The sequence below is a fragment of the Saimiri boliviensis genome, chromosome X, assembly GCF_048565385.1.
Source record: "Saimiri boliviensis isolate mSaiBol1 chromosome X, mSaiBol1.pri, whole genome shotgun sequence".
Lineage (NCBI taxonomy): Eukaryota > Metazoa > Chordata > Mammalia > Primates > Cebidae > Saimiri > Saimiri boliviensis.
In genome coordinates, this window is record NC_133470.1 from 21,312,501 (window position 1) to 21,375,063 (window position 62,563).

At 41.9% G+C, this 62,563-nt stretch overlaps 2 protein-coding genes and 1 pseudogene across 2 annotated transcripts in view; 1 reads left to right on the forward strand and 2 right to left on the reverse strand.

Annotated features, from left to right (window-relative positions):
* The window catches only part of LOC101035852 (transcription factor SPT20 homolog-like 1), a 2,546-nt gene extending 2,402 nt beyond the window's left edge, over nucleotides 1–144 (reverse strand). Inside the window, 1 exon segment of the mRNA XM_039475375.2 lies at nucleotides 1–144. This exon segment is cut by the window's left edge and continues 1,552 nt beyond it. Coding sequence (XP_039331309.2) covers nucleotides 1–144 — 144 coding nt within the window.
* A 13,904-nt stretch (nucleotides 145–14,048) lies between these two features.
* On the reverse strand, nucleotides 14,049–14,946 carry LOC101035537 (developmental pluripotency-associated protein 4 pseudogene; annotated as a pseudogene).
* A 28,528-nt stretch (nucleotides 14,947–43,474) lies between these two features.
* LOC101035228 (transcription factor SPT20 homolog-like 2) lies at nucleotides 43,475–46,639 on the forward strand. Its single transcript, XM_039475331.1, has 3 exons — nucleotides 43,475–44,985; nucleotides 45,184–46,008; nucleotides 46,510–46,639. The coding sequence occupies exons 1-3, from the start codon at nucleotides 43,475–43,477 to the stop codon at nucleotides 46,637–46,639; spliced, it is 2,466 nt and encodes an 821-aa protein (XP_039331265.1).
* The last annotated feature ends 15,924 nt before the right edge of the window (nucleotides 46,640–62,563 follow it).

Consider the following 62,563-nt stretch of genomic DNA (forward strand, 5'->3'; position numbering starts at 1 on the left):
ACACTCCTCAACATAAATGTCATAAAGTTTTTCCTGTAGAGTTTTTCCCGCCCTAGGTGAGTAACTCCTCCTAGGAGGTCTCTGTTGGGCACTTTCAATGATATTCTCTGCGCGATCCAGAGCCTGTTCTAAATCGCGATCCATTGTAAGAGAAAACAGAGGCCCTAAAAGGAGAGAAAACGCATGTGTGTTGGTGAAGCGGGGTGGTGGTCACGGCTGCCATATTAATCTACAGGCCCACAAGACGCCGCAAGTCCACACTGAGTCCCGCAAGACGCCGCAAGTCCACACTGAGTTCAACATGGGTACCTGCCCAGAAACCCACCCCCAGGGAAGAGCTACCCAATTTGTTTGGGGGTTTCTAAAAACATCGGTACCTGAGGGGTCGTCGTAGCGGCCGGCTCGGGCTTCGCGTCTCTGCCTGCTGGACCGGAAGTGAGCCTGAGGGCGGGGGTCAGCGCCTGTGCCCGTCTGCGCGCATGCGCACTCACTGCACACCGCTGGTTCCGGGTCTACTGTCTCTCTAGCTTCCTGGGCGCGAGGCTCACCCGCCGAACTTCCGGATCCGCTGCCCGCACTTACACTTGACTACTTGCCATTTTACTTCGAAAGCCTACGTGCAAAAGCACAAGTCGCCAACGACAGTACAGACGCATCATTCTCACCGGGCATAGATATCAGTTTCCACAGGAATGCCACTGCCAGGAAAGTCACAGAAAGTTGTCACTGGTCTTGGTGGAAACTTCAAGAATTGTTGGCCCTTTTGGAATCTCTTGCCATCAGTGGCAGGGCTGCTGCTGGTAACCATCAGCCACCGGGCCGCGTAATGAGCCCGCAGTAGCAGTGCTTCCGTGCAGAGACGTCACAGGTTTGTGGCAAGCGTCAGGATTCTTCGTGTCGTCGTCCGGTGAGCTCCCGCCTGGGGGTGTTCATGTAGATGCACACGGAACGTGACGTTCGTTTACATAGCCACTCACCTCTTATTTCCCTATGTGTTGAGTTAGGGACTTGCACATTAAAAAGTTACGTGATGGGTCATTACATCGTCTATGCCGGGTTACAGTTCAGGATGGTAGAGAGACATGAAACCATTCATTTCTCCAAGGTGATTTGCATCTGATAAGGATGAGAACAATTTGCTCCAGGTGATGGCAATAAATTTTCAATGATTACAGTAAACTCTAGACCTTAACTAAAGTCCTTATGACAGATTTGCAGGGATATCATTCAGTCCCTGGTAATTTGTGGGACATTGTTTTCCATTAATTTTGTTGCTTTGAAATCCCCCAGTTTGTTTGTTTGTTTTTGTTTTATTGGACAAGGTCAATGATGCTTTTCTGGTGATAACTACTCCATAGGCTGTTTTCTCAATCCATATGTGTGATCAAAATTCTTCCCCTCCCTCAGCTGATATCCCAGGATTCATCTCACTTATTAGAGTGGTATGTGTTATATCTGCCCGCCCTGCCATGGGATGGACTTGGTCTTCATTCGGTGAATTACCCGTGTCTTCAGTTGGGTTTCCCCAAAAGCATTCCCGGAGGAGAGGATTTGAGTAGGAGTAGTTTCTTTGGGTGCTAATCCTGAGAAACACTGGTGACCTGAGTCAGGGTAGGGAAAAAAAAAAAAAGGTATATTCCTGAGCACAAGCAGCTCTGGACAACTGGTCCATGCTGGAGACCATGGAAGTCAGTACAGAATAAGTCTGAGATTGTTCTGTTCTAGAGACATGGAAGCTGGGGTGTTTATTCATCCACTTCTCTTTCTCATTGACTGAGGACAGTCCTGGGAGCATTATTCCCTGACACTTCTGGTTACCACATACAAGGGCCATCCATGCTGATGTGGCTCAAGGATGCCCTCAGACAGAGTCACAGGCATAGGTACTTGCAGTAAGACTCATAGTATGTACAGAATGGCGAGTGCCAAGGGGAGATAGACAGGGAACCTGCAGCAATAACTACATTTAGGGCTGAAGGTAAGTGGGAGAAATTCAGCCATTCATTCATTTTTCCTTTTTGAGACAGAGTCTTGCTCTGTTGCACAGGCTGCTGGAGTAGAGTGGCGCAATGTTGGCTCACTGCAATCTCTGCCTCCCAGGTTCAAGCAATCCTCTTATCTCAGCCTCTCAAGTAGCTGGGACTATAGGTGTGTGCCACCACGCCTGGCTAATTTTTGTATTTTTAGTAGATACAGGGTTTCACCATGTTGGCCAGGCTGGTCTCAAATTCCTGGCCTCAAGTGATCCACCTGCCTCGGCCTCCCAAAGTGCTGGGATTACAGGTGTGAGCCACCATGCCTGGCCCCATTCATTCTTAATTATGTAGATAATGTGCTATGTCATATATCCAGGCATATGGAGAAGTGAAATTGTATTCCATCCAAGTGAAATGGGCAATTTCATGTTATTTTTTTTCAGGTATTAAAGCCAACAAGACCAAAAATGGAGGATGTGACCTACTCCTGACTCCCCAGAGGGAAGACCCCAAGGCTGCCTTGGCCACAGGTACAGTGGAAGAGGCTGTGAACCTGTGTGTGTGTTCCGACATGCATTACTAGGCCTGACAGTGCTTATAATGGCTTGGCCATCCCCTTCACTTGAGCTGCCTAATTGTCAGGCCTTTCCACAATATGAGTTTGTTGTTTTTTTTTTTAATTTCTCTGAGTGCACACCATCCTTCAAACCTTCCAAGCATGCTAATGAGTACATTGGTTAATTATAAGAACTTCAACTGCAGCTCTCCCCTGTAGCAGCTCAGCAGAGAATAGCACAAGCTGAGAAAACTCATGGACAGGCTAAGATTTGCTAGAGGAATAAGAGATTTCAACTAATTGCAAGATAATTGTCCTAATTTACAATTAGCAAACTACTTTGTTCTATACCCATTGAGGTCTAGGTCTAGGTCTTTGCCACCTCTTCCCTGCTGCCATTAATTAGAGGGACTAGCAGAGAATTTTAAAATACAGGGCCCAAAGACTGCAGAAGGTGAAGATACTGTTGCCTCCTGGTTAACTCTCCACCACTTGCTCTGTCACTGTATTTCTCCTGTGATCAGGCCCCAGCTGTAGTAAAGCAAACCTTAGGAAACATTGTAGCTCTGAGATTGAGTGAAGATCACTTTCCATAGCCTCCTACATCATTCAGTGCTTCCACATCTGCTAAGAGTTGTTTATTGTATTTAAGAGCATCTCACAACCCATAAGTGCTGCACAGCATATTAATCTTCCCCCTTCTTTTTCCCTCTTTTTCTTTTCTCGAACTCTATCCTGCTTCCCTTTCTTCCACCTGCCCATCCTTTAACCATTTTACTGAAGAGTAAATCAAATTGGATTTTGTTCTGTTAAGACTTTCATTCTGCTCTCTAAGTAGCCACATCCTAAGACAGGGTTTCTCCCTCTCTGTATTATTCCCATTTGTCATGGGGTTGTCCTGCTCATTGTAGGATTTTTACTAGCATCTGTGGCCTCTACTCACTATATGTCCCTCCCATTTATGACAACCAAAAATGTCTCCATACATTGCCAAATGTTCCCTGGGGAACAAAATCATCCCTGATTAAGAGCCATAACTCTGTGGTATCACAAAACCAGGTCTAGAGAAATAAAGCAGCAATCTCTAAACCACAAAGTGCTTTACACCTCAATTTCTAGGATGATTCAAGTGATAGGTACGATTTTTTAAATGTTATTTTTATTTTTACTGCAATGGCTGTTATGGTTGGCCCTGAATTACTTTGCTAATGCTCTAAATCTGCCATTGTACCTGATTAATAAAGAGAGCCCGTGGCCAGTGGGAGAGATGCAAACAAAAACATCATTAAATCTTCAGAAGCTATCTTTAAAAAAATAAACTAGCAAAGATATTTTTGTTCATCTGCCTGGTAAATGTCAATAACCATTTAAAAATTTTCTAGATTTATTTAACAGTTAAGAACCTTTGCTCATTTCAAAAACGTATCTTTGGTCTTGGTTTAGTATTTGTTCTTTCAGGGTGTGTTATCTGCACTTTATTTTGCTTTCTTAATGTCACAGCATCCCTGGACTTGGTCTTTAGACCATTTTTTCTCTATTTACACTCAGTCATTTGAGGAACTGATCTGGTCTTACGGCTTTAGGTGCCATCTACACCCTAATGGTTTCCAAATATATAGCTCCAGCCTAGACCTCTCCCCGGAACTACAGACTCATAACCTCAAGCTTCCTATTCAAAATCTCCTCCTGACTGCTGAATGGGAATTTTCAATTTAACATGTCCAAATTGGATTCTTTATCTCCTACCCAAACTTCCTCCTTTGGCAGTGTATTGGTGGGGTTCAATCAGGAATTGGAATAACTATAAGTAATATGGAATTACACTTGCTTATAGTGACCAGACCCAACAAATCATGGGAGACCCTAGGGAACTAAATACATAGAAGAGGACAATTGGAGGATTGGAGAAAAGTCATTAACCAGGGATCACAAAAGGAAGCTGGTGAAGAAGTCTGTGGAGGGCTGTTGTCTCTGCCTCTGGGCGTGAGCCTGATACCACTGGGGTCAGTAGAGCAGGCAGCATTTAAGAAAAGCTGGACATGAAACGAGAGAACAAGGGCCATCTAGAACACATAAGGACTAACTGGAACCAGCAAGGACAAACCTGAATCTGGCTCTCATTGCTTCTAACCTTGACGATTCAGGTGACTTGCAGAAGGAGCTGACTCCCTTTGCCATGGAGCTACACAGGCACCTGGGCCAGGACTCAGAAAAGCTGAAGGAGAATATCCAGTGGGAGCTGGGGCAGCTGGGGGCCCAGCTACTGCCTACTCCCCAACTCCCACCAATGTGAGCCAGTAGATCAGCGATGTGTGTGAGCTGCAGTGGTACCTGGTGCCTGACACTGACATTAAGAATGATGGAGGCAGCAAACCACGTTGTCATGTATGCACCTATGCAACAATCCTGCATGTTCTGCACATGTACCCCAGAACCTAAAGTGCAATTTAAAAAAAAGAACGTAATGGCTGCTGCTTCAATTGTGACTTCCAGATCTCATAAAAATTTCTCTTTTGGCCAGCCCTACCCCAGAATTATACAATACTCATGATGTTATGAGTCTAGTTCAGGAGACAGGTCCAGAGGAAAGGGAATTCTAGGAAACATAGTCCCAGCTTAGCCAAGTTGACACAGTGCAAAGCTACCCAAACAGCCTTCTCCATCGCAGGAAATGACAACTTCACCTTTCTGGTTGCTTGGACTAAAAACCTCGGAATCATGCTCAACTCTTCCATTTCTCTCTTCCTCCCTATATCCAATAAGAATATTTGTTGAATGAAAATAAAAAATGATCTAGAAGAAAAAACACATTAATTTGAAGAGTTTTTGTCTGGGGGAAGAGGAGGGAGTACTTGAAAGGGTAAGAGAAACATCGACTTCAACCATTTTTATCTAAGGCTTGCCCTGCTCGTTGGCATTGGTCTCAGTTGGCTCTATCATTTGTAGGTGTAGTTCTTAGAGGTTTCTCCCAGTTATCACAGGGAGTTCCTCAGTGATGGATTATGCATGTTCCTTGACTCTCATGCCCTGAAATTGCTACTTGTTGACTGTTTCACTGCTCCCTGACCCCTCAGAGCATTACCAAAGAAAAGAAAAGAGGAAATAGAAGCCATTGAACTTTGAATTAGTCAATTGTGAACAAAGGTTTGGTGGTTTAATCAGCAAGATTTCTAGATGAAGCCTTTGAAATATCTTTGGATTTAAAACGTCCTGCTGGATGTTGGGGACTGGTCACCTAAGAGACAGGGTGGTGGGGTAGGGGGAAGGACGAAGGTTTACTTTTTTTTTTTTTTTTTTGCAAGCATCTCACTCGTTTTTATTTTTTATAGACTTTCTTAAAGAGCAGTTCTAGGTTCACAGCAAGATTGAGCAAAAGGTAGAGAGTTCTCACTTTCCTGCCCCCAACCCTTAACCTCCCCAACTATCAACATCCTACACCAGAGTGATACGTTTGTTACAATTGACGAACTGACATTCACACATCATTATAAAAGCCCAGAATTTACATCAGGGTTCAGTCTTGGTGTTGTACATTCTATGAGTTTGTACAAATGTATAATGATATGTACTGACCATTATAGAATCATACAGAATAGTTTCACTACCCTAAAAATCCTCTGTGCCCTATTTATCCCTTCCTCTCCCTAACCCCTAACAAACACTGATCTTTTTACTGTTTCCATAATTTTCCCTTTTTCAGAACATCGTATAGTTGGAATCATACAGTGTGTGGCTTTTTTCAGACTGGCTTCGTTCACTTAGTAATATGCATTTAAGATTCCTCCATGTCTTTTAATGGCTTGATAGCTCATTTATTTTCAGTGCTGAATAATGTTCTATTGTATAGATATGCCACATTTATCCATTCACCTACTGAAATACATCTTGGTTGCTTCCAAGTTTTGGCAATTATGAATAAAGCTGCTATGAACATTCTTGTGCAGGTTTTGGTGTGAACATGAGTTTTAAACTCAGGTAGATACCAAGGTGTGTGATTGCTGGATTGTATGGTAAATTTAGTTTTGTGAGAAACTGCCAAACTCTCCTCCAAAGTGACTGTACACACTTACCCACAATAAATGAGGGTTTCTCTCGCTCCACATACTTGCCAGCATTTGGTGTTTTCAGTGTTTTTAATTTTGGCCATCCTAATAGGTGTGTAGTGGTATCTTTTTGTTTTTGTTTAATTTTTTTGTTTGAGACAGGGTCTTGCTGTGTTGCCCAGGCTGAAGTGCAGAGGTACAGCTCACTGTAGCCTCAACCTCCCAGGCTGAGGCCATCCTCCCACCTCAGTCTCCCAAGTAGCTGAGACCACAGGCCTATGCCACCATGCCCAGCTGCTTTTTTTTTTTTTTTTTTTTTTTTTGTAAAAAGGGGTTTTACCATGTTGCCCAGGCTGGTCTCGGACTCCTGAGCTCAAGCTGTTTGCCCACCTCGGCCTCCCAAAGTGCCAGTATTACAGGCGTGAGCCACTGGTGCTGGGCCTCCTTGTTTTAATTTACAATTCCCAGATGACATACATTACTGAGAACCAGCTTGGCTGGGAGACCCCTACCCAGGTGGCACTGAAGGAAATGAGAGGTAGACACCCAGATAGAACAACAAAGTGGGTCTGTTGGGGGCCCAGCAGCCTATCGAGCTGAGAGCCTCAGGGGCTGACAGTATTCCAGGCTGAAGGCCCCGAGCAGATTCTGATCCATGTAGTTATTCTGTTAACAGGTGATTAGTATTAGCAAACAGGTGGTCTGTATTTACTCATAACTCAAAAATATACCAAGTAGGAAGCTGTTAGCCGCTTACCGTTATTTACAAACTAAAAGGTATTCTCTACAAGGGAGCCACAGGGGCAGGGTAGACTTAATATTTCTCGGCAATATATGTTGAGCATATTTTCATATGGTTACTTGCTATCTGTATATCTTCTCTGGTGAGGTATCCATTCAAGTCTTTTGCAGGTTGTTCATTTCCTTTTGTTGAATTTTAAGAGTTCTTTGTATATTTTGGAGGATAACAGTTCTTTGTCAGCAAAAGTTTGCTTTTCACTCTGTTTTTTGAGCCTTTTGAATGGTAGAAATTATGCTAAACATAATTTAATTTAAAAGAAACTATTTAATTAGATAGTCCCTTTTCAACTATGAAGATAACCAAGTGGGCCAAACATGCTTTTTCATTCTGGGAGGTGACTTCCTGATGGCTAAATAAGATAATATCAAAGTCATTTTCTTGCTAGAGCCTCAAAGAAAAAGAACACCCTACAAAAATTAAACAAATTCATCTTATTTACCAATTGCTATGATGGCTGAGGAATGCTGGTGTGGCACAGGGTGATTTCATTAAGGCAGTGTATTTCCCAGTTACCACGAATACTGTTATTAGGTTTTGGTTGTCCTGTTCCCTCTGAGGTTCTTTTGTTTGGTGAGATATTGGAAATGTTTAGGTCATTAAAAATAGAACGTAAGAACTATGTATAAGAGAGTTGGTTTCCCTGTTTTGATGGAAAAATACATTCATCTAGTAACCCTAAGGCAAGAGAAGATATCTGACTCCATAAATCTTTCAGTCTTACCCTATCCCAGAAGGAAGAGACCAAAGGAAACCAGTTCTATAAAATGTGTTTATCTTTATCTTGAACTAAGGCACTTGTATTCTGTTGTGGGAATCTCCACAGAGGATTCAAGGGACAGCTTGTGGCTGGAGTTGACTTTCCTGTTTAAAGAAAAAAGGAATCATTAAAATTAAGGATAATTTTGTTTAGAGTTTCATCTGTGAAGCAAAAAAGAAAAAAAAAAAAAGACATCCTTGAATTTGTGAGGACCTGAATGTTCAGTACCAGCTAATACCAGTGGCTCCTAATGGCTCCTAAAGGACCTGAAAACGTTGAATCTAACGATTCAAGGATAGCCTTTTCCTTCCTAAACCCTGAAGTCCAGATGTCATTTCCCAGGTGTTTCTTTTCATAGTTTTTCAGCTGTTGTGATCTCCCAAGAGCCAGTTGATAACTAAGGAATGTGGAGGTTAAATGATAGTCCAGCCCATTCAAAAGGGTAATTCAAGATTAGCAAAGGTCCGCATTGCTGCTGGGTTTGGTTGGCCCAATGTACTAATCACCAGGTGAGTTTTCTTTGGAAACCCACAGACCTAATATTAAGGCTGATGAAGACTGTCCTGGAATTCGTTTTAGAAAGAACTACTTTCTCTGAGTGCTCTCTTCAGTGAGCTGCCCCAATCCCTGCACATATGTCTTCCCAACTCACGAATGTTCACAAGCCCTCGTTATTCTGGATAGTGATGTCACTGCTGGCAGCAAGGGATGTTCTGAATTTCTTTCATTAATCTGAGTTTTTCTCCTGAATCACAGCAGATGAGTTACTGTAGAGAAAGACCTTAGAATCATAATAGTAGGCCTCCACCTATGTAGGAGCTATGGGTCACATAAGACAGGTGATATGTCTCTTAGTCTGTTTTGTGGTGTTATAAAGGAGTACCAGAGGCTGGGTAATTTATAAAAGAAGGGGTTTATTTGGTTCACTCTTCTGCAGGCTGTACAAGAAGCACAGGGCCAGCATCTGCTTCTGATGAGAGCTTCAAGAAGCTTTCACTCATGATGAAAGGTGAAGGGGAGCACCATCACATGGCGAGAGAGGAGGAAAGAGAGTAGGAAGGGATGCCATGCTCTTTTAAACAACCAGCTCTGGTCAAACGAATAGAGTGAGAAGTCACTTATTACCACAGGGGACCACACTAAGCCATTAGTGAGGGATCCAACCTCATGACCCAAACACCTCCCACCAACCAGTATCAACATTGAATTATAAACCAATGGAAATAGGAATTCATGAATCCACACTGATGAAACATATATAGATAGGTGGATAAATGACTAAATGAGAGAAAAGGGTGTGCTGTTTCTTACGGTAGAATGCCAAGAGCCGACTGGTCAATGTGGAGGATTGTGAATGTGGAAAATTATCATTTTTCAATCATCATGTGAAAGACTGGATCAAGCAAGAATCATCAACAGATATTAAATACTGGGGAAATTTTGATGAAGGACAGAATATTTTCATGATAAATTTAAGTGTGTCCCCACAGATTACTCATTAGTTGCAAGGGAAGAAACAACACAGTAATTATACAATGGAAAAATTGGACACCTTGGCCAGGGGACCAAAACAAACATCACTAGTGAAGAAGAAATGGACATCTTATAGCTCCAGATGTGATACCCTTAGAAAGACACAATATCATCTATGCTGTATTCTGACCAAGAATGTCTAACCTGAATCTAATCACGAGGAAACATTGCACAGACTTAAAACAAGGTAAAGGGGGAGGAGCAGTATTCTTCTGAAATGTCAATGTCACAAAAAGACAAAGAAAGGCTGTGGAGACATTCTAGATTAAAGGAGGTTTAAAAACAACTCCCCCAAAACATGACAACTAATATAGTACCTGAGCCTAGATACACTGTAATAGAGGGGAAGTAAAAATACCATAAGAACATCATTAGGTCAACTGACAAAATTGAAATATGGACAAATTAGACAAAAATATTGTTCTTGCTAGGATGAAATAACAGGGACCAGATTTACCATCCTACTTTAAACAACCAGATAAAATATGTGAAATAATGTTTCTCAGATATTGGACAATAGGCAGTACAGGACAGAGATCACTAAGAGCAAGGAAACAAATAAGGCCAGCCCTGCAGTTGCCTCCGCTGACTGCCTGGAGCGAGTTTCCAGGCTACAGTGCAGGAGGGGAAACCCACACAGAGCCCCGATCTCTGAGTTGAAGGGCTGAAGTTAAGAATTCGGAGGGGCTCCTTGTTAGTATAATGGTGAGTATATATATTGTATGTATATATATACATATACATATTTGGAGAGGCCAAGATGTCTAGAATTTGCGGGAAAGAAGACCAGAGAAGATAATGCTTCCCAGAGATTGAACTCTGGAGACCTGCAGAGGGTTTCCCTACAATCTTCAATTTAGTACTGATCTGTGTTTAAAGAAACCAGGGAAACAATCTTCAAAAAGAAGCAGGTGGAAATGTTCTTAGAGATCACACAGGGCTGAGAATGGTTCATCTTCCCAATAGCCAGAGTGAAGAATCCTCATAATATATGGGCATTGTGTGTACTTTGAAGAGTATAACCTCTATAGTGGGTCAATCTAGCCATAGACTAAAGGCTGCTGTAGTCTGAGTCAGCCTGATCAAGCTGAAAGGCAAGCCTTGAGGAATCAAACTGTTTCTAGGTAACTAAACTGCATGCCAGACAAAAACTCAAAATTATTCACAAAGAATTAGTAAATATTATAAAAAGGACTTGCAAAAACTCCTGCACTTAACAATGGACCCAACATCTGGCATCCAATTAGTCAGTGACTGTATTATGGTTTTTAAGAAACTATCTTTATTCTTAGGAAATGCATACTGAACCATTTGGCATCAAGGGCCATAAGTGTGGAAAACTTGCAAAGGGGCAAGGGTGGAGAATAGGTGAATCTGGGTAAAGGGCATACAAGTTTCTTTGGACTATTTTTATTCTTACAACTTTTTATAAGTTTGAAATTATTTCCAAGTAATTCCAAAAAGAAGGCTAAAAAAAAAAAAAAACCAACTATGTTTCTTGTACCTCAGACTAGCATAATTCCTTCTAGACTGAGCTATGATGGTGCTCAATCTAGCCACAGGAACGTGTATAACTTTTAATTATCACCTGCTGCAGATAATACAAAATAGCATTTAGGACGGCTCCTGCAAAGGCACCAAATTGGAAAAAAGAGAAGAGAAATTTAACAAGTAAGTAATTTGCCCATGATGGGCATTTAGTAATCCTTTAATTAAGTGTTGCCTTTTCTTTCTCATCAGCCAATCCCTATATTTTGCTGAAGCAAAGTATTTTTCAGTAGTTTGCTTTCTTCCAACCTCTTCTGAGGTCCTATCAATTGCATTCTGACCTTGTGCGACCAAGAGACTTTCTGACCTGAGTGTTGGGGAAACCTGACTTACTGTGCAAAGGAACAAATCCTCCTAGTGTGAGGCAATCAGAAATAGGGAGACCTGTTCCTGGTGTCACTGGAGCAGAGCAGTTCCAACCAATAGTTGCTTTTTTTTTTTTTTTTTGAGACAGAGTCTAGCTCTTGTCTCCCAGGCTGGAGTGTAGTGACGTGATCTTGGTTCATTGCAACCTCCACCTTCCGGGTTCAAGTGAGTCCCCTGACTCAGCCTCCTGAGCAGCTGGGATTACAGGCACCCGCCACCACACCCAGCGAATTTTTGTATTTTTAGCAGAGACAGGGTTTTACCATGTTAGCCAGGCTGGTCTCAAACTCCTGACCTCAGATGATCCACCTGCCTTGGCCTCCCAAAGTGCTGGGATTACAGGCATGAACTATTGTGCGTGGCCCCAACCAATAGTTCTTGAAAGTACTTGATGCTACAGCAATTCCACATGTTCAGTCTAAGTTGGGGCACATGAACCTTCGGTCTGATGGGAAATGGATTTACCAAGAACAGCATGTCATAGCCCTAACCAGAGTTCTCATTCATTCCCTTCCTGGATAACCCTTGAGGTCCTGTGATGTGGGTCTACTGTTCTACTGAAATCTTCACTATTATTGCCCTGTTATCAATTGGAATTGTTTTTCTACATCACGTGATTTTCAGCTGCAAGAAGAAAACACCTAAATTTGTGCAGCATCAAGGTGACAAATATATTTTCCCTGGTCAATTTGGGTTTTGTGGTACCTGTAATATCGTAACATTTGACCCTGAAAGAGTAGATATTATAAATTTTCAAGCCAGTGGAATAGTCTCTATTCTTTCTTTCTTTTTTTTTTTAAGAAAAAATGTCTATTATTTATCACACTGAACAACTCTGACCACCAGAGATGAATGAGGGGCGGGAGAGAAGAACATCTTGCTTCTCAATAAACTTTCCTTTCTTGTTTTAACATTTTTGAGGATTCTTTCCCAACCTATTACATCTGTATTATAATGGTTACAAATTTTCCAACTCTGCCACTCCTTCCAGTTTATTATTTTTATTATCTTCACTGAAGGTGGAAAAAAAAAGATTCCTACTTGTAGTAACAAAACAATGTTGGAAACTGTCATTAAATCAGGACAAGTGAAAAACAGATCTGTTCCCAGACTCACAGGATTATAAATTTAGGAAGTACACACACACACAAAAATAAAAATTAATTATATTCAATAAGATACATTAAATATGTACAGCTTTTTGTATGTCAATTACACCTACGTAAGTAGTTTTTAAAAAAACGTATGATCCAACCCACACCATCAACTAATAAAGAAAAAACAAATGAGTAATGCAAAAGAAAAATCACACATTTCGGTTTAGTCCTACTTTGAGTTAAGAACACTAACAATAATGTGCATGCAGTGAATACGGTTCCCTAAATACAACAGATGAATTATTTTCTGTGCATATTGATTTATGGAGAATTGGTTAATAAACACATTTTAAGTTCAATATTATGTATTTCTGAGTGGGGAAGCAATCTTAAACATTTTAAACACCAGAAATACACAAAATGTGAAGTGAAATAATACAAAGTGCCTTGTGTTTTGATTCTGTAGTCACACCATAAAAATCTCAGATTAAGAGAACTCTGAAAAACATTGTTTTGAATATTAAGAATCATGTTTCAGGGGAGTGAGAGAATTAACAGCCTTTCTTTGCCTTAAAATACTTTTTATGAAATGTTTTATGAAATTGCAATTGGAATGAAGCAGCTCCTGAAGTCGTCAGTGTCCAGAGGAGGAAAAATTGAGCACAGGAGCAAACTACTGTTATACTCAACTCCTTCCAATGCTCAGCTGAAGAAGTTCTCACTTAAGAGCTGCTGAAAGCAGGCACAGTGGCTCATGCGCGTAATCCCAGCATTTTGGGCGGCTGAGGTGGGTGGATCACTCGAGGCCAGGAGTTTGAAACCAGCCTGGCCAACAAGGTGAAACCCCATCTCTACAAAAAATAAAAAAAATAGCTGGGTATGGCGGCAGGTGCTGCAACCCCAGCTACCCGAGAGGCTGAGGCAGGAGAATCACTTGAGCCCAGGAAGCAGAGTTTGCACCGAACTAAGATCGCACCACTGCACACCAGCCTGGACAACAGAGCGAAATACTGTCTCAAAAAACAAAACAAAACAACAACAAAAAACAAAACAGAACAAAACAAAACAGCTGCTAAAGTCTTTTCTATTTTAGAAAGGTAGTATGAATAAGTTTTTCCACATATTAACTACAATTTATGGCAATTTGTGAAATTTTTTCCGTTTTTAAATGCAAGAGTCTATCGTATCTCTACTCACAAAGCAACAGGCACTGCTCGGGGTCTTAGGCTAAGGTCTGCCACCCCAGCAGTCCGCACGGACCTTAAGCAGGTGTGGAGAGGACCAAGTTCACCTGTCAGCAGCACCAAGGAATCCGACTCTCCAGCCTTTCTGCCATTAATTACCATAGATATGGCCTTTTTCCTGATATTCTATTCCCATTGGAGGCTTTTTATTAAGACCTTGTTCCTGTGAACACATTTGGGGCACAACATATTGTCTTCAAGGTGTGGGGGTGGAAAACGAGGCAGGAAGCAGGAAGAGCGCACTCACTCTCCCTTCTTGCTTTTCTGGAACTCAGGCTTGACCAGCATGAAACTGCAGGTGCACCCAACCATCTGTGTCTGCAGGGAGACTTTTCCCATGGACCACACACCACTTGACACCACTGGCTTCTTGTGGAGATTCCATTGCCTCTGGCGTCCTTGCCCTGGCTGAAATTCTTGCCCAGGAGGCCAGCACAGCCTCTGGGGCAGAAGTTGTCACCACAACTGTATTAACTCCCTCAAGGAGAGCAGTGGGCCCTTCCAGAGCAGGCAGCCCCTCTACAGGGGGAAGGGCCACTTGAGGAGGCTGTGTCCCAGAACTCTGCAGGCATGCTTTCCCTTTTTCCACCTTTAGTTTATTTTGCAATGACTTCCGGATTTTGGCCTCTTTTGCTGTGCTAGGGAGATCCTTTTGGTTTGGGTAAGCAAAGGCACACAGGCGCTTATATGCATCCAGTTTCTGGCCTCTGGTGCTCAGCTTTAATTGCTGACACCAGGCCCACATGATGTCCCGGTGAATCAGATTAACAGGTGGCAGTTTAGAGGGTAAGGGAGGGATTGGTATCTTCTTCTGAGGTCTGGGGTTATCAGAGTCTGCCTTCTTCTTAGGGCAGAGCACTTTGTCACCTTTGACAGATACTTTTCCTTTGGTTCCCCCCTTCGCTAATGTTCTCGGCAAAGCAATCATGTTTGGTTGATTAGAAGCCTGCTGATCCTCTTCCCTCGCCTTCTCTGTGGAGGTCCACTCCTTGCCTTTTACCTTCTCCATATTCAGACAGGAAGCGGAGCCTGGCCTATTTGGGAATACATTTGACTAAAAGGAATAGTTTCTTAGTGGTGTGTGTGTGTGTGTGTGTGTGTGTGTGAGAGAGAGAGAGAGAGAGAGAGAGAGAGAGCAAGCTTCTGTCTTGAATATCTCTGGAACGTATTCCTGTAAGGTATCCAGAGAAGTGTTTATTGAACATTATTCTGTCTCCTGGTCTGTTGATATGCATTAATATGAAACTTCTATTTCCACATTGGGTCGTTCCTAATCAGAGACATTAAACAAGTCTGTAGTATTAAGAAATTTTATCTTGGGAGACCACAACATTTAGTCTTATCTGTAACTAATGAAATGTATGATTCAATTTCTTAAGGTTCCTAAAACCATATACAAAAATTACTAACTAAAAAGACCTGCCTAGTGAGCAAATCAAGTGCTGAATGGCATTTATAAGATTCTGTGCAGCATCAAGCTCAGTGGTTCTCAACTCTGGTTCAACACTAGAATCATTTGAGGACCTTTCAAAAATCCCATAACCAGGAAGCCAAACCCTGGAGCAATTAAATCCGAATCTCTGGAGGTGGCTTGGGCATTAGTCATTTTTAAACTTCCCCAGTTGGTTCCAACGTGCAGCTGCCAAGGTCAAGAACCACCACTGATCTAGAGTGCTATCTGATTTTCACTATCAATGTGAGGCAAATATTCAAAAGAAGAAAAGCTGGAAATGATCTTAAGTTAATTGACAATACAGGTATCAACTATATTTATTTGGCCAAACTATAACCCCAAATTCCATTCTGTGCCTGTAAGCAATTTCATTTTCATAGATTACCTTTTAGGGGGTAAAAGAACCACTATTTTGCTGGGCACGATGGCTCACGCCTATAATTCCAGCACTTTGGGAGGCGAAGGCCTCTCAGATCACCTGAGGTCAGGAGTTCGAGACCAGCCTGGCCAACATGTCAAAACTCTGACTCTACTAAAAATACAAAAATTAGCTGGGCATGGTGGTGCACACCTGTAATCCCAGCTACTCAGGAGGCTGAGGCAGGAGAATCACTTGAATCTGGTTGCAGTGAGCCAAAATTGCACCACTACACTCCAACCTGGGACAGAGTGGGACTCTATCTCAAATTAAAAAAAAAAAAAAGAACCACTATTTTACAACTATCTATAGATTTAAGAAACGGTAAATGAAAAACGGATAGATGAATTAGTGGAGATAATACACAGAAAGCATATTACAGAAGACAAGTTGTTAGGACACTGTATTGACAGTTAAAATCAAGGAAAAACTTTTCTTCATTTCAGCCAAGAGTTGACCAATAGAGAAGGCTTTAAAATAGTGTTCTTTATTGGGGATGAAAGAAGAACATCAGAATCACCTGGAAAGCTGGTTCGAACCACAGGAACTCCTCACCATTCTAGATTAATTCATTTCTTCCTTTCTGGGACCACTGTCAATATTCAGCCTTGAAGAAAAGTGTTAATGACAGTGTGACATAAAAATAACTATATGTTTGATTATTGTCTCAGTTCCTGACAAAGAGCTCCTAAAACCCTTGTAATTTCCTAAATGATAGTGATGCTAGGAGCATCTTTTTTTCTAATAGTTGGTCCTTGACTATCATTCCCGACACAGAGCTCCTAAATCCCTTGGAATTTCCTGGGTGACAGGGCCTCTTTTGTTTTAATGAGGCAACTTTTGAAGCTTCAGGATGGGGGCTAGTTGCCAGAAAGATCAAGTCTTGATTAGAAGCATAGAACGTTCAGGTCTACTCTCCAGAACATCCAGGGAGGGGCGAGGGGCTGGAGAGTGAATTAATAATTGATCACGCCTATATGATGAAATCTCCATAAAAGCCCCTACATAATGAGGGCATCAATCACCGTCTCTCCCTTCTTCTTCTTACAGAGTCATTCAACCAATAGGTACAGTCCCCTGCAGTCCCAAGATGGCTTTCTTTTTTCTTCCTTCGTTTCCAGCAGGACAAAGAGAGTTGGTTGATTTTCCAGAAAAAGTCCAGATACTGACTCTGATTGGCCTGGATCATATCACATACCCACCTCTGAATCCATCATTGTCTAGGAGGATGGAATGCACTGATTGGCTTAGCTTTGCTTCAGTGCTCCACCCCTGAGAAATTGGAAGGAAGATGTGGGGGTGAGGAATAGAAATTGACACTGGCAATGCAACAAATTAAGTTCACGAGATGGTCTCAAAGGTTAAGTGTGAATATAATTCAGTAATAAAAAAATAATGAAACAAATTTCACCCACTGCCATAACAAGTCTTGTTAGTTTATAGCAGGGTTCTCAACTTTGGCATACTGGCATTTTGGGCCAGATTTGGTTTTTGCTGTAGGGGGCCACATGTCTTCCAGGAGACAAAATTGTTCTCTCTAGAACTTCCATTTTATAGTTCAACCTCCTAGATAAAAATATCTACCATAGATGTCTGGAGATATTTTCAGTTGTCACAACAGTGGGGGAGTGTCACCCCACTGTGACTAGCATCTAGTGGGTAGTAGCCAGGGATGTGGTTAAACCTCCCATGATGCCTAGAACAGCCCCTAACAACAAAGAATTTATCTGGCCGAAAATGCCAGTTGTGCTGACGTTGAGAAATGCTTTGCTAGCCAAAAGTCTTCAGATAGTTTTCAATCTCCACAGCTTAAAAATGGGCCTTTCAACATTTGCCAACATTAGAAGAAGAATGCACAATGATATTGAACAAAAGTAGACAGGAAAAAAATAGACTCTTTTAACCTGACAGTTAAGGCTCAATTTATTATAATTTTCGCTTTCTAAAGTATTTCTTTTAGAACCTAGCTGGATCTGTACCAAATCACAGCAGGATTTTAAGAATAACATCTGGCATATAAAAATCATCATAAAGTCCTACTTTTATAATACACTAGTTTAATGTAATCGTTAAATTCTACTGGCATGAATGCCACCCAAAATTCTCACTAACCATAGTGATTTACGACTAAAGTTAAACTTTGCTTAATTTATTTTTGCTTTATTTGAGGAGGGCCATTCCTTATTTATTGAATATTTTGAAATTCCTCCTCTATGATGTAATGAAGTTCTTCATTCTTACACGATGTTAGATGGTAGAAGAAATGTCAGAGGCTTTTAGATCTAGATTGGCTTTTATTTATTATCTAATTTATTTTATGGGGCTTCCCCTTTTTGACAGTATCTTGAGCCTTTGAACAACAGGATAGCATTCTGTTAAATATTCTGGATTTTAGAAAATAAAAATTTCCCCAGATACTCTTGTATGCCTAATGAGTAATAAAGGATGATGGAAGAACAATATTTGGATAGGAGCTAAGTTTATAGGGATTTCCTGTCATATAAAGTCCTGGGCCAATGTATTAGGTCCAAAAATTCCCCTGACATTTTTCTTACTTCTCAAAGAGTAGATACATAGCCTGCTGTCTTGTGTTGCTACCAGAACCCCACTCCCCATCTTTTCTCTTGTCTGTCTTCTTCTCTTGAGCTGGCTATATAGGGAGAATCTACTTTCTCCCACTTTTCTACTGGTAGAGTTTCCAAGATATGGTTGACTTTACAGTTTCTCTTCATTTTAAGAGATTTACATTACCAAATGTAGAGTGGTGATTGTCTAGGGCCGAGGCTGGGGATGGGATGAGGGGAATGAGGAGTGACTGCTAATGGATATGGGATTTCTCCTGTGGGTGATGAAAATGTTCTAGAATTGACTGTGGTTGCACAACTTTGTAACTATACTAAAACCATTGTACACTGTAAGTGGGTGAATTGAACAGTATGTGAATTATATCTTAATAAAAGCTATTAGAAAAAAATGCTATACATGTCAAGGCATGAAGGCACAGTAGAATAGTGTATTTCAACGATTACAGAATGGGAATGGGTAAGTCTAGGGGTAGGGGTAAGATTACAGAGGACCTGAAGGCAGTAAGAAGCAACAAGAACATTTTAGAAATATCAATCCATGTATGGAAAATAGGTTGGACGGAGCAGGATGGAAAGAGGATGAGTAGTTAAGACTATTGCACTAGACTCAATATCAGCTGATGAAGGCTGAGACAAAATGATGGTGGTAGGGACAGAGACGGGGAAGAAAGAACATAAAAGATTTTTAAGATGTCAAAGCAAAAGGATTTTGTGATGACCAGGTGAGTAGGCAGGGAAGATGGAAGGGAGGGATTTTTCTTGTACATCTTTATGTCCTTAGCTACTTTAATATGCGTGACACAAAACAGTGTCCAGTAATGTTTGGGGAATAAATGAATGAAGTGGATGATTACATTTTCAGAGTTGTTGTTACCTAATAGAGACCTTTTGGACACAGCAAGGGATTTTTGTGGGGAGTGGGATGGAAGGATTGTAATATTTAAGAGAATGAATACTTTTGTATGAGGGGAGTGTCTATTTCAGAGAGAGAAATTAAAAATGATAGAAGCCAAGGTACATTTGATCTCTCTCAGTTTGCCTACGGCCAGCCTGCTATATGCCTGTGGAAATTTTTTTTAATGAAGAATTATAAAATGTCTGTAAACTCCGTCTAACTGTGGTGCCTTCAGGCTTTTGTATCCATTAGCCAAGTAGACAGAATTGATTCTCACAAGAAGGAATACAACATGCTCATATAAATATTTAATTGAGGCTCCATAACTAAAGATATGACCACCAGAAACCACTTAGATAATTTTGTTCTTCAATCCATTTCTCCCTGTTGGCTATGGCTAGCCTTAGCCCACTATGATACATCCTGAAATGATAAAGTCGTAGGATCTAGCTTGCATATACCACAACTTAAGAGTTGAAAGCTGTGACCTAATTTTCAATCAGAGAAGAATCACCTCTAAAGATGGTTTACATACCAGAAGATGAGGTGTTCCTATATGTAACAACAGGACACTTCCACAGATAAACCCACTCCATATGGTCATGGAAGATCAATTTTTATTTGTAGATTGGGATGGGAGCAGGCAGAGGTTGCGTTTTTGCCTTATTCTGATCCACCATCAGCTTATTAGATATGGTAGATGAGGTGTCTTCCTGTGGATCTCCTCTTCCTGCTTCAGCAGGAGAAGCCTGTGGATGAGTAAGGGAAAATTCTGCATTTGTCTGGTGTTTTAAGTATTTACAAGGGGGTTCCAGGTCCAAGCTTGGATTTACTTATGGCAAAAGGGAAAAATGCAGAGTGTCTGGGGGTCTCCCTTGGAACCAGTTAATGATTACAGTGATTGGAACCAACTAGATCAGTCAGGAACACTTACTGAAGAGGTGAAATATGAACAGGTAAGCTTTCTGAAGAAGGGTTTCTCCTTTCTTTTTCTATCAAATGGTCTTTAGCTAAAATAAAGTATGATCAGCAAACTTGGAAAGTGAACCAGTTTGGATATGAAAAGTAGTAAAAAATAATGTTGAGTCTTTTCTAGGGCTAAGGTTTTGGTTCAAGAATTTATGACCATCTGCAGTGGCTCATACCTGTAATCCCAGCACTTTGAGAGACTGAGGCAGGAGGATCACTTGAGCTCAGGAGTTCAAGACCAGCCTGGCCCACATGGTGAAATCCCATCTCCACTAAAAATACAAAAATTAGCCGGGTGTGGTGGCGCACGCCTGTAGTCTCAACTACTTAGGAGGCTAAGGCAGGAGAATCGCTTGAACCCGGGAGGCAGAGGTTGCAGTGAGCCAAAGTCATGCCACTGCACTACAGCCTGAGACACAGAGCAAGACTCTATCTCAAAAAAAAAAAAAAAAAAAAAAGGAAAAGAAAAAGAAAAATTTGTGACCATCTAGAAAGATCTGTATATTTCTTAGGGGAATCATCCTGTGCACTTTGGGAAACTAAGCCTTATCTGGAGTAACTCTATCTTAGTTTGGGTTTGGGCTACTAACATCTTTGGAGCATCCTGGGATGTCTCTTGATGCGGCTGAAGCCCTGTGGGCTATAGTCTCTAGATGGTTTCCTATTGAATGTGCTCTTTGGACACTTAACAGCTATAGCTACAGTTACAGCTCTACTCCCATCATTCCTGAGCTAACTAACACAGGAATCAAATGGGCAAGTTAGACTTACAAAAACAAGAACTCGTACCCAGTATCAAGCTGCTAATAATCTCAAGGACACATGTAATTATGAGGCACAGACAAAGCAGAGAGGTCAGCAACTGCCAATGCAGTTCTCCTGGTCCTTTTTTGGGTGTCATTAAGATGCACACTAGTCCAGATTTAACATATAAAGTAGTGAAACAATGTATATAGTCATCACTTACAGAAAAGAGGGCTACTTTGGGGATGGTATGTATTCATTTGTCTTTGCATGAGCTTCAGGTGATTTGTAATCCTTTGCTCTTTCCTTGGGCAGCTTGGGTTCCAGTCTTGAGCCCATTTCCCTCAGAGAGCAGCATCTCAGGGCAGACTCTGTCTAGGGGTGGTCAAAACCAACTCCAAACTCAAACCACTTAGGGATGCCTGGCACTAACCTATAAGATGAATCTCATCAGCTCTCAGGCACAGTCCCTTTGGGGAGCTCCTTATCATCTCCTTGCAGGCAAAAATTCCATAGGGGGTCTTTATGGTGCACTTCAACCCTGGCCCCTGCCAGAGAAACTGATAGGAGCCAGAATGCCTGCCAGTTGGGATAATTTTGGCTGCAAGTAACAGAAAGCCCTGATTCAAACTGGCTCAATCAAGAAAATTTCTTACGTAGCTTACATGTGTAAAAGAAAAACTTCAGCTGAATTAAATTTAAAGGAGTTTAATTGAGCAATGAACAATTTGTGAATTGGGCAGCTTCCCGTGCCAGAATAGGCTCTGAGATACCAGCACAGCCACGCAGTGGAAGATTTATCGACAGATAAAAACAGTGATGCACAGAAAACGGAAGTGAGGTACAGAAACAGCTGGATTAGTTACAGCTCAGTGTTTGCCTTATTTGAACATGGTTTGAATAGTCAGCCACTGTTGATTGGCCAAAACTTTGTGATTGGCACAAGTGTAGGCTATGGTTTGTTTATACCTCTACTTGTTATAGTTCACAGTGTACATAAAAACCTTGAGGCCGAACTTAATGTATGTAAGGAGGCAGCTTTAAGCTAAACTTGATTTAACAATTTCTCCCTTTTGGTCATCATTTCAATTTTGAGAGATTGACCAAAACTCTAGTCATTGATATCACCATCACCATCGTAAATGTACTTATTTGGTCTTGAAATCCACTGGGAAACAGTAAAACAGTGGGTTTTGCAAGGTAGGAAGAGGACTGAGTAGAGGGTAGTTTCTTACGCTGGAACATCCTGTTTACAGGGAAAAAAACAAAACCTGGTCTGTTCTAGGATCCATGTGTTTCCTGAAAGTCTCAATTTGATTATGTCACATTTAGCATGAGTCACTCCATTTTGGTTTGGTCTGTTGGGACCTTTTAAGTCCTCTTAAATCTCTTATTACCTGACTTTAGCCAGGTCAAACAGTCCATATTTCTTGCTTTTGAACTTTACAATGGTAACCTCCCAGGTGAAACCGATAATTCTTAACTAAGGTTATGACTTAACCACAAGTGTACAAGGTATTTTCAAAGAGGTGGTTAGCAGTTTTACAAGATCTAGAATCTCCAAAGGTAGCTCAGAGAAAGGAAGATTCAAGAAAGGAAGCCGGAATTGGCATCTGCAGGGGCAGAGAATCAACAAACGGTAAAGGTCACACAGATATCAACCAGAAAGTACTCATTCCCTAAGCCAGGATTGAACCTGGGCTGCCATTGTAAAATGGCAAAACCTTAGCTGCTAAGCTATAGCTTTGGGGGGGTTTCCATTGCTCTTCCCAGAAGGAGCCTAGAGCAGTCAATTTTGAGCTTGCAAAGGCTTTTAACTGCTCAAGATAATTTTTAGAGCTAACTATTATGAATTCCAAAATTCCGGTTTCCTGGATGGCAGAGACCAAGACAAAGTACCGCCATATGGTTACAAGGTCAGGCTCCCAAGGACATAAAACAAGATGAGAGGGAAACGTCATCCAGTTTTTTTTGTTGTTGTTTCAGGGACCTGCAGCAAACTTTATAACTGACCAGTTTGCTGGGCTGGCTAGAACAATGAGCTTATGGGGGTCTTAGGCCTGCATTCTATCCTATGGTAGTATCCCTTTTTATGACAGAATGATGCAGAAAGACAAATGCATAGCACAAAGTACATCAGATTTGCTACAGCTTAAGACTAGCTTCATAAATCTATTTTCCTATTAATCAAAACTTTACAGGGGCGCTAAACAGTGATTTTTACCATTCATTCAACCAGTTTGCACAGAAAGCGAGAGGCCCAAAGTCGGACTGGTAAGAAATAGCCTTTTTGATGGCATGCCAGGTTTCTGGATTCCCTATCCCTGAGCGGTGCCAGTGACCTTGCTAGCGACTCCATAGACATGGGGCCCAAGCCACAACACAAAGGAAAGTCTTTTTTGTTTGTTTGTTTCATGGAAGCATAGGTAAAAGCCTCTCAATTTTATAGGTTGCTGCCCAATACCGGCTACATGGGGGACCCAAATTAACATTTTCCATTCTGGCCAGAGCAAAATATGAGTGACAAAACATAGACATTAGCCACTCTGCTAAGCACCCAACATCAAACGGGCCAGGCTTAAACTTGCCCTTAGTTGGACTCTGTCATCTTTAATCCATTCCAACTGGATTAAAAGAGTTTTAACATGTGGTCTCTGGGCAAGATGGTTGTCCTGAGTAACAGAAAATATAGGAAAGGGAAAGGAGAAAAAGAGAGAGAGAAAAGCATTGCTTTTGGCAAGTTGGGAAAGGGAAGGAGCTCAGGGAGGCCAGAGAAATGCCCATCCATTGCAGCAACACTGAATCAAAAGTTCAGGTGGCTGCTTATTGGTCGTGAAGGGATCTTTTCCAGCAGTCCCATCAGCCCTCGAATTTCCCTTTTAGAAGAAAAAAAGGTTCCCCATGTCCCATTATACTAGTACATGCCTAATCCTGTCACCTATAGCCATCAGCAAAAAGTGCAAGGTAGATTAATCCAAAGAGAATAGTGGTTAACATCCTATGGTGCCAAATCCATTTTTAACCAAGAGGGACTTTACTGAGGGGAGGGTCTCTAACCCAATCCCATCTTTTACCCAGGTAAAATGTACCCCACTACTTACTCAAAATCAACCCATTAGTGTGCAGTCTATTTCCTTTGGATCGGGATTGTAACTAAGCCATAAGATTAGCAGATTTAATTTTTTAAAATCAATTAGTCGCTTAAGCTTTTTATTTGGCTTTCATAAAATCTTTAAATAAAAATATTGAAATTTTAGAAGCTTCTGCATATCCATAGGCATCTCTAGATAAGACTAATTTGGGAACTCATTTGCAAATGCACTTCTTCAGTGCAGTGTTGTTCATTTGGAATGTTCACTGTAAGTTATCTTTAGTAAGATTTCACCATTTCTGTAAGACTTTGCTGCTTCCAGGGCCTAACACTTATGCATGTGTAAGCCGGAAGGAACTCAGTTCTTCAGAAATTAAGGATCCCATTTTTTACCTCAAATATTGGCTTTGCTCTCAGATTCCCTTGATCAACTTAGCCAATGATTTTTTTCCCCTACCTTAGCATGCAAGAAAAATGAAACAAAGGGATAGAACACAAAAATCCCAGGCTGGGCGTGGTAGCTTATGCCTATAATCCCAGCACTTTGGGAGGCTGAGGCAGGTGGATCACGAGGTCAGGAGTTCAAGACCAGCCTGGCCAAGATGGTGAAACCCCGTCTCTAAAACTACAAAAATTAGCTGGATTACAGGCAGGCCCCTGTAATCCCAGCTACTCGGGAGACTGAGGCAGGAGAATCACTTGAACCTGAGCAGCAGAGGTTGCAGTGAGCCGAGATCACGCCACTGCACTCCAGCCTAGGTGACAGAGTCTCAAAACAAACAAACAAAAAACCACAAAAATCCTTGTGAATTTCCAAAGGCCAAGTTTTATGCGCCCTGCAATATTGCCATTTACTACCGGGTTCTTTCTGACCCAGTCAGATGTAATAGGCCTCTAATTGGATCCAAGCCAGTTAATTACCAGATCCAATCTGATCATGGACCCAGTTCAGTTTCTGTCACGATTTCCAAACCAGTTTGGATGAGAAATTTGCTCAAAGAAACAAAGAGAACTCCAAACACAAATCTGTGGCGCTTTGGAACCTGAGAGAGAACTTACCATGATCCCCAGCTGCTCCAAGAGAGAAATGGACACAATGGGTCCAGCAGGTGCCTTGCTTGGTCACTCAGCGCTCCTGGGGTTGTTAGAAGCTCTACTTCGAATCCCACTTTTGAGGCCATCTGAAAAAAGAAAAACTTCAGCTGAATTAAATTTAAAGGAATTTAATTGAGCAATGAACAATTTGCAAATTTGGCAATCTCCTGAACCACAATAGGCTCTGACTCCAGTACAGCCACACAGTGGAAGATTTATGGACAGCAAAGGGAAAGTGATGCACAGAAAATGGAAGCGAGGTACAGAAACAGCTGGATTGGTTACAGGTTGGCGTTGGCCTCATTTGAACACGGTTTGAACAATTGGCTACATTTGATTGGCCAAAACTCGGTGATTGGCACACGTCTGTGCCACAGTCTGTTTACACCCCCACTTGTTATAGCTCACGATGTAAAGAGAAACCTTTAGGCTAAACTTAAAATGTGTAAGACGACAGTTTTAGGGTAAACTTGATTTAACACATGACATTTTCCAGAGAGCCATGCCCCATAAATATACACATTCCAAGTTTGTTTACCATAAACAATGCCAGATGAACCAAGTACATTCTCCTGAAAGCATTCCATAGATAAGGACTGTCCCACTAGTTTCATATTATTAGTATGTTTGCCAAGAAGTCTGTTATTAGCATGGGTACAAGAAGATTTGAGTAACTCACTTTTTTTTTTCTTTCCCAGGAAATCCTTCAGTTGGAGAGACTGGATTGCAGCTTGCTGCTAACCCTTTCCTTCCTGGTTTCCAAAGAGCAGGAGTGGGAGGCAGTGCCTTCTGTGTTTGTGTGTGGCTGCTCAGATTGTGGAAGCTGTGGGGCACTGGGGAAAATGAGGGTTTTAGAGTTGGACATACAGACAGATGGCTTAACCAACTGAAGCTCAAATCTCAGCCATCCTCTTCTGTGTTACATTAGGGAGTTATTACAGCTGTCATAGCATCTGAAGAAGAGAATACTATCTACCTCATTGGTTTATTTTTATAAGCATAGGAGTCTTTTTTGCATGAAAATGCTTTTTAGCTTTAATAAGCTATAGCCATGTACTATATTATTGTTGTTATCAGTAGGTGTCTATAGCCCTTTCTATTTGGATGTCCATTTGTGGCCTGTTCAAGGTTGGTGGCTCTGGATTCTTGGCTACAAGGCCTTATAGTGGTTGAAGCTCTGTGTTGGCAGCAAGACATCCTGGATGACAGAAATTCTTTGTTTTGGGAACAGCCTAGACCCGGGTCTACTTTTAGAGCACCATGTTTTTCATTACATTTATTTTCACAGTCTACAATTTTGCATATTTGTATAAAAGTAATAACAGCTGGCCGGGCACTATAGCTCATGCCTGTAATCCCAGCACATTGGGAGGCCAAGACAGGAGGATCACTTGAGCCCAGGAGTTTGAGACCAGCCTGGGCAACATGGTGGAACCCCATCTCTATAAAAAATACAAAAATTAGCCGGGTGTGGTGGTACGTGTTTAGTCCCAGCTACTTGAGAAGCTGAGGTGGGAGGATTGCTTGAGCCAAGGAGGTGGAGGTTGCAGTGAGCTGAGATCACACCACTGCACTCCAGCCTGGGTAACAGAGAGAGACCCTGTCTCAAAATAAAATAAAATAAAATAAACAGCTAACAATATTATGCACTTATTACATGCGAAGTACTTTTCCATGCCCTTTAAGTATAGTATCCAGTTTAATCCTCCCAACAACCTAATGAGGTCATTATTTTTTCTTTTTAATGATACTTTTTAATTATTACAGAAATATACATATTCAAAATGTTATGTTCTGCTTTGATCAATTAGCTATAGATTATAAAAATTTTTCCATGTTATTGTCACCATGATTATCTTTTAAAAAGTTGTTTTTCAGACATTTAGACTGTTTCTAATTTTTCACAGAGATAAATAAAACCATAAAGAACATATTTTTTCATAAAAATTATACTTACCTAAATCTGTCTTTTAACTTTGTTCCTGTAGGTTTTTTTCCTATTTGTGGAAATTGTACATACATGTAGAAAAGTTCATGTAAGTGTTCAGCTCATTGAATTGCCACAATAAAATATTACCTGCATCTAAAGCCCCCCTCATGTTTTCTTCCAGTAATTATGCCATCACACTCCAGTCTTGTGTTTGGCTTCTTTTGTTCAACATTCATCCATATTGTTGTGTCTACTTATAGTTTGGCTCATCTCAAAAACGGTAAGAACTATTATTAACCATACTTTATAGGTTAAGAAACTGAGTCACAGAAAGGTCAAATAGCTTACTCAGAATCATATACTAGAAAGTGGTAGAGCCAGAATTTGAACCCAAGTAATCTGACTCTGCTCTGTTAACCATTATGCTAGACTGCAGTTCATAACTATTTATTTAATGTGCATCTTCCCTACTATGCTGCAAGTTCCATTTAATACCCAGCACCTAGCACCTAGACATACCAGGTGATCAATAAATATTTCTGACTGAATGAATGAAGAATGAATGAATAAATAAATACCACATAGGCCTGCTTTTGTGATTCAGTGCTTCTGCCTAGGGTGCTAGAAATGCCTCTGAAGGTTCGGGATCTTCCTTTTCTTTACCTTGATTATGGGCACCTCCTCAGGATCACTCTTACTACCTGCGGTCGCAGCCTGCTGATATTCCTTCTGCAGTAGCACACAGCAGCCTGTGTGACTCTATTGGGAGAGGACTCTGGAAGCTTCCATGTTGAAGGAAGATTTGCTTCCGTGTCTAGACCTTGGAGAGCTCCTGGGCCTCATCTTGTCCTTCCACAAGAGGGAGACACAGGATAACACTATTTGATTGCTGCCCCAGGAGTTGGAATGGCCCCTATATAAGTTCATGCTTCTGCAAATCCTGGAGCAGTTGAAAATGATTCCTGTACTCTTAACCCTCAGCTTCCTGTACAGAATTTTGATGTCCATGGACAGTTGGTCTCTTGACATTTGTGGTAGTCTTTTTGTTTGTTTTTTTCTGTCTTTCTTTACCAATGAATCTTGTACTTATGATATTACTGAAGGAGGGATATACTCAGGAACCACTTTCAGGTGTATTCCATACAATACAATGTGAGATTGACTGTAGGATTTGTGCATCCTAGGCCTGTGCTGGGTTGATTGCACTCTTCTCCCCCACTGTACTTAGTGAGACTTTGAGAAATGGCCCACCTTCTCCTCTGAAAATTGCCTTCAAAGGAATTAGTAAACCAACTGTCTTAAAGCACATCAGTGATCACTACAGAATTTCCAGAACCAAGAGAATTGGTCCATTTCTCTAATATTTAGATTTCTTCTAACATGCTGAAGCCTGGCACTATGATAGGAAAAAATAAACTTAGCAACAGTTTTTTGTATTATTGGAGGACACTTTTTCTTAGAACGTTTTAGCCATTATTGTGATGATTTTGCATACTGGGCACAGGTAAACAATTTACATGGAGAAAATTAACCCAAGAGGTAACTATTACTCATTTAGTAGTCTTATTCTCAGCATTTTCTCCTTATTGAATGAATATTGTATTTGATATAGGAAACACATGTTTGGAAGAATGCACATGCCAGCATTATAAGAAAGCAGATTATTTGCACTTTTTGTGGTCTGAGACAAGGGTTGGTAAACTTTTTCACTAAAGGACCAGCTGGTAAATAGGCTGATGACCATACAGTCTCTGTTGCAACTCTTCACATATGCCCCTCTAGAGTGAAAGCAGCCATAAATGCTATGTAAATGACTGGGCATGGCTGTGTTCCAGTGAAACTTTATTTACAAAAGCAATCATATGCTTTATTTAACCTACAGACCATAATTTGCCAACCCCTTGTCTAGGAGGTCCAACAGAAGAAAAAATAATGAAAGGAACCTGTACAACATAAGTTGAGAGATAGATATATTCCCCAAATTGGTAAATCCTTCACAGAAATATCTATTCTTTCCCATGGTGTTCTAAATAAAGAAGTTGAACATGACAATGAATGTTTTCAAGTGGGGGTATGTGCAGAAAAGAGTAAACATACCATGCCTAATTGCTATCCTTTAAAAAGCCTGCTTTCAGCCAGGCGCGGTGGCTCACGCCTGTAATCCCAGCACTTTGGGAGGCCGAGGCAGGCAGATCACCTGAGGTCGGGAGTTCACCACCAGCCTGGCCAACATGGCAAAACCCCATCTCTTCTAAAAATGCAAAAATTAGCTGGGTGTCGTGGTGCATACCTGCGATCCCAGCTAGGCTAGTTGGGAGGCTGAGGCAGGAGAATCGCTTGAACCTGGGAGGCGGAGGTTGCAGTGAGCCAAGATCGCACCACTGCACTCTAGCCTGGGTGACAGAGCAAGACTCCATCTCAAGAAAGGAAGGAAAGAAAAGAAAGAAAGAAAGAAAGCCTGCTTGCAAGGTTGGCCATTGACTGGTGTGAAGCAACTTAGGTTTTGGGGAGGGTTTTCACCCTAACTAGTAAGAGTGGTTCACTGGGCATAAACTGTGCAAACAATATGATTTGTGCTGAACCCCAGCTTTCTTTCTGAGAGTCTAGAATTTGGGAAGGTGTTAGGCAAAGGCTACCTATGTGACCAGCCTCTGGTAAGAGCCCTGATTGCTGGGTCTCTAATGAGCTCACCTGGTTGGTGACATATCAAGCATGTTATCACAACTGATTGCTGGGGGGAAATTAAGCATGTCCTGTGTGACTCTGCTGGGAGAGGACTCTGGAAGCTTGTGCCTGGTCTTCCCTGGACTTTGTCCCATGTACCCTTCCCCTTTGCTGATGGTTCTTGGTATTCTTTCACTGTAATAAATTGTAGCTGTGAGTGCAACTATATTCTGAGTCCTCTTAGCAAACTGTCAGACCTGAAGGTGGACTTGGGGACCTCCCAACATACGGTACATTATTTCCTACCTTGTTCATTTAATATCCTTTCACTCAAGATGTAAACCAACAACTTGTAGTTTTGGAAATGTTCCTGATCACAGTGACAACACCTGGGTTTAATATAACACAGGGTTTGCGGAATCCTGAGCCTGAAGGGTATGAGAAATTGCAAGACAGCATGTGGTCAGGGCTCCACTAAAAGGAACTGGGTAACCACTTACCAGAAAACTGGTCTGATTCAGCAGAAAAAATAGCTTGATGATAAAACTATGACTGCGGCTTGTATATCTGGGGTCAACCTAATGACTTAATGGGTCAACACAGATCCTAAAAACTACAACTAGACTTGGGGCTCAATAAATGGCCTGTGCCCAGCTTCATTACAGTGACCCAATCTGGAACTAACAAGCTTGGCCTTGTTCAACCAATTGGCCTTTGTGAAACTTTGCAGCTTTGCTTTTATAAGACCTACCCTGAGGGTCTCCAGAGGATATGCTCTCCTTGTATATTCCCTAAATGCTAGTAAATTCTCAATACATCAGGCTGGGCACGGTGGCTCATGCCTGAAATCCCAGCACTTTGGGAGACTGAGGCGGGTGGATCTCTCAAGCCCAGGAGTTTGAGAAAAGCCCGGGCAACGTGGTGAAACTCTGTCTCTTAAAAAAATACAAAAAAATAGTCAGGCATGGTGGTATGCCACTATATTCCCAGGTACTCAGGAGGCTGAGGCCAGAGGATGGCTTGAGCTCAAGAGGTGGAGGTTGCAGTGAGCCAAGATCACACCATTACACTCCAGCCTAGGCAACAGAGCGAGACCCTGTCTAAAAACAAAAAAACAAGCAAACAAAAAAAACTCCCAAAAACAAACAAAGAACTCCTCGGTACTTCAATTTTCAATTGTCTCTGAATGATTCTTTGACAGTTTGAAGATTCCATCCCACAGGACCGAATCCTGCTGTATTGGATCAGGTTTTCCCTAATCTTGTCCATCACTAAACTCATTTTAATGCTCACCATGTCTCAAAGTTTTCATATTTCTTTTATTAGTGGTGACCTCAAAGATTGTGTGTAGGGAAACATGGGATGATCTGAATTATGCCAATGTCACTGAAACTGCCTTTGAAAAAATCGTAACAGTGAGAAAATTAGGACACTGATAGAGATCTGACCTAATCGACTCCATATTGCTTTTAACCTCCAAATTGCCCTGTTCATTTCTGGGTGTAGGCTGAACTGACCATAGGAGGGATTTAATTTATATTTTAACTTTGAAACAAAGATGATAACATCCCTTTCCCTGAAACAAACTCCCTCCTTGCCTACCGACAAGACTGCCTTTGTAAAACTAACAAATCAGCCGCAAAATTAGAAATTATGGTTTAAGAGTCATACAGCCAAAGGCCTCAAGATTCCTAACCTCCCCAATTGCTCCTAAGGATAACATCACTATTGTGAAACCTAAGATTGGTGTTTGAAGTATTTTTCAGACCCTGAATTCTAATAGACCAGTTGGTGCCACCCAGACTATATGTGGTCATCTGCTTAATATATTTACCAGCTGGTCCATTAGTGAAAAAGTTTGCCAGCCCTTGCTTGGACCACAAAAAGTGCAAATAATCTGCTTTCATATAATGGTAGCATGTGTATTCTTCCAAACATGTGGTCTTGTGGTTTCCACCCAGAAACTGACTCAGCGCAAGAGGACAGCTTCGACCCCTTATAATTGCATCCCTCACCAACCAATAAACATTCCCCATTCTCTAGCCCCTGCCCACGAAAGTATCTTTAAAAAAACCCTAGCCTCCACATGCTGGGAGAGGTTGATTTGAGTAATAATAAAACTCGAGTCTTCCATTTAGCTGGCTCTACGTACATTAAACTCTTTCTCTATTGCAATTCCCCTGTCTTGATAAATCAGATCTATCTGGACAGTGAGCAAGATGAACCCATCCGGCGGTTATATCACCGACTGGAAAATCAAGAAAACCACAAAGATGAACACACACAGCTAAGGAGAGGAAGATGAAATCCAGAACTTGGCTTGTCCAACTGCAGTGGTGCTTACAACTAATTGATCAGTTAGAGATTTCCTTGTTCCTTCTTCGCTCCTATTCCTTCACTTGACTAGCCTTAAAAAAAGAAAAGAAAAGAAAAGAAAAGAAAATCCAAGAAGACAAGGTGAGAATGAACCCCGGACCAACCAAAGCCCGCACATGGCTTCATCCTATGTCTATGTCCCGCTGCTACCATGCCCAAGAGAAAGGCCAAAGGGGAAGCTAAAGGAGAGAAAGCCAAAGTGAGGACAAACCACAGAGAAGGTTGTCTGCTAAACCTGCTCCTCTAAAGCCAGAGCCCAAGCCTAGAAAGGCCCCTGCAAAGAAGGGAGAGAAGATATCCAAAGGGAAAAAGGGCAAGGCTGATGCTGGCAAGGAAGGGAATAATCTGCAGAAAATGGAGATGCCAAACACAGCAGGCACAGAGAGCTGAAGGAGCCGGAGATGCCAAGGGAAGTGTATTTTTGATAACTGTGTACTTTTGGTGACTACAGTTTGAAATACTATGTCATTAACAGAAAGTCTCTGAAGCTGAGCTGATGTGGGGAAAACAGCTTTCCCAAGACTTCGTCTTGGCTCCCAGGAGGAGGGACTCCCTGACTTTGACACACATGGTCACCTTGGCATTTCAAAAGCCTTGTGTTATGAAAAAAATTCCTTTTTATGTCCTCTTTTCCCTTTCCACCTTTCAGCACAGACTGAACTTCCTTAAACCTAGACATCTGTTGGGACTTGACCCCCAGTCATTGCTCACTAGTGTGTCAGGCAATCTGGACTTTCCAGTGATGCCACTGAGATAGCACCCCTCAAAAGAGCAGTAGTTCCACTGCTAGATGGTGGATCTTCAGATAAATTCTGCCATTTTCATTTCACTTCCTGAAAGTCAGGGTCAGCTCATGAAAAATTGCTAAACAACATGCTAAATGTGAAATGTCAACCCTCACTCTAAACTTTCCCTGTTCAGAGCATCAGACAAAGACTTCGTTGGATTGAAGAAGGGAGTTTGAAAGTTGTATACTGTCAACGATTGTCTGCCCATGTCTACCTGAAATACCATGATTGTTTATGGAAATTATCTTTAATAAAGCTGGATACAGATTGGCTTGGAAAAAAAAAAGAAAATCCAGAACTTGTAGACAAAAACAAAAACAAAAAACACCTAAAGATGTTATTTTTCATATCTGTAGGGGGAAAAAAAGCCATTTCTCTAGGATCCCAAAAATATGTTTTACCTTTTTCTGCTTATGAATTAGTTACATGCTTCCACTCCTGGAAGATGATTTAAATTATAGTTTTACATTTCTGCCTCTTAAAATAAATGGTCCTTAATTTAAAACTTACTTTCTAAAAAAACTAAACAACATTCTCCATCTCCCCACCTCCAATGCTTGGCAAAGGTCTGGAGCACCCAACCCCCAGTCCCACCTTTTCATCAAGTTTCTTCTGCTCCCATCTTACCCCAACCCCTTCATATCCTCCATCCTCAGACTTCTTGCCCTCAACACTCACCCTCACCTCCATCCACTTGGGGCTTCACAAAGAGTTTGACAGCCCAGGAAACAACAGAAATTCCTTTCAGAAAAATAATAAATTTTAATGGCTAAAATGTTATTTGCTGGGACCTTAAAAGCTACCACAGATTCCTCCCTTGTGAGGTAAAAGTGATTTAAGATTCCAATAAAGCCCTTTCCTTGGGAAAATGCCTCCATTGTTGCTACTGTCCCCTACCACCAGATCACAAAGTACTTTGGGGTGTATTTGCATTTAGAGCTGCCTTGAGTTGCTTATGTAAATGGAGAACAGCAACTCCTTAACTCTCAATACAAATCCCAGCCCTTTACTCTACTTAGGGGTTTGTTACATTATTTTGATGCCACCTTTCTGTTTATAGAGAGTAAAGAGAGAAGATGCCTGATTTGACAAAAACAACGGTTCTTAAATTTGAGCTCACATCAGAATCCCTGGAGGGTTTGTTGAAAATGAGATTGCTGGCACCATCCCCAATGCAACTTTCTGATTCAATAGGTTTGGGGTGGGGCCACGGTATTTGTGTTTCTAACCAGTTCCCAGGTAGTGCTGATGCTGCTGGTCCTGGCGTCACACTTTGAGAATGGATTAAAGAAAAGAGAGGCCAGGTGCAGTGGCTCATGCCTGTAATCCCAGCACTTTAAGAGGTTGAGGTGGGCCAATTGCTTGAGCCCAGGAGTTCAAGATCAGCCCAGGCAACGTAGGGAGATCCCTGTCTCTACAAAAAATATGCACTAGCCGGGTGCGGTGGCTCAAGCCTGTAATCCCAGCACTTTGGGAGGCCGAGGCGGGTGGATCACGAGGTCAAGAGATCGAGACCATCCTGGTCAACATGGTGAAACTTCGTCTCTACTAAAAATACAAAAATTAGCTGGGCATGGTGGTGCACGCCTGTAGTCCCAGCTACTCAGGAGGCTGAGGCAGGAGAATTGCTTGAACCCAGGAGACGGAGGTTGCGGTGAGCTGAGATTGCACCATTGCACTCCAGCCTGGATAACAAGAGTGAAACTCCGTCTCAAAAAAAAAAAAAAAAATACGCACCAAAAAATTAGCCAGTTGTGGTGGTGTGCACCTGTGGTCCCAACTACTCAGGAGGCTGAAGTGGGAGCATCAGTTGAGCCCTAGAGTTTGAGGCTGCAGTGAGCCCTGATTGGGCCACTGCTTTTGGACTCCAGTCCTAGCATCCAGTTAAAAATTATTTCCTACCTCCAAGATCTAGGTGACAGCAGATTCGGTCAATCAAGTCCTTTTTTAAAAAATTTTCTTTCTTGAGATGGAGTCTTGCTCTGTTGCCCAGGCTGGAGTGTAATGGCTTGACTCAGCTCACTGGAACCTCCGCCTCCTGGGCTCAAGTGATTCTCCTGCCTCAGCCTCCCTAGTAGCTGGGATTACAGGCATGTACCACCATGGCCAGCTAAATTTTTGTGTGTTTTTAGTAGAGACGGAGTTTCACCATGTTGGCCAGGCTGGTCTCAAACTCCTGACCTCAGGTGGTCCACTCACCTCAGCCTCCCAAAGTCCTGGGATTACAGGTGGAAGCCACCACACCCGGGCCTTGGTCAATCAAATCTTGAAACACATTATCACCTGCTATTGTGGGGGTATCGAGGGCAGGTCACAACTGGGAACATGGCCCATCCTGTGCTGCCCTTCGCTGCTCCGTGACAGCATTATCACATGGAGGAAAACATAGCCACAGGTGGTGGCCCAGAATAGGAGCTCATAAAGCAGAAAAGGTGAGGCTAAGTGGATGACTCAGGAGCAGGCAGATGATAAACCTCCTTTTCTGCAAATATAATGGAAAAAAATCATCTTTGAAGAGAGTAGGGGGAAGTTAATGTTTGGGTTACACTTAAAGCTTTACACCAGATATGAGAGGTTCTTACAAGAGATGATACTCTTGTACCTTGGCTTTGTAAAGGCCAGATTGTTATGAAAATGGTGATGACACAAGGCAATGACTGTCTGAGCCAGATGAATGGATAATGAATAATCTTTCCAGAAAAATGTAGGCCAGGAGTCATATCCAGCTTTCATATCTGACAAAACTAAAATTATACTTGGGGCTATCATCTTTTCTTAGTAATGCATTTTTACTGTAATTTGGTATTAGACAGTGTTATATACTTAGTAACATTAGTCAGCCTTATTAAAATGGATCTGATTACACAATTTTTTTCTTTTAAAAATATTTTAAATTTTTAGAGCTGGGTGCGGTGGCTCATGCCTGTAATTCCAGAACTCTGGGAGGCTGAGGCGGGTGGATTGCCTGAGGTCAGGCGTTCGAGACCAGCCTAGACAACATAGTGAAACGCCCTCTCTACTAAAAATACAAAAAATTAGCCGGGCATGGTGGCCAGTGCCTGTAATCCCAGATACTAGGGAGGCTGAGGCAGGAGAATGGCTTGAATCTGGGAGGCAGAGGTTGCACTGAGCCGAGATCACACCATTGCACTCCAGCCTGGGTGACAGAATGAGACTCCATTACAAAAAAAAAAAAAAAAAAAAAAAAATATATATATATATATATATATATATATATATATATATATATATAAAGTTTTTACTCTTTTCAAAGTGTAGGATGACTAAACAGGAGGTACTTTGCAGGAACTTCTTTGGGTAAGGTAAAATAGTGAACTTTTATATACATATAATTTTAATACATGAATATATTATGTACATATTAAAGCTATACATACACTAAAGCCTGCTATTTTCCCTTATATATTTATATTTTCATATTAACTTTATTTATATCATTGAGATATTTACATACAAAATTTTTAGTATTTATATATATAAAATTAAACATATAGACACAAATACATACAAATCACCAAGTATAATTTTTTTTTGACATAGTCTTGTACTGTCACCCAGGCTGGAGTGCAGTGGCGTGATCGTGGCTCACTGCAATCCCCACCTCAGCTTCCTGAATAGCTGGGATTACAGGCTCCCACCACCACACTTGGCTAACTTTTGTACTTTTAATAGAGATGGGGTTTCATCATGTTGGCTGGGATGGTCTTGAACTCCTGACCTCAGGTGATCTGCCTGTCTTGGCTTCCCAAAGTGCTGGGATTACAGGTGTGAGCCACCACGTCTGGCATGAACACTAAGTATAATTTTAATTCTCCAAGCCACATTTGGTAATTCTTGTAAAACCATGCAATCTATGGGTTGATTTAGGCACTGGAGTATTGTGGATAGTGGAAAGGATTTTTGGGTTCTAGCCCCTGTCCTTGGAAGCCTTTCTAAGTGGTAGTATGAGTCTACTTTCCTACCTCTGAAGGTAGGGTACAGTGAATATAAGTGACTTTGAATGATGATGCTTGTCTTAGTCCATTCAGCCTACTAAAACAAATTACCATAGACTAGGTGGCTTATGGACAACAGATTTATTTTCCTCTGTTTTGGAGGCTGAAAAGTCTAAGATCCAGGTGCAAATAGATTCAATGTCTGGTGAGGGCCCACTTCATCCTTTGTGCATGGTGCCTTCTTGCAGTGTCTTCACATGACAGAAGGGGAAAGGCAGCTCTCTAGGATCTTTTTATATTAGGGCACTGATCCTATTTATAAGGGCTCTGGCCTCATGTCCTAATCCACCTCCCGAAGACCCCCACCTCCTAATACCATCACATTGGGGATTAGAATTTCAACATATACATCTGGGAGAGATGGAAACATTTAGTTCATAACAATGCTAGTTTTGCTTTGTCTCTGCATCTTGATCCCAAATGTTGTTTTCATGATGTCTCATGGATTTGAATACATTTTGGACCTGTTCATTTTCTTGTGATTTTCCTCTTTCTAATGTTTTGAGGGTCTGCTCAGTCAGGTTCTAATGGACTGTAAGCCTCACCTGAGTAAGTGCTTCACCTTGGGAAGAATTAGAAATAGGAAAAAAAAAAGAAAAAAAAAACAACAACAACGTCCAACTCTTTTCTTGCTTTCAACTACTACAATCAGTTACCAAGCCCTGTTCAAAATATCTGAGATATGACTGAAGTATTTCCTTTACATCTTCACAAACACTGAGTTCATTAGTTGCCACTGGGGTATTGCAATCACTTCCTAACCTGTTTCCTGCCACCAATCTCACTCCACTCCACTTCACTGTTGTCACCATGACTACAGTTAACATGCTAAAAAAGGTTACTCTTCCTCTCCAAACTTTTAATTAGTTCCCTACTGTCTCCAGGAAATAAAAGGTTTCTGAGGCAATTAGAAGGACGGTGGTGAGGGGGAAAATAGCTAACCGTTAATGAGTTCTTACAATGTGCCAGGCATTGTTCTATGGACACAATTTATTTGGACTATGTCACTTAACTTAAATGTAAAACAATTAAATGAGTAGTCATCATTATCATTATCATCATTCCAATTTGTAAGTGAAGAAACAGGAACACAAAAGAGTTAAATAACTTGCTCAAGGGCACACAAATAATTAAGGGAACAAGGATTTGGGCCTTGTAAGCTATAGAAATTGACGAGATGATCCCAAAATGTACAGTTTATTGAAAAGCAAAATGACTAGGATTGTCAAAACTACTTTGCAAAAGAAGAGCAAAGTTGGAAAGTATCACTATTGGATTTCAAAAATTATTGTAAAACTACAGTAATAAAGACACAATGATATTGGCACAAAGACAGACAAAGAGATCAGTGAAATAGAATGGAACTTCATATATATGGTCGATTTTTTTTACAAAGGTATAAAGGCAACTCAGTGGAGAAAGAATAGTCTTTTCAACAAAGGATGCTGGAATGTTTGGATATTCATATGCCAAAAATAAACCATGACTCATATTTTACACGTTACACAAAAATGAACTCAAAAGGGACCATAAGCCTAAATGTAAAGCTTAAAACTATAAAATTTCTAGAAAACATAGGAGAATATCTTTGTGGCCTTGGGTTAGGTAAATTTTTCTTAGATCTGACACCAAAACCACACTCCAGAAAATAAAAGCAATAAATTGGATTTTATCAAAATTACGAGATGCTTCTGTTCAAAAGACACTGTTAAGAAAATGAAAATATAAGCTACAGATTGGGAGAAAATATTTGCAAAACACACATCTCCTAAAAGACTTATGTCCGCCGGGCGCGGTGGCTCAAGCCTGTAATCCCAGCACTTTGGGAGGCCGAGGTGGGTGGACACGAGGTCAAGAGATCGACACCATCCTGGTCAACAAGGTGAAACCCCGTCTCTACTAAAAATACAAAAAGTTAGCTGGGCATGGTGGTGTGTGCCTGTAATCCCAGCTACCCAGGAGGCTGAGACAGGAGAATTGCCTGAACCCAGGAGGCGGAGGTTGCGGTGAGCCGAGATGGCGCCATTGTACTCCAGCCTGGGTAACAAGAGCGAAACTCCGTCTCAAAAAAAAAAAAAAAAAAGACTTATGTCCAGATCATGTAAGAATTCTCAAATCTCAATGATCAAAAAAAAATTCAATAAAAAATAGGCAAAATATTTTAATGGACATATCACCCAACATGTATGGATAGAAAATACGCTCATGAAAATATACTCAGCAGCACTAGTTATTATAGAAATGTAAATCAAAACTACAATGAGACATACTAGGTACCTACTAGAATGGATTAAAACAAAACAAATCTGACAATACCAAATGCTGACAAGGATGTGGAATAACTGGAACGCTCAGCATTGCTGTTGGGAATACAAAATGGTATAGCCACTTTAGAAAAGAGTTTTGTAGTTTGTTGTGAAGCTTACCATGTGATCCAACATTCCCCTCCTGGATATTTACCCAAGTGAGATGAAAACTTCTGTTCACAGAAAATCGTGTTTGTGGATGTTTCCATCAACTTTGTTCATAATTGCCTAACTGGAAAGAATCCAAATGTCCTTCAACTGGTAAATGGGTAAACAAACATTGGTTAATCTATACGATGGAATGCTATACAGCAGTGAAATGAAACAAACAACAAATACATGCAACAACATGGATGAATTTTTTTTGAGACAGAGTCTTGCTCCGTCACCCAGTCTGGAGTGTAGTGGTGTGATTATGGTTCACTGCAGCTTTGACCTCCCCAGCACAAGCAATTCTCCCATCTGAGCCTCCCGAGTAGCTGGGATCACAGGAGTGTACCACCACACCCAACTAATTTGTTGATTTTTTTATAGAGATGAGGTCTCACTATGTTGCCCAGGCTGCCTTGAACTCCTGGGGTCAAGTGATCCACAGCCTCCCAAAGTGCTGGAAATACAGATGTGAGCCACTGTACCTGGCCTTGGATGAATCTTAAATATAGGTATGTGAAGGAAGCCAGTCACAAAGGCTATATGCATTATGATTCTGTTTATATGACTTTCATGTATATGCCTTTTTGGTAAGGCAAATCTATATGCACAGAAGAAAGATAACCAGTTGCCAGGGATTCTGGGTGGGGAAAGAAGTTGACTCCAAAGATGCATGATGAAATTGTGTTTTGCAAGATGGAACAGTCTATAACTTGATTACTGTGATGGTTGCATGATTATACATATTTTTCAATACTCACAGAACTATACACTGACAAAAGTGAATTTTACTCTGTGTATCTTATATTTATTTTTTTTAAGTTTATGCTTGACCCTGAATGGGGACAGAAAAAATAAATTAGGCCAAGTGTGGTGGCTCACCTGTAAACCCAGCACTTTGGGAGGCTGAGGCAGGAGGATTGTTTGAGCCCAGAAGTTGGAGACCAGCCTGGGCAACCTAGCAAAACCCCATCTCTAAAAAAATACAAAAAATAGCTGGGCATGGTGATGCATACCTGTAGTCCCATCTACTCAGGAAGCTGAGGCAGGCAAATTGATTGAGCCAAGAAGGTGGAAGCTGGCAGGTCGAGGCTGCAGTGAGCCATGATTGCACTCTAGCCTCGGCAACAGAGCAAGACCCTGTCTCAAAAAAAAAAAAAAAAAAAAGAAAGAAATTTACTAATTGAAAATTAGGTCAATTATTTGCAATTAATTGAATTATCTTATTCCTCTAGCAAAGGTTAATCTGGCCGTAAGCTTTCTTAGCATGTGCATTTCTGCTGAGTTGCTACAGTGGAGGGCTGCAGTTGGAGATCTTTTAATGAACCAGAGTGCCCATTAACGTGCTTGGAAGGCTCAAAGGATGGTGTGTACACAGAGTAATTTTTTCTAAAAACATCATATCATGTAAAAACAAGGCAATTAGACAACTCAAGTGAAGGGGATGGCCAAGACATGATAAGCAGTGCTAGGCCAACTCATGCATGTTGGCGTGCGTATGTGCCATGTGTGTGCACTCGTACACACACACACACACACACACACACACACACGTTCACAGCCTCTTCCAGTGTACCTGTGGCCCAGGTAGCCTTGGGGTCTTCCCTCTGGGGAGTCAAGAGTGAGTCACATCTCCATTTTTGGTCTTGTTGGCTTTAATATCTGAAAAAACCTTATATGATATTGCCCATTTCACTTGGATGGGATACAATTTCACTTCTCCATATGCCCAAATATGTTACATAGCACATTACTTACATAATTAAGAATGAATGGCTGATTACTCCCACTTATCTTCAGTCCTAAATGCAGCAAATGCTGCTGGTTCCTTGTCCATCTCCCCTTGCCACCCGCCATTCTGTACACACAGACAGTCTTACTGCAAGCACCTGTGACTGAGAGCATCCTTGAGCCACATCAGCATGAATGGCCCTTGTATGTGGCAACCAGAAATGTCAGGGAATAACACTACCAGGACTGTCCTCAGTCAATGAGAAAGAGAAATGGAAGAATAAACACCCCAACTTCCTTGCCTCTAGGACAAAACAATCTGAGGCTTATTCTGTACTGTCTTCCAAGGTTTCCAGCGTGGACCAGTTGTCCAGAGCTGCTTGTGCTCAGAAATACAGCTTTCATTGTCTTTTTTCTCATTCCTGACTTAGCTCCCCTTTCTGTCACCAGTGCTTCTCAGGATTAGCACCCAAAGAAACTATGCCCACTCAAATCCTCTCCTCCGGGAATGCTTTTGGGGAAACCCAACTGAAGACACAGACAATTCACCAGCTGAAGATTGAGTCCATCCCATGGCAGGGCGGGCAGATATGCTGCTCTAATAAGTGAGATATACCCTAGGATGTCAGCTGAGGAAGGGGCAGAATTTAGATCACACTCTTGGATTGGAAAAACAAGGCTATGGGGTTCTTACCAGAAAAGCATTATTGATCTTGTCCAATAAAACAAACAAAATAAACTCAGAAATTTCAAGGCAACAGTTAATGGATACTAAAATATTATTTAATCAGTTTTCCAGTCCTTACAGTTAGCTTAATTTGGGGCATATGGAAATTTTTTAAAAAGAGAGACAGGGAAACTGACTTAGTTCTAAGCCCCTTAAGGCAGTCCAAAGGTATACATTTGACCAAAAGTCATTGATATCCTGGCAGAAAATTATTCCTGCCTATTCCTAAGGGTCATTTTAAAGAAACTCTTAGTCAAGGAGTTTTCAAATCCAACTTAATATGATTCATCAATTACAATACATAACAATCATAATTGCTATTGGTAAAAAATATTTTAAAGTAGTCTGAATTCAGTAGTTTCACCAATTTATCATGGATTCTTCTCATTAATGAGATTTTACTATGAATATCATATTATCACAATATCTAGATAATCAAGACATTCTTTTAAGACCTGAACAAAAAGACTGGCAGATTTCAAGGCAACAAAATTAATGGAAAACAATGTCCCACAAATTACCAGGGACTGAATGATATCCCTGCAAATCTGTCATAAGGACTTTAGTTAAGGTCTAGAGTTTACTGTAATCATTGAAAATTTATTGCCATCACCTGGAGCAAATTGTTCTCATCCTTATCAGATGCAAATCACCTTGGAGAAATGAATGGTTTCATGTCTCTCTACCATCCTGAACTGTAACCCGGCATAGACGATGTAATGACCCATCACGTAACTTTTTAATGTGCAAGTCCCTAACTCAACACATAGGGAAATAAGAGGTGAGTGGCTATGTAAACGAACGTCACGTTCCGTGTGCATCTACATGAACACCCCCAGGCGGGAGCTCACCGGACGACGACACGAAGAATCCTGACGCTTGCCACAAACCTGTGACGTCTCTGCACGGAAGCACTGCTACTGCGGGCTCATTACGCGGCCCGGTGGCTGATGGTTACCAGCAGCAGCCCTGCCACTGATGGCAAGAGATTCCAAAAGGGCCAACAATTCTTGAAGTTTCCACCAAGACCAGTGACAACTTTCTGTGACTTTCCTGGCAGTGGCATTCCTGTGGAAACTGATATCTATGCCCGGTGAGAATGATGCGTCTGTACTGTCGTTGGCGACTTGTGCTTTTGCACGTAGGCTTTCGAAGTAAAATGGCAAGTAGTCAAGTGTAAGTGCGGGCAGCGGATCCGGAAGTTCGGCGGGTGAGCCTCGCGCCCAGGAAGCTAGAGAGACAGTAGACCCGGAACCAGCGGTGTGCAGTGAGTGCGCATGCGCGCAGACGGGCACAGGCGCTGACCCCCGCCCTCAGGCTCACTTCCGGTCCAGCAGGCAGAGACGCGAAGCCCGAGCCGGCCGCTACGACGACCCCTCAGGTACCGATGTTTTTAGAAACCCCCAAACAAATTGGGTAGCTCTTCCCTGGGGGTGGGTTTCTGGGCAGGTACCCATGTTGAACTCAGTGTGGACTTGCGGCGTCTTGCGGGACTCAGTGTGGACTTGCGGCGTCTTGTGGGCCTGTAGATTAATATGGCAGCCGTGACCACCACCCCGCTTCACCAACACACATGCGTTTTCTCTCCTTTTAGGGCCTCTGTTTTCTCTTACAATGGATCGCGATTTAGAACAGGCTCTGGATCGCGCAGAGAATATCATTGAAAGTGCCCAACAGAGACCTCCTAGGAGGAGTTACTCACCTAGGGCGGGAAAAACTCTACAGGAAAAACTTTATGACATTTATGTTGAGGAGTGTGGAAAAGAGCCTGGGGATGTTCAGGAATTGAGAAGCAATGTAAACTTGTTAGAAAAGCTTGTTAGGAGAGATTCCTTGCCCTGTTTAGTGGTCAATCTGTACCCAGGCAATCAGGGGTATTCTGTGATGCTCCAGAGAAAAGACGGGTCCTTTGCAGAGACCGTTCGACTGCCTTATGATGAAACGGCATTGCTCAACTACTTGGATGCAGAAGAATTACCCCCTGCTTTGATTGATGTCCTGGATAAAGCTTCGGTTAATATTTTTCATAGTGGGTGTGTCATAGTAGAAGTCCGTGACTACAGGCAGTCCTGTAATATGCAACCCCCTGGTTACCAAAGTAGGCATATTCTCCTACGTCCAACGATGCAGACTTTGGCCCATGATGTGAAGTCAATGACAAGAGATAGCCGGAAATGGAGCCAGGAAGACAAACTTGAGCTTGAGAGCCAACTGCTCTTAGCGACAGCTGAACCACTGTGTCTTGATCCTTCTGTAACAGTTGCCTGCACTGCAAACAGGCTGCTGTACAACAAGCAAAAGATGAATACCGACCAGATGAAACGGTACCTCAAGAAATATTCATGGCCCTCTGTAAAGCCACAGCAGGAGCATTCTGACTATCCACCCCCTCCTGAGCTAACAGTGTCGATTTCTGGCCAAAAAGAAGAAAAAAAAGCGGGTCAGCCTTATGAGCTGAACATTGCTAAAGCAGGAAGTTGTGTAGACATGTGGAAAAGCAGACCCTGTGATTTGCCTGTGCCTTCTGAAGTGGATGTGGAGAAACTTGCTAAAGGGAGTCAGTTCGTAACAGCTGCTGACCCCCAGTTCCCAGACCGGCCAGCCCAGGAGGTAGAAGACCCTTTCGGATTTGGATGGGAAGCTGGCTGTCAGGCCTGGGACACCAAACCGAGCGTGATGCAGTCGTTTAATGATCCGCTTCTTGGTGATGAAATACGGCCATGTAAAAAAGCCAGGCAGAAGTCTCCCTGCCAGCCCTTGCCAGGTGACCATTCAGCTGGTCTCGGGCCTGGGCCAGAGGCTGATGCTGGGAAGGCAGTGAGTTGGGCCCAGGAATTGGTGCAGAGTAAAGTCAGAGGTCCAGACAAGATGTCACTCAGCTCCAGTGGACCAGCCAGTGTCAGTCAGCTCTCTTCAGGGAAAACACCAGAACAGCCTAAGCCTGTGTGGGTCGAGGCTTCAATACTGGGGAAGGGAGCGAAACATCCACCTCCCTGCACCCAACTTCCCTCAAGCTCAGGAAAGAGTTCCTCGGGTAACAGTTTTCCCCCACAACAGGCAGGCAGCTCTCTTAAGCGTCCATTTCCTGCGGCTGTTGCTGCTGCTGCTGCTGCTGCTGCTGCTCCTCCTTCTCCTCCTCCTCCTCCTCCTCCTCCTCCTGCTCCTCCTGCTCCTCCTGCTCCTCCTGCTCCTCCTGCTCCTCCTGCTCCTCCTGCTCCTGCTGCTCCTGCTGCTGCTCCTCATCCTCCTCCCCCTCCCACTGCTCCTGCTTCTCCTGCTCCTCCTGCTCCTCCTCCTCCCGCTCCTCCCGCTACTCCTCCTCTTCCTCCTCCTCCTCCTGCTGCTGCTGCTCCTCCTCCTGCTGTAGTTGCTGCTGCTGCTGCTTCTGTAGCACGAAGTCATTCTAAGAAGACCTCTGTGCGTGTCATTCACATTATCAGGCCCCCTCCAACTGTCCAGTCCCCAACCAGATTCACAAAAATAGCCCCAGCCACTCCGGTCAGGACAGGCTTCACTGGCCCACAGGCCATCAACGTGGTGAGCCTAGTCCACCAAGCCCAGGCTTTGGGGAGCAGTTCCAAGCCTGTGCAGGCCCCTGGCTCTGGTGGCCCAGCTCCTGCAGGAATCAGTGGGAGTGGCCATCAGTCCTCAGGAGGTCCGCTACCAAATGAAAGTCCTGGTGCAGTACAGGCATCTTCTCCAGCACCCGTTCGGCTTTTCCTAAATACTCCTGAAGGTCTCAGGCCTGTGACTTCTGTCCAGATTCTGCAGGGCTCCGTGGTTCTGAGTGGCTCACAGGAGCGGCTCCATCAGCTGCTTTTCTTGCAGCAGCCCCGGCAGCCCACAGCTGCTCACCCTCCTCAGCCAAGACTACAGGGTTCCACACAAGGTTTGGGCACCCAAGGACAGGCCTTCCCTTCTCAGCAACTTCTTAACGTGAACCTCACTGGAGCCAGAAGTGGTCTGCAGCCCCAGCCCCAGGCAGCTGTGTCGACTGTGCTTGGCTCTGCCCCGGTTCCTCAGCAGAGGGCCCAGCTCCCCTTTGTCTTGAGGCAGCAGCAGCCACAGCCACAGCCACAGCCACTACAGCCACAGCCGCAGCCACAGCCACCAAAGCCTCAACCACAACTGCAGCTGCAGCCACCAAAGCCTCAACCACAACCGCAGCCGCAGCCACAGCCACCAAAGCATCAACCACAACTGCAGCCGCAGCCACCAAAGCCTCAACCACAACCGCAGCCACAGCCACAGCCACCAAAGCCTCAACCACAACTGCAGCTGCAGCCACAGCCACCAAAGCCTCAACCACAACTGCAGCCGCAGGCACAGCCACCAAAGCCTCAACCACAACTGCAGCTGCAGCCACAGCCACCAAAGCCTCAACTACAACCGCAGCCGCAGCCACAGCCACCAAAGCATCAACCAGAACCACAGCCACAGCCACCAAAGCCTCAACCACTACTGCAGCCACAGCCACCAAAGCCTAAACCACAACCGCAGCTGCAGCCACAGCCACCAAAGCCTCAACCACAACCGCAGCCGTAGTCACAGCCACCAAAGCGTCAACCACAGCCGCAGCCACAGCAGGAGCAGCCACAGCCACAGCAGGAGCAGCCACAGCCACAGCACCACCAGATGCAACAGTTAAGGGTCCTGCAGCAGCCACTGTTTTTGGCAACAGGTGCTATTCCAGTAGTGCAGCCACATCCAGGTGGGCAAGCAGGGAGCCAGTCTATGGGTCAGATGAAGAGAGGCAAGCCAACCCCTCCAGCACCCTGAGGCTTGTGGTAGTTTGTGTCTGTCTGTCTGTCTGTCTATCTCTCTCTCTTTTATTATTATACTTTAGGTTCTGGGGTACATGTGCAGAATGTGCAGGTTTGCTACATAGGTATACACATGGCTTGGTGGTTTGCTGCATCCTTCCCCACCACTATCATCTACATTGGATATTTCTCCTAATGTTATCCCTCTCCTATCTCCCCACCCCCTACTATCCCTCCCCTAGCCTCTCTTTTATAGGCACAGGAGCACTGACCCAAATGAATTCCCAGTTTTTACTTGAGTTTTGGTTTTTTCATGTGTCAGTATTTTAAATTTTAAGGTATTCACTTTACACAGAAGCACAGTCCTCTGATTTTGATATAGAAACAGGGAAGTGATTTCCTAAAGGAGCATTGTTTTGCTTAAGTTACTCCTTTTGTTGTCATTGCTGCTGTTGATATAATTAATATAGTGTCTTAAAGTGTCCAAATCGCAACCGGGTTAAGTTTAAACTCTTGAAATGTAAAATTTCTCTAAAGCCATAAAATGGCAATGCCAACAATGTTTAAGTTAATATTTTAACAATATTTTAATTTTAAGTTAATATTTTAACAAGAAGAGTGGGATTTAAATTTTTTTAATGGGGGTAAAAACATAACAATATAAAATGGCCCACCTGAGGTATTTTTAAGTGCATGGTTCAGTAGTATTAAATACACCCCCACAGTTGTGTTGCATATCTCCAGACCTTCATCTTGCAACACTGAAACTCATGCCCTTTGAACACCAACCAACTCCCCATTCTCCCTCACCCAGTCCCTGGCAGCCATTATTCTACTTTCTGTCTCTATGAGTTCACTACCCTGGCCACTTCATGAAGTGGAATCATACGGCACTTGTCATTTGGTGAGTGGCTTATCTCACTTAGCATAATGTCCTCATGATTTATCCCTGCTGTCTCGTGTGACATGAAGGTCATTGCTTATTTAAAATGGTCTCACTGTACATAATATATATGAAAGTGACCTATGAACTCGGAGAAACCTCTTTCAGAAGAATTCCATTCTATCAGTATTCTATCAATTCCATCAGATTAATAGTTTTATGCACAATATATGAAATGGAATTATTACACATTCATTTTAAAAACTGAAATGAAAAGAAAGTACAATGCAGTGATGCTTGTCACACTGCGATTGAGTACACTGGAGACCTCCAAAGCTGTAGAATGGAATTGGTGGCCGATCTGCTTGTGTGACAGTCCCCTGCCCTTTCAAAGGCCCTGTCTGCACCTAGTACCCCACAGAGCCAGGTTCTCTCACTGGCCTTGAAAAAGCTCTTCTTGGATGTCTTGTATTCTCTTTCTTTATAAGATCATTTACATTTTTTGCACTAGGTTTTTTGCAAGAAGTTAGTATTGAAACATTTGAAAATCCATTTTATTTGTTTGCTTTTCAAATATTTGTAGCCTTGTTTCTTAAGTAGAACCCCTTTCTTTCTGTCTTTTTTCTCTTTATTCTTCATCATCAGTTCAGCAGTTCCTACTCCCTCATTTTTTTCCTTGTTCCAGTAAGACTCAAAGAACCATGAACTTTTGTGCCCTTTTGTTTTGCCTTTCTTTTTCCTTTTTTAACAACTAAGGAGTAATCACCCAACAACCAACCATTTAAAGTACAGTTGTAAAGTGGCATTTAGTATATTCATGATGTTGTACAACTACCCCTTCTGTTTCCAAAACATTTTCATCATCCACCAAGAAATCTCTGTACCCATTAAGCACTAGCTTGTCATCTTTACACCCCTAGCCTCTGGCAACCACGAGTTTGCTTTCTGTTTCTATGGATTTACCTAAATACTTCCTGTAAATGTCGTATACCACAGTATGTTGTATTTTGTGTCTGACCTCTTTCACTCAGCATAATGTTTTTGAAGTTCATCCATGTTGTAAAAGGTATTACTACTTCAATCCTTTCTGTGGTTTAATATCATTCCATTGTTTGTATGTAGCATATTTTGTTCATTCATCCAGTGATAAACAGTTGATTTTTTTCTGCCTTTTGGCTGTCGTGCATAGGGCTGCTATTAACATTTGTGTACAAGTATTGGTTTTAGTGCCTCTTAAATTTTGCTCTGTTACACCTTTGAAGGGTACCCTGTTTATATAATATTTGTTTTTCTAAGTACACATGTATGTTTCTCTGCCTTTTGCCTTAACTAAATGAAAGGAAGTTTGATCTGGCATTTCCAAAAGACATCCGTGAAGAGACAGGTAACTGGTTAATTTTACTTGATAAACCCTATAACTAACGGGCTGCGGATGCTGTTAAAGAAAGATCTGGCCAACTTCAAGCAAGCATGTTGAATTTTCTCAGTGACAGCAAGTCCATCAGATCATCCTGGGCATAATTGGGAATGGTGTCTGCACTTTTAAGAAGCGAACCAGTGCAACAGCTGGTTGCAAAGAAGAGTTCCTGCTTAGCTTTGGGTGCCAACCAGAGACCTGAACTGTGATGAAAACGTTTTGGAAACAGAACATCATCAAATTTGCTCTACTTCCTTCCTTTGTTCTCTATCTGGTCCTTTCAAGTACTACATGGAGCCAGTAGCTAATCTTGTGCTTAAGTGATGTAGCTTGGCTCTTTCTTCTTAGGCAGGCAAATAAATTCAGCTTTGTTTCAGATGACTGTTTGGCAATCTTCGTTGATTTCCCTTTCATGATCCCCACCTATTTGGTACTTTGATACAGGGTATCTTTTGAAGACATTAGCTGGCTGCATTTTGTGAGTAAACTTTTTATTTATTTTAGTATAATGAGAACCTGGATGCTATCCCAGGACAAATTCAAATTAGTTCTCTGCAAGTTTCACCTTCACTGCTTAACAGCAGAATGCTGATGGTGCTGTGGTTGTGTGAAAGCAGTTGTCCCTAGAATGTTCTGACAGTTTGCAGAGAAGGTAGGCCTGCAGGTGAGCATCCAGGAAAATCCAGATAGGCCCAGCACAATAGGACATGTCACGCAGAATTGAGCCTTTGTCACAGGGTGGGAATTTGGGAACAGGATTATATTCCTTGAGGATAATTGCAAGTGAAGAGAGGACCCTAGCCCTAGCGCAGTGCTATTCAATAGAAGTATAATGTGAGACCCATATATAATTTTAAATTTTCTAGTAGCCACATTTTTTAAAATAAAAAGAAATGGGACATTACTTTTAATAAATTCTGTGTAACCAAATGTATCTCGAATATCATTCCTATATTATAAATATTTTTAAATTCTCAATGAGACATTTTACATAAGACTTCCAACTCCAGAGACTCTCAACTCGTATACCAAATTTTCATCAGAAATATTTGTCCTGTATTTAGATTTTTATAAACCTTCCAGTTGAAAATGTAGATTCACTTTCCAAACATACTTGGAAATTTTCCCATAATTGAGTCACATACCAGTTTTAAAATTTAAATTAATAAAATACATAAAATTTAAAATTACTTCCTCAGTCTCACTAGTCACATTTCAAATGTTTAATAGTCATGTATGGCTAGTGGCTATCATGTGGGTCAGCACAGTTCTAGAGGATCAGGAGCAAAGCAGATCATGGGGACAGCATGAGGCATGACCTGGGTTTGAGGCACACAGGTGGAGTTACATTTATGATGCTGATTGCATATACCTGGACCGGGCTGGAGCTTCTTGTAATCCTCATGGCCTATGGTCACCTGGGCTAGGACCTGCAGGTGAAGATCAAGTGGCCCCAGCCATGGAGTGAGGAGGGTGGAAAAGGTTAGCCTTTTGCCAGGCTCTGCACAGCCATATGCAAAATATCTATGAGGAGGATGCTCATTTTCCCAGCAGTCAACTCACCAACGCTATCTACCCTAAAGTGCTTGGAACCTGAGGGAGTGGGAGAGAGGAGAGGCATCGCACTTTTCCTTTTCCTTTTGCACCTCCTTCCTGTGCATCTTCTGGGTCTCTAGCTCCTCCTGCGGAAGTGAAACTTGATCAGGCATCAGTTGATAACTCTGGGAGCTGGTTGATGGATATGTGGAGACTCATACTATTCTACTTCAGCATATGTTTGAAATTCATTTACATGTGAATTCATAGATATTATATCAATTTAAACTGTCAAGTTCCTGATGGTCCTACAGCCCCATTAATATACCTTTCCCTCATCCCAACCTTTATCTTGTACACAAAGTCCAGGCCCCAGCCCTCGTCTAGCCCTTCTGTCTTCCCTGCTTCACTCCCATAGCTGCAGGCAGCAAAGGGTGTGCGAGTTAATTGTTAAATTCAGTTCAACAAGTTCCTCATTAGGGACAAATTACCTGAGTTTGAAATCTGCTAATTTTCCAATCAGAGTGAGTGTTTGCACTTGTGATTTGGAAATAATTACCATATGGTAAAAGCAAAACTTACGTGGGGATTAAAGTAAAGGTGAGGGAGGACAGAAGCTTATTTTGGCGACTTCCCTGGAAACCCACGTTAGCATATGCAGATTAGTGAAGGTGCCTCTGCAGTTGGGGAGGGAGAGCTCACCTGTAGTACTGTTTTGCAAAGGCTGTTTACTTCATGTACCAATGCCCCTGAAAGGTGACTGTGGCCTTTGAAGGGAGAGCAATGTGGCTTTTTTGCAATGTAGGCCAGAATTACATCTGGGTGAGAGAAGAGCCTTTTGAATGTAGCTATTTCATCTAAAAATATATCTACACTTTTATTTAAATCTGTCCTCAGTCTGAAGCTTCCGCATGAGTTGGAAATAAAATCATTTATTTGAGGTGGAAGGGGTGAGTCTAATTGTCCTTTGGGTGATCTCACAATGAATGTAGCAGGGAAAGCTCAACTGAGAGAATTTAAAGAATTATAGGAGAGTAATTTTTGCAGAATACCATTGTGATTTGGAGTACAGAGATCTAGGTCATTCACCTTCAATAATTTGCCCAGTCCCAATTACCACATCACTAGTTCTAAAGCTTTAGAACCCCTTGGTAAAGAATAGTTAAGGTTTCAGGTAATTTACAAGCCAATGCAGAAAAACTTCTGAGATGTTGCTTTTGAAATTTGGAACCAGGAAAAGCTTTGTCTTTCCTGAGAAGGCATCCTTCCTCCTTTCTGATAACTGTAGTTGTGCAAGTTCTGAGGTTTCTCTTTGTGCGTCAGCTGTTGGGAAACTCAAAACCAAATTTGTAGCTTAAATCGCTGCATTTACATTTATGGTTAGCACTTCAGCATTCCTCACTCCTTATTTTTTATTTCTACTTTACTAATTCTTTTTATTTGTCTTTGTCATGGGAAACTGGGAGGAGCCCCTCTCTCTATGTGTCAACACATGCATCGATAAATAGTAGCTTCTATTCATTTGTATACACTGCCTCTAATCCTTTTAATAACCTAGTCATAATGTCTATTAGGTATTATTATCCTTACTTGCAAGTGGAGAAACAGGCTCAGATAGGCCTTGCCTGAGGCAATAAAGCTATTAAGTGGCACAGTTGATTTTTCAGCTCCCTTTCTGTCTTCTTCCGAAGTCTATGCCTTGTGCCTGGGTGCATGGAACTGATGCACTGATGGATCTCAACTCAGTGGTGTACTATACTGGTGAAACCATTTTATTTTTCCCAATTACTGCTTTCAACCATGCAGCACCAAGTCCCTTTTCCCATCCTTTAATGACACCTTGGGTGGATCTCCTGACTTGCTGGGGTCTCTGGGTTGGTCAACCTGACAGTCCCAATTACAATTTCAATATCGTATCCTCTGGTCTGGGGGTGGGGGAGAACGAGAGAAGGGAGAGAGAAATCTTCCTGTGAAAATGCTCTTTTTCCAGGTGTGATGCTCTGATTTGCTGAGTTAGGTGAAGGGTCTCTAAGCACGGAGGTGGTCCATTTTTTTGAGGCCACAGTGTTGAACTTCACTTGGTTCTGACTCTTCTGGGGCCTTGCGAAAAGCGGCTCTCTAAGTAAGCCCTGTGATCCTACCTGTGGAGCCTTTCCAAACACAGAAGCTGTGGGCTCACGGAATCAAGGTGGGACTGATGCTCTCATTTGTTTTCCGGGCACACCGCCCCTCAGTACCTTTTGAACCTCTCACGTTCAAATATCTGTAGACCACAAGGGGGCACCAGACTCCAGGTTCAGACACAACACATCCCTCAAGTACTATTCGTCAAGCTCGCCCAACAATTCTCTTACCGACAGTTCCCAAGGCTCCAGGGTGGTCTAGGGTGGGCCTGTGGATCTGTGCAGCTCCACAAGAGCCCAGGCAGTAAAACTGGATGCCAACTTCGCCTTCATGCAGACCTCCCACTCTCCCGGAGCGACCCTCTTAGAGGTCTCCCTTCATACAGCTCTTGGCTTGGGAGGGCAGGGGAGTCCCAGCACTCCTTTCCCTACCCCTTCCTACTCCGTCCCAAGAGAAAAAAAGCCCCTCCTTAGGAACATTCAACTTCTCCCCCTCCCCTTCCTAGTTCTCCTGTAGCTACAGAGGCTGGAAAAGAATGGTTGAAGGGAACGGTCAGAATCCAAATAGGGCCAGTTCTGTCATCTCTTAGTACCCTCAGAACGTGTCTGCTGGCTGGTTGCAGCCACTGATTAGGATGTGGGAGCACCTGATGCTTTTTGTTTCCACCTTTGGCAACTCCGGGACAACAGGAAAAGTCTTATGCGTGGGCGCCATACATACGCGCACACGCACATGCACACAGCACGCACATGCACACAGCACGCACATACACAAGGGCACATGCGCGTGTACGCACGCGCACACACAAGTACGCACACACATGCACGCACCCACACTCACACACACACACACACACACACACACACACACACACAGAGCTTCCTAGCCTTCTCCCATCCTTGCCTGTTTAAGATCTCTGACTTTGCCCTCCAAATTTCCAATGGGAAAGAGCAGAAGGAAAAGCGATGAAGCCTATGGCTGGTGAGACAGGTTTTGGAAGGACTGTTCTGGCTGAGTTTGAAAAACTCTGGAGTTTATTGTAAGACGAGAAAGTCAGTGTGAAGCAGGAGGGAGCTTGAGAAACTTTAGCTCTCCATGCCCATCATCACTATGGAGCGCATTCTTTGATAGGAAAAGTAATGTTCTCTAAGAATTGTGTGAAGTATTATGCAAATAGAGCTTCAAAACAAATCCCCTAATGCCCTGCCTTCTAAGCAGGATTACTCTTGGGCTCTAAGCGGCTCCTCTACAGAAATGTTAAAACTTCCACTGGAAGTAAGAAGGGGAAAGAGAAGGGGGTGATTTTAACAAGTGATATTTGGAGTTATGCATCTTTTTCATATTTCCTGAGAAGCCAGTTATTTTGAAATGATTGTTTGGCAGTGTTTGGAGAATGGGAGATTTGAAGTTGAGATTATGGAGACTCTTTTGGTTATTGATAATGATGAGTTCTAGGGTAAAACCATGAGAGTGGCTGCCTGTGGTAGGTGTCTAACAGAATCTTTGCAGAAGAGGAGATCAGGGAGCTGAAGGCCCAGGCTACTGGAAAGATTATCTATGTGGATACTAAAATCATCAAGAATTCATACTGCTGGCATAGTGTTGAAGAGGGTGACAATGAATCAGGCCCTAGAATCTTCAAGATATGGTGGGGAGTTGACTTCCCACAATGCAGAAGAAGAGGAGTTTGGTTCTAGAGGTAAATTACATCAAGACGACCCTTAATATTGGTTGTAGGAAACTTCTTCAATGTCATTTTTGTTGTTGTTGTTTTGAGGCAGAGTCTCGCTCTCTCACCCAGGCTGGAGTGCAATAGCGCTATTTCGGCTCACTACAGCCTCCACCTCCTGGGTTCCAGCGATTCTCCCGCCTCAGCCTCCCAAGTAGCTGGGATTACAGGAACCCACCACCGTGCCCGGCTAACTTTTGTATTTTTAGTAGAGACAGGTTTAGTAGAGACAGGTTTAGTAGAGACAGGTTTAGTAGAGACAGGTTTAGATGTTGGTCAGGCTCTCTTGAACTCCTGACCTCAGGTGATTTGCCTGCCTTGGCCTCCCAAAGTTCTGGAATTACAGGTGTGAGACGCCGCACCAGGCCTTCAATGTCATTTTTAAAGTACTGAGAGCATGCTTACATACAAGGCCTTTTGCTAGGTACTTGTGGGGAAGAGTAGGGTACATTCTCTATCTTTAGTGGGATTAAAGTCTACTTGGAGAGAGAAAGGAAGTAAACAAGTGACTATACATCAAGGAAACTATCACAAATATCATTAAAAATAAATCTTACTGGATGGAATTGGGGAAGGCCTCACAAAGGAGGTGACCTTTAGGTGACCTTGACTTGAATTTTTATAGGTTTAGATTTGAATTTAGATGTATAGGTTTAGACTTGAATTTTTGTAGGTGTGGGAAGAAGGTGTTCTAAGTAGAGGAATAGCACGAGCAAAGGAACAGTGGAGGATGATCAGCGCAGAAGAGGGGCTATCTATCTATAGCGTGGTGTATGTACAGAGCTGAAGTGAAAGAAAGGGCTAAAACACGCTGGCTCCATAGCATGGATCTTCTTGGTAATTTAAACGGACAGATTCCACTGTTTGAATAAGGAAGCCAGGCGGGGCATGGTGGCTCACACCTGTAATCCCATCACTTTTGGGAGGCCGAGGTAGGCAGATGGCTTGAGCCCAGGAGTTTGAGACCAGCCTGAGCAACATGACGAAGCTCCATCTCTCAAAAAAAAAAAAAAAAAAAATTAGCCAGGTGTGGTGGTGCATGCCTGTAGTCCCAGCTGCGTGGGAGGCTGAGGTGGGAGAATTGCTTTAGCCCAACGAGGCTGTGGTGAGCCATGATTGTACCATTGCACCCCAGTGAGGAAGATGAAGAGTTCAGTCATAGGCCACAGTGGGTGGACTATAAAAATGGGCTTTCATACTCCAGTAGATTCAAATCTTGGCACACTGTTCTACCAACCTGATTTAAACACACACACACACACCCCTACATCGAGGAGGAAAGGAGGCATCTTCAAATCCATGACTCTACCCACTTGCCATCCCATCCACACAGATCCCACACAGCCGGTTCAGACACCCTTCCTCCAAGGAATCCTCTTGAGAAACACAGATTTATATCTACAGAGCAATATTGTGAATGCTGTGTACTGTTTTTAATACCTTTTTGAGGATAAGGCAGACTGACCGAAGAATCCAATTCCATGGGCTTGTAAACTACTCACAGAGCTTGTTTAATAAGGCTGTGGTAGCTGTTTAGTGTGTCAGAATAAATATAAGTCATAGAATAGGCTCAATAGCAAGGAATGCTCTTATTTCATTGTTCCTCAGTCCCAACCATGCATTGGAATTTCAAGGGGGCTTGTTAAAACTCAGATTGCTGAACCCCACCATCTGACCGTCTGATACAGCAGGTCTGGGGTGGGGCCTGAGAATTTGCATCTCTAACAAGTTCCCAGGGATGCTGATGTTGGTGGTCCTGGGACCATACTTTGAAAAACAATCTTTGAAAAATGCTCTACTCTATGGAGAAAAGTCTGAATGTGCCAGTGAGAAGGATGATCTACTCTTCTACTCTGAAGAAAGAGAAGTATGAAATTTTTTTTTTTTTTTTTTTTTTTAAGGACAGAATACTCAGGTAACTGAAGTCATTCAGGTAGTTATGGGTGGGTGGGCCCTGAAAATTAGCATTTCCAAGTTCCCAGATGTTTCTGCTGTTGTTGTTGTTGCTGCTGCTGGATCAGGGACCATCTACACTTTGAGAACCTGTCTGGGTGTAAATCACATGGTGGCCCTCCAAGTCGAATGCTGTAATTCCAAATTTAAACCTTGGTTATTGGAATTTAAACCCATTTAAATTGTTTAAACCCTTTTAAACCATTCAAATACTAGAATGCTGGTTGCCTTCCAGACTCAATACCTTTTTGTAGGGAAATGGGTGGAAAATACAGAGAAAGACCCATGGGAGGGTAGAGAAGAGAGAGAAGAGAGCAATTGCATCTGCTAATAATCTCTTGCTGGAGACCAATTTGTTCCTAAGTCATCAGATCTCCAAAGCTAAAATTATATCCATGTGAATATTTTAGGCCATAGAGAAAAATAGGAAAATATCAAAGGTGATGGTCTAGGCACAATGCTATTAAGATTCATTTTAAAAACCTGCTGGTTGTGTTTGTTACATCAAAACTTTCCTTTGAAAGAGGAAAACAACAACCATTACTCTTTGACCTAAAAATTCTTGGAAACCGGAAGACCTGAATTTTGTAACTATCAACTCTTGGAATGCTGTTTAGTTACTAAAAACACCATGTTCCTTTGCTATTCCTGGGGAAGGAGTGCCAATTTCAAAATCCTTTTATCTAGTTAAAAACAATGTTATCAAATATCTACTTAATAAGTAACTGTAAAACAGTACCTTCCTTATTATATCAAAGATGAGCTTAGAGGCCTGAAGAACTGGTTTCTTACCAATATCTCTTAAAAGAGGAGATAGTTATGGCAGAAAGTGAAGCCTAGAGTGAGTAGAGGGATAAAGGCATCTCTATTTGATCACATCTTGAAATTATAGGGTTGTCAGCAAACTATTATTATTATTATTATTTTTGAGACAGAGTCTCACTTTGTTGCCAGGTTAGAGTGCAGTGGCATGGTCTTGGCTCACTGCAGCCTCATCCTCCTGGGCTCAAGTGATCCTCCCACCTCAGCCTTTGCTGGAGTAGCTGGGATCACAGGTGTGCACCTCCACAATTGGCTGATTTTTCTATTTTTGGTAGCAATGAGGTTTCACCACGTTGCCCAGGCTGGCCTTGAACTCCTGGGTTCAAGCCATCCTTCCACCTCATCCTTCCTTGGTGCTGGGATTATAGGTGTGTGCCACCACATCTGGCCAGAAAACATTGTCTTTCTGAGAATTAGCAATATTCTGGTTGCCATACTTTTTTTTTTTTTTCCCAAGTGAGTTCACAGGAACAAGATCTTACATACTTTTTTTTGTTTGTCTTTGAAGCAAAGCAAAAGCATAAGCATAGTCATAAGGCAAGAATGTTGGTCTTATTTTTTTTTCAATCTCATGATTACTTTCATAAGGTAATCACCCACTGAGGTGATGAAGAGATTAAGCAATTAAAGAAGGAAGGTTTGCTTTACAATCCTTTCTTTGCATGACCCATAGATACCATTCTTCTCTGCTCCTTCGTATTAACTAGGACCGTGCCCCAAGCCCAGAGTTATCCCTGACTGAATTAGGCTCTTTGGACTGCCTTCCATTTCCCATTGAAACCTGTCTATGGAGAATGGATTCAGTTGCTGAGAAGTAAGCATAAGTATATGAATAGTACAATTTGTATATCTAGTCACGTTACATTGATTTTCTCAGCCATTATTCCTTCAAAAATTTTCTTTGAAAAAGAACCCCGTGCCCTTTCTGACCAAAATGAGATCAAATCTGCTTCCTCTAGTCATGGGCAGAAAGCCTCTCAATCAGACTTTCCACAGGAGGAGTTAATGTCACTAATAATCTTTAAGGTTGCCAGATTTATGAAATAAAAATACAGGTTGCCCAATTACATTTGAATTTCAGGTAAACAATAATTATTTTTTAGCATAACTACATCCCACATGTGGCGGTTCAAATTAAAATTAAATAAAATTAAAATGCAGTTCCTTTATTGCACTAGGAATATTGTTAAATGCTACGTGTAGCCAGTGGCTGGCACAATGGACAGTGTAGCCTAGGGCAGGCTGTAGAACATTTTCATCATCACAGAAAGTTCTGTTGGACACTGCTATTTAGAGCAAACCAGGAAGATGTTCCTGGAGACTGCGGCCCAGGCAGACAGTCCAAGCTAGTAGGCTCTTGATGCAATGTCTAGTTCTCCTTCACATATAAAAATGCAAGTGATCCCCAAAGGCCACAGGGTAAAGATCCTATGGATCATTGCCTTTTGGGATGGCCCAATCCTGTACCTATTATAGTGCTGAATTAGCCAGTGTTGTGCAGAACTGGTCGTTGAATTGGTAAACATTAGCATTTCTCCTGTGAGAAACAAATACTTTATGTTTGTACAGGGCTTTGCAGATAACAAAGCATTTCCAATTCCACTTGCGATTTTTTCTTTTTGGCCAGTGGTGGTATTATTTATTTATATAACCTCGTGCATTTATCAGAAGAGGCTTTTGAATGTTCTTACCACATGGGATTTTATCCTCACAATCACTCTGGGTGGTAAGCAGGCCCATGAGAAAAATGAGAACAAGAACATGAAATCAGTTCCAAAAGAATTGCCTCATGCCATAATGCAGGTTCTCACACTTGAGCTTCCAATCAGAATGCCCCCGGGGGCTTGTTAAAACACAAACTGTTTGGCCTCAGCCCCAAAGTTCCCGATTCAGTAGGTCTGGGCTGGGGCTCAAGAATTTGTATTTCTCACAAATATCCAGGTCAAAAACATCAGTCTTGGGACCGTACTTTGAAAACCACTGCTATTGTTACATGGTCCTACCCCAGCCTAATGGTATAATGAGTTTAGACTTTTTTTTTGTTTCTCTGACCTGGCAGACTCCTCACTCTGTTAGAGCTGCTTTGACGAGCTACATCTGTTCACTTATTTGGGTTATTATCACTCTTATTCTTTGCACAGCTTTTATCCATCTGCTGGTTTGATGATAAACTGAAGTGAGAACAACTTAAGCCAAGTTCAAGTTGACATTCTCCCTGTCTTTACATCTGACTGTGGTGTGCCCAGATTGTAGACTGGGCAGGCTCACTGGGTAGATATTTTAAATCCTCACTTGTATATTAACAGACTGAGCACTGGAAAAAGAAAAAGAAAGTAACTTGCTCAAGTCACAGAGCTAGGGAGAGATTGAACCAGGATATGAATCTAAGATTTCCAACTTCAGTTTGGTACTAAGAATACTCAGGGGTTTGTGAAAGTGTTCTGGGGTTTATGATTTTTAAAAAATAATAGTAGAATCTGTTTTCATTTAAACTAGCTATTTGGGGCAGTCAAAATCCTGTGCCTGTTAGTAGCAGGCCTGTTCCAGCATCAGCCACTCAGTTGCTTTGTCATCAAGGTGACGGCCTCATCTGCTATGGAGGTTTCGACCATTTTACAGCTTTCAATTATTTTTGTTCAATTGTCTAACTTATTTTCACAATGGATTATTGGGTACAGAAAGGAGACATCAAAAATACTGATTTTAAAATAAATGAGCTACTGAACTGTACTTTTTAAATGGTTAAGATGGTAAAAAAAAAACAGAATGAGCTGATGAGGGACATAAAAATGATAATTCTGAATTTTGACCTTACAACCTGTAAGGAGCATTCATATTATCATTTCTTACTACATAAATTTATCTCTAATTCTTCAAAATAAAAGTTAAAAGGATAAAAAGAAATATGCACTATATGGATAGTGGATATGGATTAAAAGTTTTTATATGGATAAAAGGTTTTTATCCAACTTGGCTTTTCCTTTATTGAGAATAAAATTATCCAGTTCCACAGTGTGTTACTTCTGAAGAAGTGCTTGCAAATAGCCGCCAAAAAGTGCTTGTGTCTCCTCTTTTAGAAACAATATACAAAAATTATAATAATAAAGGAATGTATTTTTTAAAGTGCAAACCTCAAGAATTCCAAATAACAGGCCATGTAAGCAGTCTGGATGGATTCAACACATAGTTAAATTTCGGTCTGCTTATTAATACACATTTCATCCCCAAACATGATATTAGTATGTCATTTTGAATTTGTAGATAAACTATGTTCTTGCTTGTATACTTTAAAAAATTATTTGCTATGACTTTTTTGAATTGTTTTTATTTTTATTGATAAATAATAGATGTAAATATTTTGGGATACATGTGATAATTTGATACATTCATTTAATGTGTAAGGATCAAATCACAGTGATTGGTTAATGGGTACAAACATACACTTAGAAGAAATAAGACCTAGAGTTTGATAAATCAGTAGAGTGACTATATTTAACAGTAATCTATTGTACATTTCAAATAGCTAGAAGAAAATAAATTCTTCCTAGAATAAACAGACGATAAATATTTAAGGTGATGGATGTCATTGGCAGCAACATAAATGGAACTGGAGATCATTATGTTGAGTGAGATAAGCCAGACACAGAAAGACAAACATCATGTGTACTCACTTATATGTAGGAGCTAAAAAAGTGGATCTCATGAAGGCAGAGAGCAGATTGGTGGTTGTTGGAATCTGGGGAGAGGGGGTGTATTCGTCCATTCTCGTGATAGTGAGTTCTTACGAGACCTGATAGTTTTATAAGCGTCTGACATTTCCCCCTGCTGACGCTCATTCTGTCTTCTGCCACCCTGTGAAGAGGTGTCTTCAGCCATTATTGTAAGCTTCCTGAGGGCTTCCAAGCCATGCAGAACTGTGAGTCAATTAAACCTCTTTTCTTTATAAACTACCCAGTCTCGGGTGTTTCTTCATTGCAGCGTGAGAATGGACTAATAAACCCCCTCTTCCCAGATTCTGACAACCACCAATCTGCTCTCTACCTTCATGAGATTCACATTTTTAGCTCCTACATATGATTGAGGATATGTGATGTTTGTCTTTCTGTGTCTGGCTTATTTCACTCAACATGGTGACCTCCAGTTCCATTTATGTTGCTGCCAATAACATTAGCATTTCTCCTGAGAGAAACAAATCATTTATATTTGTATAGGGCTTTGCAGGTAATGAAGCATATCCAAGTCCACAAGGGATTTTGGGGGGTCCAGTGCTTTTATTTATTTATTCATTTATTTTTATAACCTCATGCATTTATCAGAAGGGGCTTTTGAGTGTTCTCACCACATAGGATTTTATCCTCACAATCACTCTGGATGGTAAGGTTTTCATTCTTTTTTATGGCTGAATAATATTCCATTGTTTATGTATACCACATTTTCTTTACCCATTCATCTGCTGATGGGCGCTTAAGTTTATCCCATATCTTGGCTATTGTGAGTAGTGCTACAATAAATATGGAGGTGCAAATATCTCTTCAATATATTGATTTTCTTTCTTTTGGGTATATACCCAGTAGTGGAATTGGTGGATCATATAGTAGCTCTATTTTTTGTTTTTTGATGAACTTTCATAGTCTTCTCCATAGTTATTGTACTAATTTACATTCCCACCAACACTGTACAAGGGCTCCCCTTTCTCCACATCTTTGCCAGCATCTATTATTCCCTATTTGTTTAAAAATAAAAGCCATTCTAACTGAGGTGAAATGATATGTCACTGTGGTTTTGATGTGCATTTATCTGATAGTTAGTGATGTTGAGCATTTTCTTTATACACCTGTTAGCCATTTGTATGTCTTCTTTTGAGAAATGCCTATTCAGATTTTTTGCCTATTTTAAAGCAGATTATTAGATTTTTTCCCCATAGAGTTATTTCAGCTTCTTATATATTCTGGTTATTAATCCCTTGTCAGATGGGTAGTTTGCAAATATTTTCTCCCATTCTGTGGGTTATTGCTTCGCTTTGCTGATGGTTTCTTGCTGTGCAGAAGCTTTTTAATTTCAGTGATTCCATTTGTCCATTTTTGCTTTGGTTGTCTGTGCTTATGGGGTATAACTGAAATCTTTGCCCAGTCCAATGTCCTAGAGAGTCTCATCAAAGTTTCATAGTTTGAGGTCTTAGATTTAAGTCTTTAATCCATTTTTATTTTGATTTTTGTATATGAAAACATAGTAGTCTAGTTTCCTTCTTCTGCCTGTGGAGATCCAGTTTTCCTGGCACCATTTCTTGCAGAGACTGTCCTCTCTCCAATTTATGTTCTTGGCATCTTTGTAAAAAGTGAGTTCATTGTAGATATATACATTTGTTTCTGGGTTATCTGTTCTGTTCCATTGGTCTATGTGTCTGTTTTTGTGCCAGTATCCTGCTGTTTTGGTTACTATAGCTCTGTAGTATAATTTGAAGTCAGGTAATGTGATT

What these genes read in the sequence shown, in the direction of transcription:
- LOC101035228 (XM_039475331.1), top strand. Translation starts at nt 43,475, where the DNA reads ATGGATCGCGATTTAGAACAGGCTCTGGATCGCGCAGAGAATATCATT. An exon ending in GCTGCTGCTGCTGCTGCTCC is followed by an intron (nt 44,986 to 45,183) that starts TCCTTCTCCTCC and finishes TACTCCTCCTCT; the next exon opens with TCCTCCTCCTCCTCCTGCTG. An exon ending in CTGCAGCTGCAGCCACCAAA is followed by an intron (nt 46,009 to 46,509) that starts GCCTCAACCACA and finishes GCAACAGTTAAG; the next exon opens with GGTCCTGCAGCAGCCACTGT.